General features: G+C 39.1%; 4 gene segments (V, D, J or C); all 4 read right to left on the bottom strand.

Annotated features, from left to right (window-relative positions):
* Positions 1-3,181: 3,181 nt before the first annotated feature.
* On the bottom strand, positions 3,182-3,681 carry LOC127526591 (immunoglobulin heavy variable 3-74-like). The segment is given in 2 exon segments: positions 3,182-3,519; positions 3,599-3,681. Coding segments are annotated over 2 exon segments (384 nt in total).
* Positions 3,682-13,071: 9,390 nt separating this feature from the next.
* On the bottom strand, positions 13,072-13,556 carry LOC114645743 (immunoglobulin heavy variable 3-7-like). The segment is given in 2 exon segments: positions 13,072-13,384; positions 13,459-13,556. Coding segments are annotated over 2 exon segments (354 nt in total).
* A 5,750-nt stretch (positions 13,557-19,306) lies between these two features.
* Positions 19,307-21,416, bottom strand: LOC127526592 (immunoglobulin heavy variable 1-46-like). The segment is given in 3 exon segments: positions 19,307-19,315; positions 20,810-21,204; positions 21,308-21,416. Coding segments are annotated over 3 exon segments (447 nt in total).
* A 16,737-nt stretch (positions 21,417-38,153) lies between these two features.
* Positions 38,154-50,762, bottom strand: LOC114643955 (immunoglobulin heavy variable 3-30-3-like). The segment is given in 2 exon segments: positions 38,154-38,473; positions 50,656-50,762. Coding segments are annotated over 2 exon segments (369 nt in total).
* Positions 50,763-60,948: the final 10,186 nt, after the last annotated feature.

The raw sequence follows: 60,948 nt of genomic DNA on the forward strand, positions 1-60,948 counted from the left end.
TGCAGAAGGTAATATTTGAATATGTTTTGCATTTTGTGGAATGGGCATTATAGGTATGTCAGGAGTCCACATTAGCAAAACCTCTTGAGGTTGGAAAATTGTATGCGCAGCTAAAATTTCGTTGAATTTGCTCATGTGATCTGTTGATAAATAATCATTATTTACCAACTTATTCATTGCAAAATCCAACAGTGGTAAGATCACTTCTTCCATAACACTAAACACAAACACTAAGTAGACACTAACACTAAAAAACAGCAACACCACTGGGAAGAACACTAAATGAGATAAAGTAAAAGTCTACTAAACTTCTTTATTATAACTGCTTTATTATAGCAGGTGAGGGGACGCTGGCGCATGCTTGTTGTTGCCGCTCCTCCCTGTTAACAACACTTTTCGCAAAATTTACCTTAATTCTGCACTTTCTTACACTTGTTTTATTTCCTTTATTGTACGTATAGTTCGTGGATACAGCTGACTTGAATTGCATGGATTTGGCTTAATATTTACAGATTTTATGGACTCCACTTTACTGGGAACAGCTGAGTCTGTGGATCACGGGATGAGACCTACGAGCATTTCTTTGTACCTGGCAATCTAGCACCTCGGGATGATCTGTCTCCGTGATTATATTCGCTATGCTGATCTGCTCCCGTTTCATCTTATAGTACCCCACGACCGGGAACTGATCTGATGTTCATACTAACCTGGCTTATGGCTCCGGGGCGATCATGCCTGAAATTACTAAGCGTTACTGTTTATGGCTGTGTATTGGAACATCCAAATCCTGCTTCCTCCTCCTGCTGTGTTTTCTGCTGCTTGCTATCGCCGCTCACCTACGCTACCACACCCGCCTGTCCTACCGGCTCCGTTGTGCTGTGCTGCTTCTACACTGCTATCAGCTAAGTATCACTCACTATTTTAGCGCTTTGAGTACTGAGAAAAGCGCTATATAAATGTAATGAATTATTATTATTTATTATTAAACACTAAAGTACAAAAACGAAGTAGAAAGTAACACTAAACCGCAACACCGCCGGGAACACCGGCACACCGCGTCTACTAAACACTAAGAAACACTAAGTAGAAACACTAAAGGAAAAAATACTATTCAGTAAGTACAGCATCTACTAAACATTAAATCAGTAAAGGAGAAAGGACTAAACACTAAGGGAAAAGAACGACAGCTCAGAGCGAAATGAAGTGAATGAAATGAGGTGAATTGGAAGGGAGATGATCACGTGACTTCCATCCCTCCACAAACACACAAACACAGTCTCTCGGATCCCAACTCTCCTTTAAATATATAGATTAGCAGAGATTAAAGGAGTTTAAACAAATGGAGGTTTCAGTTTAAACAAATGGAGATTGAGAGGTGACATGATCAAAGTGTTTCAGATTAAGAAGGCAATTAATACAATGGACCCCAGCTATCACTTTAAAATATATTGCTGAAGAAGAACACAGGGACAATGTTAGAAACTTGTTAAGGGCAGATTTCATTAAAATGCTGTTCTTCACACAAAGAACCATAGCACATGAAATAAATTGCTAAGTAGTGTGGTAGAGAGTATGACTTTATTGACTTTAAAATCTTGACTTGGTGTTATTTTGGAGGATCTAGGTGAATAGGAAGGACAAGCAAAGAAGACAAAACCAAAAGAACAGAAAAGAAAACACTTTTTGGCATTTGTCCCATTCTGTGGGAAAACTAAGAAAATTAGTAACAAGGTGGGCTGGGTAGTTTAGTCATTTCTAGTGTCCAGCAGGTCACTCAAGCGAGTTCCTTCCAGAACACATGGGGTTTTTTGGTGGCTGGACCAGAAGAGGGAGGGTCAAATGCCCTCATTTTTCCACACAGTGGAGAAAAAAAGAGATGACAATGTTAGCAGTGGTGCCCCCTCTCCTCTCAGTTGGTTATAATTCTTGCTATTGTGATGGGCAGAAACATTAGGCAAAATCAACATTTGAGAACATTCCTTGCAGCCTTTCTCCCTCAAAAAGTGAAGCCTAGGGTTTTCAGAATCTGAGCTTGGTTGAGATTTGTCACTTCCTGCCAACTGATACTGACATGAGGGGACAGGACTAACTGCAAACAACAGAAGAGGGTAGAGACACAGTCTAGACAGCATCTGACACTATGTAATCAGGCCCAGGGTGTCAACAGAGATTTTGTTTTGTGTCTCTTTACATTTCTACTTTGCAGTCTCACCTTTTTACGTATCCTCCTTTAGAATGCTTTTAGAAAAAATGTAATATGCTTTTAATCTTCTGTAATATCATTCTGGATTGGGAAGTTTCACCCTAATATAAAGGAAGTAGGAAGTCTCATTTAAAGTTAAATCCCCCTCACTACTTTTGCTTTTTCCTGAAATGGTGAACCATTATGGAAGAAGAACCAAACACCACTCCAACCAGTTGTTGCAAGCAAAGTCACAGTATAGCTCAGTGGATAATACAATGTGTAGTATATAATATTCATCCATCCATCCATCCATTATCCAACCCACTACATCCTAACTACAGCGTCACAGGGGTCTGCTGGAGCCAATCTCAGCCAACACAGGGTGCAAGGCAGGAAAGAAACCCTGGGCAGGGCGCCAGCCCACCGCAGTATAATATTCATTCTGTTGATAAAAAACTCACAAAGGGATTAGAACATTAATTTATAGTATAAGAAATAAATGCCTCAAAAACAAATTCTACAAGGTGGGGAGACAAATAACAAAAGGTGGACTGGCATAAAGCCACTTTATGTCCCCAAGCCAAATAAGTAGTTTGTGACACCTATCATGCTGTCTTTCAACATCACTTGCCCATACTGCCCACAATGAACAAAGTTTCCAATGTGCACACATTTGATATGCCCCATTAAAAATCACAGTCCTGGTTAGAGACGTTAGAGATCCTTTCTATTTTGATCTCCATCTAACAAGCCGCCCACTTCCTTATTATACTATAATTCTTAAAATACTCTTTTTTTGGAACAGATAAACTTGCAAGCTTTATTAGTTTTTTGTCCTATATTTCACCATACTTTAGAATTCATATTTGACATTACTTTTATTTTAAGCATGTACTGATTTTATAAGACATGTCTCAAACATGCTGTAATTGTATGTCTTTCATATTGAGCCCCCCCATCCATCAAAAGCAGAACTAGAAATGTGCTGTTTTTGTATTACAGGGAAGTGGTTTCCATCACAGTGACTTGCTGTGTGCAGTAATACACTGCAGAATCTTCTGTCTGAAGATTGTCCATTTGTAGAAAAAATGTACTGCTGGAAACATCCATTGAAGCAATAAAACGTCCCTTAATAATGGAGGAATAACTGTTCGAGCTACTTTCTTTATGATAGCTGGCCAGCCATTCCAGTCCTTTACCAGGAGGCTGTCGCATCCAAGCTTTCCAATTGTCTTGGATTACAAACCCAGAAATCTTGCAGGAGACCTTGATGCTTTGCCCTGTTTGAGCAAATACAGATTTGGTTTGGGTCATGGTAATGCTGCTCTGGCCATCTGTAAAATAAAAATAAGACATTAGTACATTTAAAAGAAACTAATTAAAATTATTAATGTTGATGAAAGCCTTATTTACCTGAAATAATAAAAATCATATACAATAAAGCTAGTGAAAAGTTCATTGTGAGAAGCTACCTAATTAGCTGACTTGGAAAAGACTGGTTCAATAAACTACAGCACACTGACTGGTGTTTTAACAACAATCAAAAGCTTTTGCATCATACAAATTAACAAACTGATTTCACATTTAAGCTTTCACACTGTGGTGTTATGTCAATGCTTTTGATTTATGATGTAGTTTAGAAACAAATATATGTTTTTAGAGGTTTACCAAATATGTTTTTTGTGATTGATTCTGATAAATTTTGATTTTTCCCTCAGATTTCAAGGTGGCATTCTGTCTGCCAGTTTTATGTTGGTAATTCAGATAAATTAGTCAGTGCTAAAGTTTACATTTTCAAATGGTTAAAACACTGAGAGCTACAGTATAACCACTCCTAAAGTAACACATCTTAAAAGGAAATTCTCCTTTTATCCATCCATTTTCTGGCCTCATGTCACTCTACTCTTGAACTTGCTTAACTCAATTTGATGCCAAAGCTGATTCTGGCAACACTGAGCACAAAGATGAGACTTTTGCAAAATACCTATGTCAAGCTGGTGTTGGATGTATCATTCACTACATTCTGTTCACTTTACCGAACAGTGTCATCAGTTGAGGGTATGACAGGAGTCAAGAGAAAATGTTGGGGAGGCAACCGGGCGACCACGTTTACTTAAACAATAAATGGACAGTATGTAGCAAGTGCATGATGGCGTGATAAAGTAACAAAAGCAAAAATGACCTGTTGGCTGGGGTAGTGCGGGTATCCGTTTGCCTAATTTTTGAGCTATAAACTCCAGTTTTATAAATTATATTGGTGCCAATGGCTTGTAGGTTTAGAATGAATCATCAATGTGTAGCAATATCAAAGCCTTTTAAATATTATTTACAATATTTTGTTCCATACTCTTCTTTTGTCTACTGTTCCAGCGTCCTATTCATAAAACTCTAACATCTTGGTTTGGCAGGATATCCCTATACATATGCTGGCTGTTACTTAGAATATTTTTCAAAGAAATTGTCTTCGAATTAATTTTTTTTTCTTTCTATAATTTTCTCAGACTTCTATAGGATAGAAGAAAGGTTTACCACTCTAAATATGGAGATCTCTTTATTCTCACATTTAGACTGGAGTCATATTTGCAAACTCAGTAGTCATGAGGTATTTGTTCAATTTGAAGTGCTTATTGGAATATATATACTGTGTATGTATATATATATATATATATATATATATATATATATATATATATATATATATATATATATATATATACACAGTATAGTATATATATCTGCGGTGAGTTGGCACCCTGCCCGGGATTGGTTCCTGCCTTGTGCCCTGTGTTGGCTGGGATTGGCTCCAGCAGACCCCCGTGACCCTGTGTTCGGATTCAGCGGGTTGGATAATGGATGGATGGATGGATGTATATATATATATATATATACAGTAGAGTCTCGCTTATCCGACATAAACAGGCCGGCAGAACGTCAAATAAGCAAAAATGTCGGATAATGGGAGGTGTTAAGAAAAAGCCTATTAAACGTCAAACTGTGTTATAATTTTACACATTACGAGCCTAATACAGTGGAACCTCAGTTCATGAACATCTCTGAACATGTACAAATCGGGTTATGACCATAAAGTTCGCCAAACTTTTGCCTCTGTGCATGACCACACACTCGGTATAGGAACAAGCCAGTTTCCCTGTCGGTTTGTGCGCGCCAATGATTTCCACACGTGTTCACTCTCTCCCTGTGCATTCCCTGTGCAGCGTTAGAGAGAGAGTGCGAGAGAGAGACACAGACAGACACATGCACACACACAAGAGAAAGAGAGACACACACGCGAGAGAAAGAGAGACACACGCACACGCGTGAGAGAGACACACGCACACACACACGCGACAGAGACACACACATGAGAGAGACGCACGCACACACACACGTGCGCCCGACAGAGAGACGCACACACACACACATGCGCGCGAGAGATAGACGCACGCATGCATGCACGCACACACACACGTGAGAGAGATGCACGCACGCGCACACACACACACACACACACACACGCACGCATGCGCGAGAGAGACGCATGCATGCACACACACACGCGCACGAAAAAGACGCACACACACGCGTGCGCAGGAGAGACACGCACGCCAGAGAGGGCCAGCCACATAATCCACTGTAATTATGTTTTACAACAAAACAACAGAAAAATTTAACTGAAAAAATGAACTTAGCAAGAAAAAATAGACTACGCTCACGCTTGCAGTTCTTGTTGCCGATTGATGCGATTTTTTAAAAAATTTTTTTTTTTTGCGGTGGGACGTCGGATAATACAGAATGTTGGATAAGCGAAGGTTGGATAACCGAGACTCTACTGTATATATATATATATATATATTGTCGCAGGTAGCTGGAGGGGCGACCTGGCTGGGACGTCACAGAGGACCGGAAGAGGGCTTGCGTCTTCCCCAGACCACGTGGAGGTGACTGCCCTGGTACCTATGGGGACCACGGGTACAGAGCTTTGAAGCTGAACCCTGTAGGGGCCCGTGGTCACTGCCAGGGGGCACCCCAATGTCTTTGGAGCCCTGGACCTCAGCACTTCCGCCACACCCGGAAGTGCTGGGGGGAAGAGAAGCGGGGACAGCCGGAGTGCTTCCGGGTGCACAGCCGGCACTTCTGCCACACTGGGGAATGCTGGTGGAAAATTGTCGGGAGGCACCTGGAGCACATCCGGGTGATTATAAAGGGGCTGCCTCCCTCCGTTCGTTGGCTTGAGTCGGGAGTGGAGAAGGACGGAGCACGGGAGGAGAGGCAAGGAGGCGGCCTGGAGAATAAGGCATTGGACTGTTGGCCTGGACTTTGGGGGTTTGTGGTGCACTGTAAATATGTATAATAAACGTTTTGTGGGTGACTTGAACGTGTCCGCCTGTCTATGTCTGGGCCGGCTACCGCAATATATATATATTGTGATACGCAGCCCGGAAACAGACAGACGGACACCGTATTCAAGTCCACCACACGTTTATTATTCATTATAAATCCAACAAAGTGCCCAACCCAGTGCACAAAGCACCAATCACCCCTTAAAGTCTTGGCCACACAACAATGCCTTTCACAGTCTCTTTGGTCCGCCTCCACTCCTCTCTAACACGCTTCGTCTTCTTCCTCCCGACTCTCGCCCTCACTGGAGGGAGGCGGCCCCTTTTATTTGCCCCGGATGGGCTCCAGGTGCATCCTCAGGACCTCCGTAGCCACACCCCTGTGTGGCGGAAGCTCCCAAGGAGAAGCCGGAAGTCCACCGGGTGCCCTCAAGTCTCTTCCCCCCAGCACTTCCCGGTGTGGCGGAAGTAATGAGGGCCAATGTTCCCAAGGCATCGGGGCGCCCCCTGGCGGTGACCACGGGCCCCTACAGGGTTGAGCTTCCAAGTCCCCAAAGCCACCAGGGAGGACGCCCTCTCGTGTCCTGGAGGAGGCACAAGCCCTCCTCCACTCGTCCTAGGCGTCCCGGCCGGGCATGAACGCCCGCCGGGCACCACAGTGCCCCATCGCCAGCGAAGACCCGTTGGTCCGAGCGACACACCCCGTTAGGGCGGCTCAACCCCGAAGTGGGTCCTACTCTCTGTCCAGGATCCCAAACGGCACCCTGGAACTCTCTTTTTCGGCACCTTCTCCGAGATCTCCTCGCCCCGCTGCTCAGTGCCGCTCGTGCCTTCGCAGCCTCCGCTGGTTGAGAGGCTGCCCCATCGCCAGCGAAGTGTCGTCCGGCCAGACGGTCCATCTGATGAGGGACAGCTTCCCACGAAGCAGGTCCTACTGCGTGTCCCGGGCCCCATCCTGCAACAGACAGAAACACAGGGGCAGAGCCGCTGCCTGGATACCCTTCTCTGTTGTCCCTTTGTGCCACGTACTGGCAGCGCTCCCCCCTTTTACAAGGACCCCGGAACTTGCCTGTTCGGAACCTTTTCCGCGGGTTGCATGTCCCTCTGGCTGACGGGACCGCCTGCTTTTCTCTCCCTTCCACTGGCTCTGGAGAGTGGCCCTTAACTGGACGTGCGCACCCAGCCGCACATCCTTTCCTGTTGGAGGAATCGGCACTCAGCCCTCGATCCCTCCTTTCCCTCTTGGATGCCCTGACGGTTTGAGTCTGCGCATGACAAACGTGCAGCCCCATTCCCGTCTGCGTCCATGCAGAGCGACGGGAGACTGCCGCGGGCTCGGGGCGTCGGGCGCTAGGACCCAGGGCACTTGTCAGCCCTGTCCGCCCTGTTCTCTCACTGTTACTCCCCTCACCACGCGCGCAGCCTGCCCCGCGGCATCCACTGTCGGAGACCTACCGACATGGACCCGATCACTGAAATCACAGTCCCCATCGGTAGGATCTCCCTTTTTATGTACGGGGGAGGTCTGGCTTACCGTTCCCGCAGCGTCCCTCCGGCTGAAGCCTCCAGCGCCGCGCCGATCCATCCATTGTCGCAGCGACGTCAGGGTCGCGGCCGCCTTCATCTCCAGCTCCTGCAATCGCCCTCGGAGGACGCGTAACACCTGAAATAACGACGCTGCGGGCTGGAGGCATTCCTCCAACTCACACAGCGCCGCGAGCAAAGACAGATTGCCAGTCAGCGGTTGCCTTACCTTTTTTTCAGGCAAATCTGCCGGCTGCTCTCTGGGGGTCCTTCCAACCGGCCCCGTCGGGTCCTTTCTCAGCCCGGGATTGACATTCCTTGTGCCCGCTTCCATCCAATCAGCGGCGGACACGTCAGACACACCGCCCAATCCCGAGCCAGTCTCTGGGAGCGGCTTCCGGTCCGCGGCCATTTTGGCTCCGTTTCCTCGTCTCCTGATGCAGCGACGTGCCTTCCTGGTTTCCAGCAGCGGCTGCTGCTTATCGAGCTGCAGCGGCTCCTCTCTCGTGGCACTGCTTACTGCCACCTCGGCGCCGTCGACAGCCTGAGGCATGGCTTCCCGTTGCCACTGACGCAGTCCCAGGTAGTCCCTGCCTGCAGCACAAAAGGTAAACTTGCCCCCACGGGGCCTATCGCCATTGGGCAGGGTACTCACCTCCTGGGACTCGCCTTCCTGTCTCGCCGTCCTCACCGCGCTGCCGAACCGGCCGTCGTCGGCGGCAGTGTGCCTGCTGGAGCCCGCTGCACTCCGGCAACGTCCTTGTTCTTCTCCCCGCACCAGGAGAACATGGCCATTTAAGGAGCCGGTAGCGAACCCTGAGGTGAATTGCTCACGCGGGGTTGTGCCTGCGTCGCTCCCGCGGCGCGTGTGGGGGTGCTGCTGCTGCGCCGGGCTGCTCACCGAATGTTTGTTAAATACAGGTCCACACCTTGTGCCAGGTGCAGCATCCTGCCGACTACGCCACTGTGACACGCAGCCCGGGAACAGACAGACGGACACCGTATTCAAGTCCACCACACGTTTATTATTCATTATAAATCCAATAAAGTGCCCAACCCAGTGCACAAAGCACCAATCACCCCTTAAAGTCTTGGCCACACAACAATGCCTTTCACAGTCTCTTTGGTCCGCCTCCACTCCTCTCTAACACGCTTCGTCTTCTTCCTCCCGACTCTCACCCTCACTGGAGGGAGGCGGCCCCTTTTATGTGCCCCGGATGGGCTCCAGGTGCATCCTCAGGACCTCCGTAGCCACACCCCTGTGTGGCGGAAGCTCCCAAGGAGAAGCCGGAAGTCCACCGGGTGCCCTCAAGTCTCTTCCCCCCAGCACTTTCCGGTATGGCGGAAGTACTGAGGGCCAATGTTCCCAAGGCATCGGGGCGCCCCCTGGCGGTGACCATGGGCCCCTACAGGGTTGAGTTCCTAAGCTCCGTACCCGTGGTCCCCAAAGCCACCAGGGAGGACGCCCTCTCGTGTCCTGGAGGAGGCTCAAGCCCTCCTCCACTCCTCCTAGGCGTCCCGGCCGGGCATGGACGCCTGCCGGGCACCACAATATATATATTGACATGCATGCGCGTTCGAGTATCTCCTTGCTGACTCATTCAAGGTAGATGGTAAACTACCGGGGTGAGAGGGGGTGTTGTTGCTTATTGTATTGTCTCCTTTTATCCTCGCAGCTCCCTGAAACCTCTCAATGAGGGAAACTAGCTACGCGCCTTCTGGTCCTCCTGTTATAAAAGGCCCGGCTGCCTCCATTAAGTTGTCTTTTGAGACCGGTTCCTGACTAGTCACAATTAAGGAAATTACTCCCAACTTCACCAAGGTTTAGATCAGCTTGTAAGGTGTCCTAACCTGCTAGGAGCTGTCAGTAAATGACATTCAGGCAGGTCTGTACGTACAAATGGTGGAATGGTTTGGAAACGCTGGACAACAATGAACTTGTAAACACATATTGATCTGACAGAGATGAAATAATATTGTAGAAAATCTTGAATGCCATATGTTCACTCCAAGTAGAGAAGAAGCCAGGTGCTGTCAACCAAAATGAAAGTGTTGGTAACAGTATATTTTTTGGCCACTTGAAAAATGCAGTTTTGCATTAGAGATGGTTTGGATATGTTATAATCAACCATTTCTTAACTTTTCAGGTAATTCACAGATTTATACATTTCCCCACCACCTCACATGAGGTAATGTCAAAGCAAGCTGCATTCATGCAAATCTCTCGTTTTCCTTTTCTTGTTGATGTGATGTGAAGGCACACACATAAAGATCTTTTGATTGAAGTCTGGATGATCATACATATGTGAATCGCAAGTGATTTCACAGTGTCAACACACAGGTGCATATGGATGTAAACTGTATTGTAACAAGCATCAAAATGGAAAAACTGATGGCACACACTAAATGACAGTTAAGCTCAATTACAGGCTTGTTTATTTAACAATGACTGATCCACAGCCGCACTTTCAGAAGAATCACCTCACTGTTATGGTCTGAGTAAACACCTCATAAAGCAACAGTTACTGAAACTAGCCACAGGTATTCTTCTGTTTCTGAAATTACTCAGCCAGTGTTCCCGATCTGCCAGAGTTGCATGTCTTGTCTCTATCTGTGACCCCCCCCTCCATATCTACTGCAAGGCTCTATTTATCCAATGCTGCCCCTGCCTTCTTAAACTTTCTCAGACTTATAAAGTAAAATATATATTTTCCAGAGGGTTAATGGAAAGCAGAGCTCAGTGTACCTGTGTAACATTTTGGTGTCAATCACCCATCCAGCCCCACCTATCTTCAGGGTAATATGCTGGCTACTGCAGTATTAGCACAATATCTTACTTTATTATGTTTTCTTTCTTCTTCTTCTACTACTTTGAATACTACTACTACTAATTATTATTATTTTTTTATTATTATTATAATCATATTATTATTATAATTGTGGTAAAGCTTTACTGAGCGTGATTTTTGTGGCTTAGAGTGCGGTAAAATTGAGACGTCATTCATTCTCAAACGTGAATGCCTACTCTTGGCTGGGAGTATGTGTATATCACTTCATAACTACTTCTTGTGTCCTAATTTGGGGTAGGATCATTTTTTATCCATGTCAGACTTTTACTGAAATTTCCAGGAGTAATTCTGAGATGCTTGATAAATATAGCCATGTCTCTTTTTTGAATTTTTACTAAAGTTTTTAAAAAGACCTTTGCTGGACTATGGATTTTCTTTCATTGCACCTTTAACACATGCAGGATCTCACCTTGCCAACTTGGTAGCTACGTGATTTTGGGAAGCTAAGAAAATCGCAGTAAAAATGGGTACCTGAAATTTTTAAACCGGTTAATTCATTTCAGTGCACAAAGAAGTCTTTTTTGTCATAAGTCAGTACCATATATGAAGCCCACCCTTTTATAAATTGCCCACTTTGAAGTTAAACAACAGTGGCTCATGCACATGCTCTCATGGAATGCCACAGTGTCCTTGGCAGTTTTTTTTGTCATCATATCTAACACACATCTACATATCTGCACAACATAACATCAACCACTGCAGTGTGATTAGGGTTACTGTCAAAAAAAAAACAAAATGAAGAGGGTGGTCTAAGAAATTGCTTGTCACCAAAGGGTAGGTGAGCTGGAGATTAACTATTGTAACCGCTATGCTCAGTTCTTGGGCACTAGATAATGGTATCAAGTGACCTGCTCGGTAAATAAAAACTAAAGTGGAGGAATTTGTCTTACAAAAGAACACAGGCATTCAGGCACCTGACCTTAAGACCTCTAATAAGAGGGATTTTAAAGAATACAGACAGAGGTGATATCAGTGATATCAGTGTAGTCAGAAGTCAGGTCAAGAATACAAGGGTCTGAGAACAAGCAACATATTTCTGGGTTGAGTGGCAGTCAGTCAGTGTCCAACCCCCTATATCCTAACACAGGGGACTGCTGGAGCCAATCCCAGCCAACACAGGACGCAAGGCAGGAACAAACCCTGGGCAGGGCAAACACCCACACACCAAACACACACCGGGGACAATTTAGGATCGCCGATGCACCTAACCTGCATGTCTTTGGACTGTGGGAGGAAACCGAAGCACTCGGAGGAAACCCACGCAGACATGGGGAGAACATGCAATCTCCATGCAGGGAGGACCCGGGAAGCGAACCCAGGTCTTCTTACTGCGAGACAGCAGCACTACCACTGCGCCACCATGCCACCTGAGTGACAGTAGATATATATTTTTTCTCTTATTATTCTTAATCTATCAGAACATGGTGGTTTTCAAAATCCTGTTGTCAAGCAACTTTGGAGGTAACAAACTGCTTGACTTGGGGATAAAAGCTTTTTATTTTAGTCATTTACAAACTATACTTGACAGCTGGAAAAGGAACTTTCTGTGAAATAAGTCTTATCTAATTCTTAAAAGCTTTCCTGAGTCTTTAAACATAAGATTATTCAACCAAGTCCCCCAAGGAGGGAAACACAGAATTTAAATCTGAATAGACTGCTGTTATAATGACCACATTTAAATAGGCTCTATTTCTCCCAATTTTAATGTAAAATTACTACTTATTTGCTGAACGTAACACTTAAAACATTAAAGTGACATATGCAACAATGTGAGCAACCCTCCAGATGACCCACTAATGTTACTTATTTAGGCCTTAGAACATAGTTGACTCATTGTTGTCTGACGAGATTGTGTTAAGTTCTTTTTATTTCAAAAATTATCAAAATATTTAATTTGTCTGGAGGTCTCCAAATTTATTTGTAGTTTACTTCATAAACTATTTTCATTTTTGATGTTGATTAAGTAAATTACATGCTTTATTACGTGTTATGCTAAATTTCAACTTATGTGAAAATTTATATTTGAAACCATTTCTATTTTAACATGTAATTGGTTTTATAAATTATGGCTAAAGCTTCCCGCTACTGGATCCCCTTTGTGGTTTGGCCCCTGTGCCTCTTCAATAGCAGAAATAGAAACATTCTGTTTTTGCCAGACAGGAAAACAGAGGCACACTGTGTCTCTCATGCACAATAATACACTGCAGAATCCTGTGTCTGAAGATTGTTCATTTGTAGAAAGAATGTGCTGCTGGAAATATCAATTGAAGCAATAAAATGCCCGTTGATAGCAGAGGAATAGTACTTTGAGTTACTCTCTTCATCATAGGTGGCCAGCCATTCTAGTTCTTTACCAGGAGGCTGTCTGATCCAAGCTTTCCACCAGTCTTGGATTACAAACCCAGAAATCTTGCAGGACAGCTTGACGCTCCCCCCTGGATGAGCAAATTCAGTGCTGGGCTGAGTCAAGGAAATGCTGGACTGAGCACCTTTGAAAGTGAAACAAGACATTAGTAAATGAAAAATAAATTGTTATTATTAATCTTGTTCATTAAAGTCTTACCTGAAATAATCAAGACCATAAACAATAAAACTAGTAAATAATTCATCATGTTAAGCTACTAAATTTGATTACTCAGAAATAAGACTGACTCAGTAAACCACTGCACAGTAAAGTTTGTTTTATCCAGAGTCAAAAGCTTTTGCATATGTTTTACATTATGCAAAATAACACATTCATCACATTTAAACTTTCACACTTTCAGTGCTTTCATTTTTGACATGGTTCAGAAAAAAATGTGTTTTGTAGAGAAATCTTAAATTTCTTTGACATAAAATGAACTGATTCTAAATCCACACTTGCAGATTTCAAGGTGCTAAACTGTCTGCAAATGAAATACAGGTGATTAAAATCAATAAAGCAATTTTAAAATGCACCATTTTATGAAATAATAAAAAAAACTGATAACGGTGGGCAGTGCTAATATAGCAAACCATAAATGAAAATATTGTATTCATCCATTTATTCTTGCCTCATCTCATCACACCTCATTTCTATCATAACAGTATTTATTCTCACAAAGCACCAAAGGTGATCCTGGCAGTGCGGAGCCTAAGGCAGTGACCCTTGTACAACAGCTATGTTGTTTATTTTGTTATGTTCACTTTCCTGCACGCTTTATCTAAAACAGTGGTTCTCAAACTTTTCTGTACCCTGCACCCCTAGAAAATGTTTGATTTATGTTTGCACCTCTTACAAAAGTAATACCACATTTCAAGATGAAGAATCACAAATGGAACCACATACAGTACTGCACGTAAACAAATTGAACTCAAAATAAAATAAAATAAGCTTTTTACTTAGTGCATAAAATATAAATTTAAATTGAGCAATTAACCTTTATAAATCTCAACAGTCTTGTAAATGTGTCCCCCGTAAAGCTTAGACACTTGATTGACGATCCAGGGGTCGGAGTATCCCACAAAGTATCAAGTGCCGTGAGGAAATGGTACACAATCAATGATTGGGTGGGTGGTTTGGGGTATTGGAGACCCCTGTGAAGCAATGGGTGCCAACACACCACTAAGCAATGACACAGTCAATGAGTTTTGTCTCCCAATAACACCTGCAATGCAATTCTAAATCAGAAGTACTGCACAGTTAAAATTGCTGCACTATTGCCAGGACCACCAACAAGATAGATGAGTCTAAGCAGCGGGTGTCGCGTCCAATTCAGTCCCCCTCATCATGGGCAAAAATGTCATTAAAACCTCAAAATCAGTGAAGTTTCACGATCAGGGTTTGCACAGAAATCAATACTACACTTCACCTTTCTCTGTGGATCATTGCAGAATCCAAATTTCATTCTCTAAAAGAAAGATTATTCACATCTCATCAAATTGTGCACTTTCTTGAAGTTCCATCTAATTGTGGTTGGATACTGCCTTTTTTACTCAAAACGCTAAAAAGCCTGTAGTGGATCACCTTCTGTGGCATGTTTGAATGCATCAATTTGAATTCAGCTGTATTTATAGTTTTCAGTTTTGTTTTTAATTCTCTTAATGTCTAAGATGCTCACCATATTAGGCTATAATTAACTATAGGTACACCTGATTTGAAACTAAACAGTATATTCTGTGTTGTGAAAATAATGAAACTACTTAAATAAAGTTTACCATGTTCTACTTAAGTTTTTTTTTACATCTCCTTCATTTGCAATAAGATGAAAGATCAACTGAAAACCTAAATTATCTATGTTGCTTACACAGCATCAACCTTTCATTTAGCTTGTTCTTATAAGAATATACACCTGACCAAGACAGAAGTGCTGTATCTTATTGTAGCTCACCTAAAACAAAATGAAAATGAAAATGAAAAACAAAATGAAATAGACACGATCAGAATCTTGCTACAAATAATTTCACAAATGTCCTGCATCTGCACTGCAGCCACTTGTAACAGAGATAAGAGAAGGCAGAATGAGCAAAGAACAAAAGTACATACATCAGCATCATGCACAAAATGTAAAATTCATGCCATGCATCTGATATCTATCAATTCAACATTGATCAGCTACATAAACAGCAGTAAGAAAATAGATTTTTTTCAAAGAAACAACCAGAATAGACAAAAACAAAGCATACAACATAATTTACCTAGTTGTTCAAAAAGCATTTGATTCTGTCTCACACCAATGATTAACTCTGAAAAAAGAAGTTGTAGGCATCAGAGATAACCTACAAGGATCTCTAGTTGGTTAACCAGCAGGAGATAAAGAGTACAGATAATAGCAAAATGCTCCACATGGAGCAAGGTCATCAGTGGAGTCCCTCAGGTGTCTGTCCTTGGCCTGTTAACATTTTCTGAATTATATTAATGACATTGATTCTAGGTATAGTTAGTAAACTTGTGAAATAAGCAGATGACACTAAAATTGGAGGGATGGCAGCAAAAAGAACTGGACAACCTTCAGAACTAGGCAAGCAATTGGAAAGTGCAGTTTAACATAGAAAGGTGAAAAGTACATGTGGGCAAAAGAAACATCAATTATAAATACAAGATGAGAGACACTGTCGTTCAGGATGCAACTTCTGAAAATGATTCAGGGATTGATGTTGATGCAATTCTTTCATCAAATGAGCAATATACAGAAGCAATTCAAAAGGCAAATAAAATGTTAGAATATATAGGAAAAACTGTTAAGGGACATTATTCTCAAACTATACACAGTAATGCACTAGTAAGACCACATCTGGAGTATTGTGTGCAGTTCTGATCACCTTGGTACAAGAAGGACAGAGGAGAGCAACCAAGTGCATCCCAAGGACATGTCTTACTCTGACAGACTCAGAGAATTAAATTTGTTTGGTCTCAAGCAGAGGAGACTGTGTGGGAACCTAATCCATGTATTTAAATTCCTCAAAGGCATTGATAAAGTAGATCCAGTAACATTCTTTTGGCTTAAGGGTGAATCATGCACTAGAGGATATCAGTGGAAATTTAAGGGGAAGTGTAATTAAAATTGAAGCCAGGATGCACTTCTTCAAAAAAAGAGTTGTTAGAGTGGGACTTTGGAACAAACTACCGAGACTTGTAGTTGAAGCATCAACTGTGACCACCTTTATGAAAAATCTGAATGAGATATTGGGACAGTTTAGGTATTAGCTAAACAAACAGGCTTGACGGAATGAATGGTCTCCTCTCATTAGTCAAATTTCTTATGATCTTATGAAACAGGACCACCTTCTATTACATCCAGGGACTGTACACTGCCTTATAAAAATGTTAGATTCCCACAGTTCCTGGGTGTTCATCTTTGACATGCTAGGTAATGGTGAGTTTTTTGGCCTCATGTTCTGTTTTTGTCTTTACCTTTGGATTGTGTATTTTGCTTTGGATTGCCTGTTTGTTTAGACTACTCCTTTAGGTCTTTGTTCTCTGTAAACTTTTTAGTTTATACATACTCTTCTTAACCTCTACGGTAATAGCCTGGATTTTTGATGAGATTTCCCCACCCCCTTGTAGGCAGTTTTGTAATTCATTTTATGACTTGCATGCTTTGAACTACATTTGAGAACTTTTCAAAGAACCAGTAGTGTGGAACCCAATCATGAAGTTTGACTTGATCAGTTTAAATTCCCTGCTTATCAACAAAGGTTTCCCTAAAGTAGTTGACTTTATTGATTAGGTCAGTATCCAGTGGAAGTTCATTCACGTGAAACTGTATCACATGAGCTCAGGATTAGGTCTGTCCGCTTTGAGGGATCAATTGTTAACAATTTAAAAGACTCTTTAATACAATTGGATGTGGGTCTCCTATGTGAGGATTTTTTCCTCTGGAGATTTAATAAAAGAGTTAGAACCTCATGAATGTGACATTATAATTAAACCAAACATAAAAGTTTTTGCAGTCTTAAAAACACAATTTTAAAAATCCAAGATTTAACAAAGAAAGACTTGTATGATTGGAGTCACATTTCATGCATTTGAAGGAAGTGCCCAATACCCTCTGGAGGAACACTCTGGAGGAACAACTTTAGCTTGGCCATGTGACCTTTAGGATTGTGAGAAGCATTTCGCTGGGGCTGGTACTGCAGTCGGAGTCATACCAGGATCTTTACCCAGCTATATAATGGAAGTACAGGGGAGGACAATTTGTTCTGGGCATTGTCTTCCCCAGCACACCAGATGGCAGCCCTCCTTCATTACGGCACCACTACAGATTCCCATAGGGCACATTGGCAACTGTAGTTCTTTAGCACAGCCTGGTTGGGCTCCATGGGTACTGCCAGGGGAGTGCTAAAGGGACTACTTTGTTGGGCTCCAACCTCACTCTGAAATGCTTCTGAGCCACAGTTTTGGGACACCAGAAGTGTTCCTGGGTGATAGATAAAAGGAGCTGCCAGCCTCAAAACAGAGCCAGAGTCAGAAAGAGAAGAACAAAGCTTGCTGGAGAAGTGGAGGATAGTCAAGAGAGTTGCTGTGTGTTTAGAAGTTTAGTGTGCTGGTGGTGTGGGAAATGTTTCTTTGTAAAGAGTTTCACAAGATTAAACCTTTATTCATTGGTGAACTTGTGTCCGAGCCTGTTGTGTCAAGAGTGTTGGGAGTATGGGGAGCTGCAGTGACCCCTGGTGACCACAGTGTCCAGGGGGCATTGTAGTCTCCTGACCTTTCTTCCTGAATTCAGTTTCTCCCCATTAGCTGATCAGACATTCCAGGCATAGTTGCTTGATTACTTGTCTGCTCCCTAGTGTCATGAGCAAAAATGAAATACTTCCATCACACTTCTCTCATTATTACTGCCCATGTCTGCTACCTCTCTATTGAGCAGTTCATTCATACCAGTAATATCAATCTGCACTAGGGGCACTGATATGTGTAGGACCATTAGTGCTCTCTCATCTCAGGATATTTACAAAGAACATATGATGTTTAGATTCTGTTAGTAACTACAGTCCCTCAGCAAGCTGCTTGCTTGGGATCTGGACTTTGACAAGCTGATATCTATACTGAAGTACACATTACTTGCTGAATATCAATATGATACCTTTTTGATAGCTGAAGGGAGGTTCATCTGAATGCAAGTTTAATTTTGTACGTATTGTTGATGCTGGTTGGTTATTAGAGGCCATTCATTGCCTTTGGATGATTGTTTCCTGCTACTGACATTATTTAACATTATTGCCAAAGTATGAATTGCTGTCTCTCCTCTGTAGACAACAAGAAAGTAATCACCTAAAAAGTATCACACTGTACACACTTACATTGTTTCACTGTTAGTGATGAAAAAAAATAATAGAACAAAAATGAAAAAATTGTTGTTGCAATAGTTATTTCAGTTATGTAAAAAATTATTTAAATTAATTTGTAATAGAAACAAAATTTTTCACACAACTTGGAATACAAAGTACACAGCCTTCACCAATCTAACATTTAGAAAGGAGAACACGTGAGATGGCACCTTGTTGATGGAGCCAACCGAAAGTGAAGAGCACAATGCGGGCATGCAGCTCACTCAGTGCTTTCACAGACATAGCAGACTCGACAATGTATGAAAATTGTTGCGCAACATAAAGATGGTGACACAGATACAAGATTGCACCATTGCTGAAGCTAGTAGGACCGATAGAATGTGGAACTTAGATGTAACAATCTGCCATTTGATTAAAAGGAAAATCATATGATTTAAGTGCAGTACTGGTAAGACATCAGACAAACAAGATAAAGAATTGGGGCAGCATCATGGTAAACCCATATAATTGGGGGAAAAAATACACTGTAAATGTGCAGAGATCTTCTCAGACTGAGTTCTCAAAATGAACTGAATTAAGGACTGAGGACTTCCAGCAGAAAGAGGTGGTTCCAGGTGGACAAACACCAGAAGTGGTGTCAGTGGTGGTAAAGCCATCAATCATCTGGTCTGCAAAGGGAGAAAGAGAAGAGACATTATCACACAGCGCCAATCCTTTGAGCTACAATGTGTTACAATTTCTACAGCCCTTAAGCTGTCCCTTATGAACACACACGTAACAACAGCTATACTAAAATAATTGGACACGTACTGAATGAAACACACAAAATGGTTCAACTGCAGATGCATCATCAAATCATATGATTTTTCTTTCCTAAATGGTGTCTCAAAACACACTGACAGCTTTGCCTCTGTGTAAGACACTGGCACACTTTGCCATGTATCATAAGCCAGGGCATAACATGGCTGCTGATGACAAGTTATTCCTGATAAAACATGGCTGCTGTTGCTTAACTCAAGCAAAGATACATTTCCTTGAAAATCAATACCTAATGGTTCTTTTTTCCAAGTAACATGTACTGTAGGATGCTGTAAAACTGTCACTGTAAAGAAGGCTCCTCTTTAGCACTTCAACGTTCATCAGAGGGTGGTTGCCAACAATTGGGTCTAGATCTGATCTTGCCAATAAAAAAACTAAAATATGGGTTTAAGTAAATTTTTCTCTTTTTTCTTTTTATATAAATATAAACAGTAGGTGTGTGATTGATTTACATTTAGCTGAAGTTACTTGGTATAAATTTGTATTTAATCAAAGTTAATTTAGTAAATGAGGTTGACCATAAGCATTTAACTTTGATGGCAAATGTCAAAGTACAGCATAGGTCAGATTTATTCTTTGTAGGGTAGAAATAAACTAAAGAAAAGAGTTAACTAAAGTGTAAAAGCAGCTGAGCCAAATGTTTTCTTGAATTCAGTTCAGTTTATTTGGTGGGGAATGACTTTTCATACATGGGCACTGCATGTTTTATAACCATCCATCCATCCATCCATTCTCCAACCCGTTGAATCCGAACACAGGGTCACGGGGGTCTGCTGGAGTCAATCCCAGCCAACACAGGGCACAAGGCAGGAACCAATCCCGGGCAGGGTTCCAACTCACCGCAGATATATATATACACACACACACATACACAGTATATATATTCCAATAAGCACTTCAAATTGAACAAATACCTGATGACTACTGAGTTTGCAAATATGACTCCAGTCTAAATGTGAGAATAAAGAGATCTCCATATTTAGAGTGGTAAACCTTTCTTCTATCCTATAAAAAAAAAAAAATGTAGGCATCAATATTTTTTTTTCTCTCAGACGGTTTTATATACACAGTAACATGTCACAAAAGCAGCTGATCAAATTTACTGAGAAAAATATGAAATAATAAAAAAAATCAATTTGGAGGAATTTTATTTTGCAGTTCTACACAAATTAGGAGTAACAACAAAGGTTAGAGCAGAGTGAAATCACATCCTACTATGAGACTAGAAGAGCTTGTGAACAATGCAGTAGAAGCTCATACTTATTTTAATTAATTTTGCAAATTTATGTTCTAAATGCAAAATACCAGTTTGTATTTTTCCTCAGAAAATATGTAGCAGTTACTTGTGGTTTCAATATTTGTAATTGCTGTTTAAAGGAATAAGGAAGTACTGCATCTATTTTTGCATTAACATTTGTATTCCATGTAGCACTGTGTGTTATTGCACAGTAATATGTGGCAGAGTCTTCTGATTTTAAATTAGTCAGCTGCAGAGAAGATCGGCTGTTGGAGGTGTCCCTTGTCAGAGTGAGGCGTCCTTTCACACTGCTAGCATAGCTGCTGCTATCACCATCGTAGCCCAACCATTCCATTCCTTTTCCTGGTGCTTGACGGATCCAGTTTATGCTATAAGATGAAAACGTATAACCAGAACCTGTGCATGTAATGCTGACAGATCCTCCAGGGTTCTTCTGTTCTGCTGTGGACGACTGTGTTAACAAGGGACTGGAAAAAATACCTGGAAAAGAAAATGTTAATAGTGTAAGCATGTAGTAATATGATCTAAATATGCATTTCATGTTATATGTTAGTGGCTCTGAAAAAAAAAAATAGAGGCTTACCCTCCCAGTAGCATATTAAGCATAAAAATGCAAGAACATTCATGTCTAAGGCTTAGATGTTTTACTTTTCCACATTGCTAATATTTCTTTTTTGTCAATATAAAGTAAGCACAATAGTGGTATTTGCATATATTTAAATATAATTTAAAACATTTGTGTAATTTGCATATCCCACTCTATAGGAATTTTTCCAATTTCAGAGCTACTTAGGTTAGTTTGCTGATAGTTCACGCTGTTAATGTTAAGAAACATCAATATGAAATGTTTTTCCAAAAATCATAATATACAGTATGTATATACTATATTTAATACATTTACTTTTTTAATGAAGGATTTTATAACCAAAATTTTAAATATTATTGAATTAAAAATGACAAAGTATTGCTTAAGAGAGTAGACTGCACAGCTTCAAGGTCCTAGGGTTCATATCTTGGCTATACCACCTTCTACGTGAAGCTTGCATATTCTCCCTGTCTTTTGTTTTTTCTCATTTATAGTATGGACATGTAGGTAAAGTCGACTAGGAACTGTAAACAGATCAAGACTGAATGAGCCTGTGTGCCTGAGTTTGCCTTGATGTTTAGAATTGGATTTTGCCTTATAGAACAGTGTAATTCTGCATTATTAGAAGAAGATGATATGTAAAATGAAATAATGAATGACATACGAAGTGTGAACACTTAAATAACATGCTCTTACTTACCTAAAACTCTTTCTTACGTGAGTTTAATGGGAATCATGTATAATACTGACCTATCACTGAAAAGAAATACATGCACACGTACTGTATGTAGTGCCTGAAATAGTGATGAAAAACTATTTTGGTTAAAGGATAGTAACTGTCTGGTGCAGAGACTATTGGACCACCAGAAATGTTAAACTGCACAATAACTCACATGGTGGCACAGTGGTTATCACTTCTGCTTCACATCTTCACATCTGCGCAGAGTTTGCTTGATATTTGTTTGCTTTTGTGAGTTTTTCTTCAAGTATCGATGTATTTTGAATGGACAACTCTAAATCCACACTTTGTGAGCGAGCTTTGTAATGGATTTGTTTCTGCTTTGTGCCCAGTGTCACTTCAGTATACACTTATGAAACTTTACAATCCAGAGCTGGACAAGCGGGTTAGAACATAGATAGATGTTAACCCCCACATAACGTGGCAGAAGTCAATCCCAGTATTGCTAAGAACATGAGCTTTGTAAACCTTGCTATCTTAATGCAATGCCAAACCATATAGTTATTAGTGAATGTATTACTAATATTAAATATGCAAATATGAGATTAAGCAAACAGCGCAGCTGTTTTCTCAGCTTTCATTAGCCAGTTTGACTGGATGGAGTATAATTGTTGTAATAAATGATGGAATATTGTTCTACTAAACATTGAACAATAAAGTTAAAAAGTAAGGTTCTCTAAAAGTGTACTCACACTAGGCACATTTTTTCTGTACTGTGCCTGAGCGCAGTTGTCCCACCCTTCCTCCTCCCTGCTGGCCTTCACCACGCTGTTTAACGTTATGGGCCCGGGCACGCTTTCCTCATGACCACACAACTTTGTGTAAGGTGAAAACAAGATCCAAACATGTAGTGACAACATGCATGTCAAAATGATTTTACTTATTTTGTGTGTTTTTTGGAGTCATGTAGGGCAGGATAACACTCTACCCTCTCACAGATTTATTGAATGTGCAGCATAGCATTTCACTGTTAATCGTGCTGCATGTACTGCAAGATTTTTACAGAGACAAATGATGTTAAGGGAGGAATTTGCAGCTTTTCTTGCCAACTACAATTCATGTTCATCTGTAAGGTGAGAATACAAACCTGTTTTTAACTCAAATGGTATTGAATGAAATGAGAATTGCACTATCTGACTTGTTGCATCATTGACATCATGTCTGTTTTCCATGCTCGGGCACGTTTAGCGATCACACTCTTCCTGAATCCTACTGAACCGTGCCCAGGCGGAACTCTTCCAAGTGGGCCTAGGCACGGTACGGCTGGCAATCACACTAGTCAAACAAACTTGACTTCGGAGGCTTACATGTGCACAAACGTGCTCAGGCACTGAACAAGTTGCTAGTGTGAGTACACCCTAAGGCTCAATGGTTTGCAGGGGATAAACAGGAGACATCTTGGAATGAGCATTTATTTGCATACTGAAACTGGTGAACCTGTGTAAGTGAATCATATTATCAGGCATAATACATTTTCAGCAAATACTTTATGTCAGATTGCAAATGAAAAGATATAAAGTTGTTTGTGAAGAAGATGATAATAGAGATTTGATAACAGTAATTAGATCTTATTTATACCCTGCTGAAACAGGAAATCAAAACCAATTTCTGGACCAGCAAGAAAGCCATCAGTGGCAAACTGATAACATTTTTCACAAGATCTTTGCAATGACGGAAATGCGGTATCTGACAAGTGGAATCCATCAATTCTGGACAATTCCTGTTAGGCAGTGAAACAAGAAGCATCAGACCCTGATGAAACTCACCACTAAAACATTTGTAGCTCAATTGAAAATGCAATGTGTCAGCATCATTAAGCGATAAAACACACTAAATTCAATAAAAATTAATGTTCTGTTTCTTAATATTCCTACATGATACCATAAATCTGATATTATATTTTTGTGCAGCTTGTCTATCATAATCACCTTTTCTTTGTTTGCAAAACTTTGTCCAGTGTTACTTAAAGTCTGTGTTTTTTCTTTTATTTAGTTTCTGCTTAATCATACTTACATCAGGCTTACTGTGAGTTTTTCATACACCTTTTGTACAATTCTTTTTTTATTTTGTTGTTTAGCATGTGGAAAAAAATACAATGGTTTTCCCATGGTTCCCATGTCTGTGTGGACTTTTTCAGGGTTCTTCAGTCTTCCTCTTACAACCCACAAGTACATTTTAGTAAACACGTGAGCTTTTTGTTTCACATGTTCTCTTATGGAGAAACATAGGGGTTAGTTTAAGGGTATGACACACAAATTATTAACTCCTATGTTTCCAACTTTAGAATGGGGGAATGCCTACCAAAAAAAATTTGATGCCACTTCCTGGAGAATGCCAATGAGCCCATATATATGACATAGCCATTTAAGCCAGAACTTTACCTGAAGTCATCATTTAGTCTGGAAACAGCCATGCAAGGTGTCACTTTCAGCCCTGGTAGAAAATCATCTGATTTGCTTGTCTGTGATGTTTTATAGCTTTATTTCCATTTCTTTCTTTCCAAACATAAAATGGGTCATCCTCCAGGACCCAAACACTTTATCAACTCTCATTTTTTCTAGTGTTGCATAGCATTTTTTCATTACTATGACTTTTCAGGCTGCAGCAAGTGGTGTCTGAATCCTTTTGTTCTTATTATTGGCCCACCAGTTTCACAAGCTGATAGGCACAGTGAACATAAAAAAATATGTTCTTGGCACACAACAGATATTCTTTACATATATTTCTGCTTAGGTTAGCATACATTTTCAAAAAAATTAATAAACTTCCTGGAATGAACTGACAAAAACTGGTATGGTTTTTATTAGTGAAAAGCAAAACCAAACATTTCAATCAGCCAGGCATATAAAATAATAAATGAAGTAAAAGCAAATATTTTTCTGTAGAAATTGATTATAAAAATTGCAGACATACTTACAAATTTCATGGAATATGTAAGTAAAGTGCAAGCAGCATGAGAAACTGATTATAAAACTATCCATAGTTTGTTGATGCTCCAATTATTTCAGTTAGCTAAAAAAGCATATATAAACTTGATTAAATTTCATTGGAATATTTTTTCCCACTTGGCATGCAAAGTACACCTCCAGCATCAAATTGATATGTTGAAATGGGAAAGTGCAAGTTAAGCGGCACACAGGCAGACCCAACCATGTATGCAAATCTGAGAATAAGTAGTGTACTTTCTTTGTGGAACTAGAAGGTTCAATGTAACGTGATACTTGGCCATGAATTAAGTGCCTTTAAAAAAAACAAATATGATTTCAGCAGAGTCTATATTGAAATGTTGGCACGTGTACTTAATCACATTCACACACTTACACATATTGTATGTTGCTACCCATATGTAAATTGTTGTCTTACTATCCTTGCCTTTAGACAACTATACAATAACCACAGAAAAAATGCCACACTTTACTCTTATTTTTTCAGTTCATTAAATGTAATAAAAGAAAGATAATATAATCTGAAAATTATCAGTTGTTTCAGTTAACTAAAAAATATATATAAACTCACCTGAAATGGCTTTGTAATATTGTGGAATGCAAACTTCATAGCCAGCATCAATTTGAGATGGGGAAAGGAGAAAGCGTGATGAGGCACACTGAGGACTGAGTGAGCTGCAAGTAAAAAGCACAGAGCTGGAAGGAAGTCTCACTCGCAATGTTTCTATGAATACAGCAGAGCCAGTGATGTATGCTAACATGAGAATAAACAGTGAGCTTTCTTTGTGAATATTAGAAGAACTGATGTAATGTACTACTTGGCCATGAATGAGGTCCCTTTTAGTATGTGTAATTCGAATGCAGCTATTTTGAAATGCACATACTGATTCACATACTGTACATGCATGATTTTATAGCAGATGCGTACACAAAGAAAGCTCACTGCATATTCTTTCTTTTGCATACATTGTTGGGTATGCAGTGTTTTTACGCAACTTGGAATACAAAGTATAGAGCCAACATCAATTTGAAATGCGCTGTGCTCTTCAACGTTATGCAGTTTACACAATGGTCCATCTCAGGCATTCTCATTTCCCATGTCAAAATGGTGCTGGCTCTGTACTTCATATATTAATAGCTCTGCTGCTCTCAGAATCTTGCATACATTGATCCTGACTGTGTACTTTGTATTCAAAGTTGTGTGAAAACATCACAAACAAGGTGGCACATTGTGGATGGAACAAGTTGTACATAAGGAGCACAGCCCTGAAAGGTGACTTCCTCTTATTTTCGCAGACCCTGATAACCTGACAGTGCATGCAAATGCGAGAATAAACAGTCCGCTTTCTGTGCGTGTGCATGTATCTGTCATAAGTCATGTGTGTATGTGATTCATATATATCAAAATACAACTGTATTCAAATCAAATGTTTTGTATGCTAAAAGCACCTCATTCATGACTACGTTCCATGTTTTATCAGTCCTTCCATGTTCATAAAAAGCCTGCCTGGTAGGCAAATTACCACAGACTTCCTCATACAATAAAACAAATCTTCTCGTGGCACCCTGTCATATGCTTTCTCCAGGTCCATAAAGACGCAATGCAACTCCTTCTGGCCTTCTCTATACTTCTCCATCAACACTCTCAGAGCAAACATCGCATTTGTTGTGCTCTTTCTTGGCATAAAACCATACTGCTGCTCACTAATCATCACCTCACTTCTTAACCTAGCTTCCACTACTCTTTCCCATGACTTCATTCTGTGGCTCATCAATTTTATTCCCCTGTAGTTACTACGGTCCTGCACATCCCCCTTATTCTTAAATATCCGCACCAGTACACTTCTTCTCCACTCCTCAGGCATCCTCTCACTTTCCAAGATTCCATTAAACAATCTAGTTAAAAACACCACTGCCATCTCTTCTAAACACATCCATGCTTCCACCGGTATGTCATCTGGACCAACGGCCTTTCCATTCTTCATCCTCTTCATAGCTGTTCTTACTTCCTCCTTGCTAATCCATTGTACTTCCTGACTCACTATCTCCACATCATCCAACCTTCTCTCTCTCTCTCATTCTCTTCATTCATCAGTCTCTCAAAGTACTCTTTCTATCTGCTCAACACACCCTCCTCACTCACCCTAACCTATTGCACATTTTTTCCAGCTTGCTCCCTCTGTCTAGCCAATCAGTATAATCATTTTCTCCCTCCTTAGTGTCCAACCTCTCCTACCACTCATCATACGCCTTTTCTTTAGCCTTTGCCACCTCTCTCTTCACCTTGCACCTTATCTCCTTGTGCTCTTGTCTACTTTCTGCATCTCTCTGACTATCCCACTTCCTCTTCTTCGCCATGCTCTTCCTCTGTATACTCTCCTATACTTCCCCATTTCACCACCAGGTTTCCTTTTCCTCCTTCCTCTGTCCAGATGCCATGCCAAGTACCCTTCTTGCTGCCACCCTTACTACATCTGCTGTAGTTACCCAACTCTCTGGTAACTCTTCACTGCCACCCAGTGCCTGTCTCACCTCCTCCCTGAACTCAGCCTTGCAGTCTTCCTTTTTCAACGTCCACCATTTGATCTTTGGTTCTGCCCTCACTGCTCTCCTCTTCTTGATCTCCAATATCATCCTATAGACAACCATCATATGCTGCCTAATTACACTTTCCCCTGCCACCACTTAGCAGTCTTCAATCTCCTTCAGATTGACTCTTCTGCATAGGATATAATCTACCTGCATGTATCTTCCTCCATTCTTGTACGTCACCCTATGTTCCTCCCTCTTCTTAAAATATGCATTCACCACAGCCATGCCCATCCTTTTTGCGAAATCCATTATCATTTGACCTTCATCATTCCTTTCCTTGACACCATACCTACCCATCACCTCCTCGTTTCTTCTGTTCCTTTCACCAGCGTGTCCATTGAAATCCACTCCAACCACCACTTTCTGTCCCTTGGGTAAACTGTCCATCACTTCATCCAACTCACTCCAGAAATCTTCTTTCTCATCCATCACACACCCAACTTGTGGGGCACTAACAACATTCATCATTACACCTCCAATTTCCAGCTTCATAATCATCCCTCTTTCTGACACTCTTTTCACCTCAAAAACACTCTTGACATACTCTTCCCTTAGAATAACCCCTGCCCATTTCTCCTCCTATGCACACCATGATTGAAGAATTTGAGTTCATCTCTGATCCACCTGACCTTACTCCCCTTCCATTTAGTCTCTTGCATGCACAATATATCAGCCTTCCTTCTCTCCATCATATTGGTTAACTCTCTCCCCTTACCAGTCATACTGCCAACATTCAAAGTACCTACTTTTAGTTCCGCTCTCTTTACCTTCCTCTTGTCCTTCTGCTTTTGGACATGTCTCCCCCCTGTTCTTCTTCTTCGGCCAACAGTATCCCAATTTCCGCCAGCACTCTGTTGGCTCACAGTACTGGTGACGGCTGTTGTTAACCCGGGCCTCGACTGATCCGGTATGGAAATTTGTATTGTTGTCCGCATATTGATCTGGCCAAATTTTACAGTGGATGCCCTTCCTGACACAACCCTCCCTGTTTATCCTGGCTTGGGACCAGCATGAAGAAACACACTGGTTTGTGCATCCCCTATGACTGGGTTAGTACCAGGAATACAAGACAAATTTATTATTTCCAGATCCCTTTTTGTTGTCAGAAACATACATTGGAAACATGGAAGGCAAATTTTCTTCTATCAAACATTTTCCCACTTTAAAATGGGCATATTCAGTAAGTATTTCTGGTCTTTCTATATGCTGTATAACCTTCATTATAAAATGGCAGGGCAGGCAGAATATTTATTTAAACTTGCAGAAAACACTTAAGTTTAAAACACATTAGCACATGGCAAATGAGTATATATATCATGTTTGCAAAGAAATAACTTTTACATTAAAAATACTGAACTTATCCTTTGAGAACGCTGTTTCTACTAAATCAGCCTACCTCTGTAAAGTACAGTATATCACCATGTTCTGCCTCAGTTTCTTCTAAAAAGCACAAAACTTATGGTGTCCTAAGCCATTGGATCTGATATAGTTAATTTTCACTACAATTAACAGAATATTATCAAAATATGTGTGCCTGCTGGTGAATCATGCAGTGCAAGGAAATAGTGGCATTTGCCCCTTCTTCCTTCAATTTTCTTTAGCTTTGTGCCAATAAACCATTTTTTTCTCCCAGTTAATTATGGAGAACCATCTATGGTTATTCCTACCATTATGTCTAACAGTAGACCAGCACAATCAATTACATCACATAGCTCTTGAAATATAGTTCTACCATGCATCAAACATAAGGCCAGAAACTATTCAGTCACTTCAGATTTATCACTGACACCCTGACGAATATTGCAAGCTGAACATTGTTAGTTATATCAGTGCTGTCATCAAATGCTAATGAATAGGCACTGAAACTTGTCACATTGCAACACAGCTGATTGTAAATGTTGTCTGATAACTCATTAATACTTTCCTCCACAGTATTTGCAGTCAAAATCACATTTCTAAACAATACCGCATTCTCTGGTCATAAATATGAAAAACATGCAATCTCTGTTCAGAAATATTAGTAACAATCAATTTTTCAGAAATTGTTCTTAAGTAAATAGTTGCCTGGAACTTCATGTTTATTTTGCTCACCAAATAACTAGCCTCAACTGCTCCTTCACATTCTCTCTTTTTTAAATTAATTTTATTGATTTTATTCTAATCACACAACATTCCTTACAAGTAGATCAATTTTACAAAAATAGGACTGAAAACAAATCAACCCCCACCCCTAAGAAAGAGAGCATGACCAACGGAGTAAAACTTAAAGCTAGTAAAAATAAGTAAACTGATGAGTTTAATAAGCGGATAAATATAAATGGAGAAGAAAAAGAAATGGGGGAGAGAATCTACTTCCTCAGTACTTTAATAGATTATTCTAAAATGTTATTGATTAGATCCTGCCTGGTTTTGAAAAAGTTCTGCACAGATCCTCTAAGTGAGAATTTGATTTTTTCCAATTTCAAATGGTATATAATATCAGTTACCCATTTACTTAAAAGAGGAGAGTTAGGGTTCTTCCAGTTGAGCAAGATAAGTCTGCGTGCCAAGAGTGTAGTAAAGGCAATCATAGTTTGTTTGTCCTTCTCCACTTTAAGCCATTCTGTGAGCCCACCAAACACAGCTGTTAGTGGGTTAGCAGGGATTGTGACACCAAGGCTGTCTGATAGGCATTTAAAGATTTTGGTCCAGAATTATGTTAATTTGGTGCAGGCCCAAAACATGTGGCCCAATGAGGCTGGAACTTGATTGCAACGTTCACAGGTTGGATCTTACCCTGGAAACATTTTGGACAATTTTAAATGAGACAGATGTGGTCGATATATAATTCTGAGTTGAATAATTGCGTGCTTTGCACATATGGAGCTCAAGTGAATTCTCTGCATTGTGAGGTGGAGTGGTGGCTCTGAGGCTAGGGATCTGCACTGGCAATCAGTAGGTTGTCGGTTCAAATCCTGTAAATGCCAAAAGGGACTCTGCTCTGTTGGGCCCTTGAGCAAGGCCCTTAACCTGCAATTGCTGAGCGCTTTGAGTAGTGAGAAAAGTGTTATATAAATGCAAAGAATTATTATTATTACCTTCCACTCCATTTCTGAGATATTGAGTGAGAGATCCTTTTCCCACTGTACTCTTGGATCTTTGAAAGGGAGGGACTGTAAAATGGTTTTATATATTGCAGAAATGCTTTCTGAGTCCTCGAAACTCAGCAATATTTCGTCCAGCATAGAGGGAGGTGGGAGGTGAGGAAAATTGGGCAGGTTCTGTTTAACAAAGTTTCTAATTTGAAGATAGTGAAAGAAATGGGTTGCTGGAAAGTTAAATTTTGAATGCAATTGTTCATAGGATGCAAAGACGTTGTCTATGTACAGATTCTCTAAGTGATTACATTCCCATATGTTTTCTAGATATTAAAAACTGGGTACATTTGAGAGGGCTGAAAAAGGTGGTTCTCATACAGAGGTGCCACAGATAAAAGCTTCTCCATCTTAAAATGATTCCTACATTAATTCCATATTCTGAGTGTAGTGAAGCACAATTGGTTGTTAGTATATTGGCGATAACTTACATTTATTGGGGCACAAAGCAAGGAATATAAAGCAGTACTGCAGGATTTTATTTCTATTGCAGACCAAGCCTGTGTATTTTCATCTGTTTGTGTCCTTGTCCATGTTTTTATAGCTTGTATGTTTGCTGCCCAGAAATAAAACTGAAAGTGAAGTAGAGCCATGCCACTTTCTGCCTTAGGTGTTTGTAGGGTCACTCTTTGTAAGTCTAACTGGGTCACAAGTCCTCTGGTGATCGAGCTCTGGAACTGTAGGTAAACACAGGAGATGCAGTCAGAGACACAATTAACCTTTGCTACATGTGCATTACACAGTATTACTCAGCATTTTAGTACAACGGTTGAAGAATCAGTGTGACTTGAACAATTGAGAATAAACAGCCTAATGAATATCTAATTTCAAACATATAAAAAAATGATTACTATACCTAATACTTTGTGCTGATTTTGCTGTATGTGTCATTGTGGTCTTCACCTTTTAGAAACACCTTTTGTACATTAGAAGCTCCATTGCTTTATAAAGGTATTGTTACAATGTGGATTGTTTTAACCTATTATTATTATTTTTGGAATTGTATAACATTTTCATAATGTTAACTTTTTCATTTTCATTTTCATTCCAGTATCATGTCACCATTTTGCATTTTGGTTTAATTTCTAGAGTGCCACCATCTTATATGTTTTTGTGTGACCATGGCCACTTTGTATACGGTTTCTATGCCTGTTCTAATTCACATTACATCACCACAGCCACCTACATAAGATGGTGGAAGTTCTTCAAAATAATTTTCTTTTGCTTTTTCCTTCTGCTGCAGAACAAACCTACACTGTTTACATTAGGGTCCCTAAAATGGAGGAATTGATCCACCTGTGAGGACAACCCCCAGAAGGGAATGGCTTTGCAGGTGGTGGCCACAGACAATTGTTCTCTCCTTATTCTTTGTGACTGATTCTTCTCTAATTTTGTATTTTGCTACTGTTCTTACCACTATTGGTAACATGAGGCGGTACTTGCAGCCGATTCAGATTGCACAGGCAGTCCAGCTCCTCCAGGATGGCACATACAGTCGTAAGTAGGTCTCAAGAGCATGGAGGAGATACCAGGAGATGGGAGGTTACATTGATTTATTAGAACATCCAGCAGCCCAGGTTTTGTCCATAAGAAAGATGATTGACTACAACCTTGTATTGATTATACAGATCTTAATAAATAACCATAAAGAACTTCAGAAATTTTAATTTTTTTTCTGGGTGTAATACATCTACTGGGCTGTTTAGTTTTTTACTATGCAGTACTTTGCAGAATGCTGATTTAGTTTCAGTTTCCTAAGTTACTTTAATTTTGTTCTGAAACATGTAATTTAATTTAATCAAGTTTACCTCAGTGCCATTTTGTATTTGTAGTGGAAGTCACTGTGTTGTCTGTCTGTTAATGTGATGTGACATGACATTTTGGCTCAACACTATTTACGCACTATTTATCTGAATAAATCCATGTTCATTTTTGAAGTTACCTAATCGAAAATGATTATGTGTGCTGTGCTGTAAGACTCTATGGTTTTCTATCTTTTTTTTTGCCTGGTTCTTTAGACTCTGAATTTTTGCCAACATTGGGTTTTGATGCACTGTTAATCAGTCTTTAAGGTTCAGACTTCTGCCAGTCTTTTGATTTACAGTTCCATCTCCCATCCTTGTGTGATGATCAGGCTTTTCATTTAGATTTTTTATAATATCTCATAGGCCTCCTAAACTTTGTTCCTAACATTTCAGAAGTATCCCAAAAATCCCATGGTCACATTTGTTCCTGAACATAATGTTCTTAACAATTATTAAATTAAATAACTTCAATGACACCTTTTAGATTTTCTTATGGGCACCAGCCATTTTAAGAGTTATTCATGGTTCATAGTTGCTTAGCCATTACCAGGCAAGATCAACTGGGGATGTTTAACAAGTGAAATCACCATGTCAAATGTATAAAAGTCAAGCTGTACACTTTTTCCTATCTACAATTCTTGATACAAGTCCCGAGCATGTGTGCATGCAGGCACAAAACATTGCAGGACAGTGCAAAGACAGACAGTGATGCAAACAAAGACAGGGCAGCGCCAACCAGTACACATTTATAATATCTATAGGTACAAAAAATTAGTAGGTTGTACCAAATTGTAACAATATCTTAATAGAAGGAACAGATGTAAATGTGACACTGGAAGTAGGAAGAAAGTAACAGTATGATAATAAACATAATAATAAATATAAAGACATGATCTAGTTGAGTGGGATAGTGTTGATTACCAAATTTTGTAAAGTGTTATTTGCAGCAAAATTGCTGCATTCATGTTTGGCCTTGTTCATCAAATTATTTACTTATAATTCAGGCAGTTTAGAAGATTTTTTTTTTTTTTAATTTTAATACCAGTGCCCCATAAGAGTTGTACAGGATATGTACGAGGGAAGTGTGACAGTGGTGAAGTTGGAGGTGAGATTACATCAGGGATCAGCTCTGAGCCCTTTCTTATTTGCAATGGTGATGGACAGCTTAACAGACAAGATTAGACAGGAGTCCCCATGGACTATGATGTTTGCTGATGACATTGTGATCTGTAGTGATAGTAGGGAGCAAGTTGAGGAGACCCTGGAGAGGTGGAGATATGCTCTAAAGAGGACAGGAATGAAGGTCAGTAGGAACAAGACAAAATACATGTGTGTAAATGAGAGGGAGGTCAGTGGAATGTTGAGGATGCAGGGAGTATAGTTGGCGAAGGTGGATGAGTTTAAATACTTGGGATCAACAGTACAGAGTAATGGGGATTGTGGAAGAGAGGTGAAAAAGAGAGTGCAGGCAGGGTGGAATGGGTAGAGAAGAGTGTCAGGAGTAATTTGTGACAGACGGGTATCAGCAAGAGTGAAAGGGAAAGTCTACAGGACGACAGAGAGACTAACTATGTTATATGCGGTTGGAGATGGTGGCACTGACCAGAAAGCAGGAGACAGAGCTGGAGGTGGCAGAGTTAAAGATGCTAAGATTTGCACTGGGTGTGACGAGGATGGATAGGATTAGAAATGAGTACATTAGAGGGTCAGCTCAAGTTGGACGTTTGGGAGATGTCAGAGAGGTGAGATTGCGTTGGTTTGGACATGTGCAGAGGAGAGATGCTGGGTATATTGGGAGAAGGATGCTAAGGATAGAGCTGCCAGGGAAGAGGAAAAGAGGAAGGCCTAAGCGAAGGTTTATGGATGTGGTGAGAGAGGACATCCAGATGATGGGTGTAATGGAACAAAATACAGAGGACAGAAAGATATAGAAGAAGATGATCTACTGTGGCAACCCCTAACGTAAGCAGCCGAAAGAAGAAGAAGAATACCAGTGCCCCATAATGCTTTCTGAGGCCAGTGTGACATCCTCCAGGACTGTACCAGCCAACATTAATGGGACCAACCCCAGACTCTGTGGGATGAGTTATCTGTGCTTGTAACCAAATGTGCAGGTCAATTGAGTTTCATGTCAACATAAAACATAACATGTGTCCTATGCGTGCATAATTAGACATATGCAGATAAAAAGCAAACCTTGAAGAAGCCTGACATCCCAAAAGGTTTATTACTACTTACAAGATGTTTCTATCTTTTTTATAGAAGTAAAAGTGCAAAGCATCAGCACAGGCAGTTTAGAGATCCTTCAGCACAACTTCAAAAACTAGAACGACTCAGAGACTTCAATCATGACACACCACTTTAAATTTTCTGCCTTTAAAAGACCTACATATTTTTTCTGATTTTTAACTATGATTTCAATTTCCAGTTTGTTTTGACAAAATATATGATTCCTTCTTCTTTGATCTCACAGTGACACGGCGGTGCAGTGGTTGTCACTTCTGCTGCACAGCTCAGGTCACCTTTATGACCACATTAATTGGTCCAGTATAGTTGACAGATGTTTCTCAAGCCCTCAGGGACACTTTAAAGATGATTGCACAATTATAATCCAGTCAAATCTAGTTCAGTTAGTCCTTCCCCATTGACTTTAATGCATTTTGCCAAGTCTAGCGAATATCGCAAACATTTTCATGATTTTGGGAACTCATGGCAAAGCAAACTCGGCAATGTTTGATCATCACAGGTGTGTATGTGTTAGACAAAGGGTATTGTCTCATTTATTTCAAGTGAGCAATAGTCCTTTTATTCTTAGATAAGACTCCATGTGATTTATAAAATCAATCTTTACAATCTGAAAATATACTCAGTTTCAGCTTCAAGTGTATATCTCAATCGTGGCCATGTTTGAGTTGTCCATTGAAGCTCTAGTTGTTCTTATAATATACTCATGGCCTGAGGTAGGAAACTATTACACATTCTGGTAGTGAAGGCCTGAATGTTTTGGTACTTTTTCAGACAGCAGGAGAGTGCAGTCAGTACATCTAGTAGCAGAACATCAGGGCTTTATGAATACCCCGTTATGCTGTATTATTTGCCAAATGCACACAGCTGTATTCCATTCATTTGTCAAATACATTTTACATTTTTAAAGACATTTTGGGCTTTTTTTACTTTAGCATACAATATGGAACTACATGTGTTGCATATTAGAGAGGCATTTCATAGACTCCAGAAGAATAATCTTTATGTAAAACTAGAAAACTGTGAATTTCACAAATTGCTGGTCGTGTTTCTAGGATGTGAACTCACAGGAGTTGCATTAAGTATGAACAACTTTAGTGTTTAAACCATTCTAGAAACGATTTTGGAAAATTGCTGGAAATCTAAGACAACTTCACTCTTTTATAGGGTTTTATAATTAATACTGATACTTTATTAAGAATTTCAGTTTGGTAATTGTTTTAATTAATCCTTTTGCAAAGAAAACCTTGCAAAGATAGGAATGGAATCCAGAAGTAAAAAAGCATTTGAGAATTTAAAGAACCAGGTGCCTCAGGTTCAAAATGTGCACCATGTCTTCACCTATGTGGAGTTTACATGTTATGGATCTTCTCTGTTTGGTTCAATATTCCTACCCTATTCCAAAGGCATGTGTTTTAGTTTCACTGACAATTCAAAACTGAGCTATGTGTGAGAAACTTTGTGATGGACTTGGATTTTTTCCACTGCTGGTTTCTGTCCTATACCTGAAATGGCCAAAATAGGTTCCACTTCCCGTCAACCATGAAATGGATTAAGTAGATTTGACAATTTAATGTTATATTCCATGTTTAATGTTATAATTCAATGAATTGTGAAAATGTGTGCCAGCCAGTTACACTTATATTTCAGTGTAAGTTACTTTGTGTGTGTTTTCTTTTTTTGAACGTGTGCATGTTTATATTTTTTTAGTTGTACAAGTTTTATTTCATTGCCTTATGCATTCCTCAGTATGAAGGCTGTAAGTCCTTCATTGCTTTGGATAGTCATGACTCTTAAATTAAGAAAAATGTATTTTATTTTTTTTACATTATACACCACCAGTATGAGATTCTTATATGGTTAGTGCTGTTGTTTTTAGATATTCTGTAAATAAGTGAACGTTTTGGTTACCTTGTGGTTTATAAACATCTACCTTTCATCTTTACAAATAAGCGAGAGGCTTTTGAATTCATCCCTAAGCTTAGTTTAAAACCATTATAAAGGCTGAAGAGTTATGTAATCATACGTACTTCTTACTGTAAACTACAAATAATGCAACAAAACTTCAGAATGAAGATACAAAGGATTAGATTAGACTGTGAGAAAAACAATACTGTGACAAAGAATGCTGTCTTTAATTACAGTATATATTAACAATGATCTTTTAAAAAGTTGCTAGTTGACTGCATATCAGCAGATGCATATGTGAGATATAGTTAATATTTATTGAATAAAGATCTCTGCTATCTCTTCACCAGAGAGGTAAACACAAATATGTATTTATCATTTGTTAAGTGCGCATTCACATTTCCAGGCTGTCCCATATAGTCAGTCTCCTTCAACATACAGTATGCACTCAGGGGGCCACCGCTTGTCTTTTCACATGCCTGCATGAAGGGGACACATTCATGATTGTCTTCACAGTATAAACCATTAGTTTTGTCAGGAAAAATTGAATTTATAAAATAAGTGTAAAAATTGGCAACTTTTTCTGTAATTTTAAAAAATATTTAGTTAGGTGTCTGGATACAATAAAAGGTACTAATTATTCTGTTAAATCTTGGTAGGATTTATTTTTTATTAAACAAGAATAATGATTTGACTAATACAAACTGCGGTGGGCTGGTGCCCTGCCCGGGGTTTGTTTCCTACCTTTCGCCCTGTGTTGGCTGGGATTGGTTCCAGCAGACCCCTGTGACCCTGCAGTTAGGATATAGCGGGTTGGATAATGGATGGATGGATGGATGGATTAATACAAAATATTTTGCCCAGATGTGTGGTGACAAAGGTATACAGATAACTTCTTGGGAATTAAAAAGTTGTTAGTAAGAGGTAACCCTCAATTTGGAAAGTATAATAATATTTGAGCTCAGTGTTTTTGTTTATATTATAGCTTTTTATCACAGTTAGGAGAGCCCTGCACCTGCACCAGTAGGCACAAACAGACACTCAGTCATAAATGAAAATTTAGAAAAAGTATTTGGGCACATAAGGGACTTGAAAAACTGTTTTAGACATTTACTTGGATTGTGATAATCAGCCAAAACAATTTTCCCCTCAGTTTCAAAAGTCATTAGTATTTAGAAGAAACTTGCACAATATGATGGATGAATAAAAAAATATTTTTCTAGTAAATTAACTGTATTTATTATTGAGTGAAAAATTACATTTAAAAAATCGTTGTCAATGGTGAAACTGAACTGTGTGATGAGAACTAGATATGTGTGTCTGATTTTGTGGGTTTTCCCTAACTGGTAAAAACAATACTTCCTGAAAACAAAAACAGTCAAAATATAGTTTTCAAATCTAAAAACACATTTTCTATGACAGGCATACTCATCTGTAATGTATTTATTTTTTGTGATGAATGATACCTCACTTTACTTACTGTGTGCCTCGAGCACAGTAATACACGGCCGTGTCTGTAGTCTGCAGGCTGTTCATTTTTAAGTGCACCATGCTGTTGGAATTGTCTCTGCTGATGGTGAATCTTCCCTTAACAGATGTTGCATACCACTGACTGCTACCACTAGGACTGCTTACTTCTGCCACCCATTCCAGTCCTTTACCAGGTGCCTGACGAAACCAGTGCATGTTGTACTCAGTGAATGTAAACCCAGAGGCTTTACACGACAACTGGTGTGACTGTCCTGGCAGTGCAGTTACAGGATCTGATTCCTTCAGATTTACTTGAGAATGAACACCTAAAAAATAAAAAATAAAAATAAAATTCTCTTTCAAAGCAACTAAATCATTTTAGCTTCATCCCATTGAAGTACTCACCAATAAAACACAAAGTCATTACAAATAAAATCAGATGTAAAAGCCTCATCTTAAAAAAAGTTGTTTTTGCTTTACTGTTGTCAGGAGGACAAAACTGCTGCGTGTCTTAAAGACACTGGTGGGATAAGAAAGGGCTAAATAAGCAAATCAGCTTTGCATAAACCTTAAAAGAGGAGTGTTAGATAAATCTTGCATCATTACTCCTGTAGAAAGCATACTATATACGCATTTCACATAAATAAGACAATGTTATCACTGATCAGCGCTTTTAAATATTTAATTCACAAATTTTATACACTCTAGTATGAATCTGTTTGACCCAACAGAACAACTACAAGACACAGTCCCAAATTTCTCTTTGATACTGATTCTCTGTGATGTTTTTTCATCTACCTTATGTAGCAGTAAATTGAAACACCATACACTCTGTGTCAGTACAGATAGTTGTGTAGAAACTTATAAGACACCTGAGATCTTCAGATGAAGATGTTAACATTATTTATGCAGTAAAGTTTTTCACAAGTATACTTACATTTGTTTTGCTCTTTCCAAATTATATGTAGATATTTTAATATAATATTTAATAAATATCTTTATGACAGTGGAATTGGATTAAATAGGCTATGAAAATTAATAAATACATTATTCTAAGAAGGATGTTTTCAATACTCTGTGAGCTCTACCTATCGAGACTATTTTCTGTCTTGTGCCCAATTGTACCAACTGTAGACTTTGGCCCTCTGTAACCTTGAATTGTGGGTTTGAGAATGTATGTATAATTGTATAATTTTCTGCAATTAAATAAATTGGCATCAGGAAAAAAGTTAAAGGTTGTTTCTACTCTGAACAGGAAAGAAGATGAAAGACACAAGGTTTTGGCTGTATAGCCTTTATCAGGTGTGCAACTGAAAAGGAAAGAGCAGGCAGGTGTGAAGAAATTGCAAGTAGAGAAGATGAAAGGAGTGAATAAAATCAGTTTTCAATTGGAAAACATGAAATGCTGAATTAAGTTTAAAGTGAACTGGCAAATGTCAGCCCATATGAAACTGATCCTACTTGCCTTCTGATTACATACAGACTTGATTTCATACTTCTGAACTGCATACAAAATTGAAACAACCAATGAAAAAAGCATAGCGGGATTGTCATGCATTGAGAAGTTTTGCTGCTTAAAATGCATTAAAATCTCAATTTTGCTAAAACTATCTTAACAGCCAAAACTTCATAGTTCCCTACAAAATAATTTTAGTCCAGAGAAGCCAGTTTTTTTAAGAAAAGAAGGTGCACAGATGCTCTTTATCTCAATCTGGACACATCGACTTCCAGAATAACCTGGTATGAGAAGTTATGGTGTCTGAAATTGGGAGCTGTGGTAAAAAAGGATTTTAATTTATCAAATGTTTCTCATGATTTCTGAGGTCCACATAATTTTGTTTTTAGTAATAACAGAACTGAAATTCTGTATCAACCTTCTGTAAGAGCAAATTACTTGAATTGTTGAACCTGTTTTAAACCTTGAGGTGTTTTTCACTTTAAAATGGCAAATACTTTTGCTTGATCCATTGCATGCCCCTTTTGCATTATTTCATAACCTAGAAACTGAACTTGATCATTATAAAACTCATGATTTTCTAATTTTACAATTGTTTTAGAAAAAAATCAAAATACCATATATATAAAAACAAAAACATAATGCCCAAGAATTATAGGGAATTACACTGTATTTGTAATGTGCTTAGTGGTGTTAAATGCAGTTTTCCATTCATCTGCTTCTCTTATTCCAATCAAATTATATGCAATTCTTAAATCTAACTTTGAAAGAAATGGTGGAACCTGTAACCTGATTAAGAAATGATGAGATAAGTGGAAGGGGGTAGTTGTTTTCTACTGTAATCTCCCTATAATATGAAATAGTGTCTAACATATATTGTACAGTACATGCTATTCACATCAGTCGCTATCCAGAATTTAATGATGAGATTGTTGGGTTTATTTGCCATGTGTTGGATAAAATGTCTTTGGCATTTGGACAGGAATGACTGTTCATTCACTGTTATGTCCTGCCCTGGCTTATAATAAAAAAAGCAGTTCTGTAAAAAATTCTGCCCAGTGTTTGATACAGTGGCAAATTTGTCAGTCTGCAGACACTCTTGATGGAATGGCTTGTTACCAAACCATCGATATTTTATGATTTGTTGGTGTTTGTTCTGAGGCAAATCCAATGCTGAATGTGTCGTTTGGGTTTCAGCCACTGTAAAGTCTTGGGTGTGTGTCAGCATTGTCACATTGTACAAAGAAAACTGTCAAGGCAAGTGACTGTCAGACCTGACCTTTCATTAAAAACTCTGTGAGCAGCCCATCGCCCAGCTTCTGAGGCTTGTTTCATACACTCTGTGTTTTCTTGCACCTTTGCTGGTTTCCTGTGTAAAGTGATGCTGGCTCAGTCATATTATCTTGAATCTCTTTATTGAGAGGAACACAAGATGTCCCTGCACAGGACTTTGGCTTTTACCAAGGCTCATAATCTGGTTCATGCTCAGGATACAATTCAGAATCATGATGCAATTGCTTTCTAATTCAATGTCAGAATCAGACACCCTGGGTCGGTATAAGAAGGGTTGGGGTCCCATAGGCTAGGGGCCTTTTTGGGGCCCAATCTATACAAAGTACTATGAGTGCACATGAACGTCAAGGTCTCAGAGTCATATAATGCAAATGACTACTAGAGAGTGTTAGCTTTAAAATGAAAGGCAAAATCTGAAGAACAGAAAAATATGGGCTTACTCTCTGGGGAGACAAGGCACATTGTATGAAATCTTATATCTTTAATTAGTATTACTGCACAAATGACAAGTAACCATCACAAACCAAGGTTTAAAATGTCAACCGCAGAACCCTATTGTAAATACCTACAAAAGCAGGAATGTCAGACATGGTTGGCAGACATTTCCCTAGCCCTCAGGGATACTTTAAAGATGATTGCACCATTATAATCCAATTAAATCTAGTTCAGTTAGCCCTTCCCCATTGACTTTAATACAATTCTCCAAGTTTGGTGAATATTGCGAACATTTCTGTGATTTCGGGGAACTAATAGTGAAGCGAACTAGCCAATGCTCACTCATCACTAGTTTGTATGTGTTATCAGTCTAGTCTCTGAGTGTTTAAGACCCAGAGGAACAAAAACTGGTCCTATTTCTGTTCTACTTCTCCTAGATACAAATAAGACTCTAATTATACAAAAAGCAGACAAATGGTATTGTCTCTCATTTATTTCTCGTGAGCAACAGTATTTTTTGTTCTTAGATAAGACTCCATGTGATTTATAAAAGAGATCTCTTTAAAATCTGAAAATATGTTCAGTTTAAGCTTCAAGTGTTCTTCTCAATTGTGGCCATGTTTGGGATCTCCACTGAAGCTCTAGTTGTTCTTATAATATATTCATAGCTTGAGCGAAGAAACTATTACATGTTGTGGTGGTGAAGGCCTGAATGCATTGGTACATTTTTTTAGATGGCAGGAGAGTCCGTACACCTAGATGCAGAACATCAGGGCATTATGAATACCTCGTTATGCTGTATTATTTGCCAAATGCACCTATTTCATTCCATTCATTTGTCAAATTATTTTTTGTGGATATTTTGGACTTTTTCACTTTAGTATACAATATTGATCAACAGGTTTTCCATACTAGAGAGGTATTTCATAGACTCCAGAAGAATAATCTTCATGTAAAACTAGAAAAATGTTAATTTCACAAATTGTTGGTCATGTTTTTAGGATATGAACTCACAAGAGTAGGGTTAAGTATGGACAAATGTAGTGTTGAAACCATTTTAGAAACAATTTTGAAAATTACTGAAAATCCAAGACAAGTTCACTCTTTTGTAGGATTTTTAATTACTACTGTTGCTTTATTAAGAATTTTAATTTCATAATTGCTTTGATTAATCCTTTTGCAAAGAAAACCTTGCAAAGATATGTATGGACTCAAGAAGCAAAAAAGCATTTTAAAATTTAAAGAAACAGGTACCTCAGTTTCAAAATGTGCACCATGTCTTCACCTTTGTGGAGTTTACTTGTTATGGATGCTTTCCTTTTGGTTTGATATTCCCACCCTATTCCAAAAGCATGTGTTTTAGTTTGACCGGCAATTCAAATACTGACCTATGTGTGAGAAATGCTGTGATGGACTGGCACCCTATCCACAGCTGGTTTCTGTCCTATAGATAGATAGATAGATAGATAGATAGATAGATAGATAGATAGATAGATAGATAGATAGATAGATAGATAGATAGATAGATAGATAGATAGATAGATAGATAGATAGATAGATAGATAGATAGATAGATAGATAGATAGATAGATAGATAGATAGATACTTTATTAATCCCAAGGGGAAATTCACATTCTCCAGCAGCAGCATACTGATACAAAAAACAATATTAAATTAAAGATTGATAATAATGCAGGTAAAAAGAGACAATAACTTTTTATAATGCTAAATAACTGATGTGTCCAGAATAGGTTCAACTTTCTGCAACCATAAAATGGATTAAGTACATCTGACTATCTTATTTTATATACCATGTTTAATGCTATAATGCAATGAACTCTGAAAATGTCAGCCATCCAGTTACACATACTGTTCAGTGTAAATTATTTTTGTATTATTTCTTTTTTTGAATGTGTGTATATTTATATATTTTTAGTTGAACAATTTTTATTTCATTGCCTTATGTATTGTTCAATATGAAGGCTGAATGTCCTTCATTGCTTTGCATCGTCACACCAAAAAGTATTTCATTTTTATTAGATTATATAACACCAGTATGAGAATCTCATCCGGTGACTGCTATTGTTTTTAGATATTCTATAAATAAGTGAAAAACCTTGGTCAGAAACCATCAAGAAGAATATACATTTCTCTCACATGTTTTGGTTACCTTGTCTTATATATAAACTTCTATATGTGGAAGTGTGTGTGTCTGTCTGGCCCGGAAGTGAGAGGTGGAGTTGGGGTAAGGGATCCGCCTCTGAGAAACCAGAAAACTCGCTTAGCCACTAATACACAAGCAAGGTGAGCACATCAGCAAAATGAAACCTCTGAAGAAAGACAAAGTCACTTAGCCACTAAAACTGGCTAAACGGTATCCCTTTTACTATTCCTCCTGCCGCTAATGCACAAGCGAGGCGAGCATGTGGGCAAAACGAATCCTTCTAGGAGAGAGATGCCCAGAGTAGTTCTTTTCACTTACCTGACATCTCTACATTTAAATTTTGTTTCTGATGATTTCAATACTTTCTAGGACCCCGGGCTTTTTACAGCAAGGACTTACACTGCTAGTTGTTCATAAACATCTACCTTTCATCTTTACAAGTTAGCGAGAGGGCGGCATGGTGGCACAGTGGTAGCGCTGCTGCCTCACAGTAAGGAGACCTGGGTTCACTTCCCGGGTCCTCCCTGCATGGAGTTTGCATGTCCTCCCCGTGTCTGCGTGGGTTTCCTCCAGGTGCTCCAGTTTCCTCCCACAGTCCAAAGACATGCAGGTTAGGTACATTAGCGATCCTAAATTGTCCCTAGTGTGTGTGTGTGCCCTGTGGTGGGCTGGCTCCCTGCCCTGGATTTGTTTCTACCTTACGCCCTGTGTTGGTTGGGATTGGCTCCAGCACACCCCCATGACCCTGTGTTAGGATATAGCTGGATGGATGGATGGATTGAAGTTAGTGAGAGGCCTTTGAAGTCATCCCTAAGCTTAGCTTAAAACCATTATTGAGGCTGAAGTTATGTAATTACTAGGGGGCTCTGCCCCCTGCTCACTTCGCTCGCCAACCCCTGGTGTTGGGAATGACAAAGAGCGTGATGTATGAATGAGATATAGAATAGTGTGACGGTGTAGATGATGCAAATAGAAAGCAAACAATAAAGTGTGAGGCACAGTGTAAAGGTTTATTTGAAAATTTCTTTGTACACGCTGTTTAAGTGTAAAAGGTAATTCCAGGTCAGAACTTGTAAGGTCAATGAAGATGGTTATTGTTGTGATCAGAGTCAAGTTTGTCAGAGCTTAGAAAGAGTTGTGTCTCTCCAGGAAGTAATGGAATGACTTGGGTATTTATGTTTTCCACATTAATATTTTTTGAACATAATATAGTGCGTTGTGTTAAAAGGGGCATTTGGTCTAATGAGATTGCTGTTCCAAATGTCTCTGTAACTAAGTCGTCGCAGATAAAGGCTTGAGGAATTGTAATAATATGTGGTTGAAGTCCATCTGTATTGGTGAGTGTACCATCTCTCAGTTGTAATAAGCAATTGTTATGATGTGGTTCTGGACATCGTATCTTTTTTACTAACTGTATCTTTTGAAAGCAATGCCAATTGTCTGCATATTTTAAGGTGCACTGAACAATAGCTGAGCGCATGGCATCTGGAAGAATAGCTAAGCACTGTCTAAAATCTCCTCCTAATAAAAGTACCTTTCCTCCAAAGCGAATATTATTACTCATAAACGTTTGTAGAAGTTTATGAATGGTGTTGAGTAAGTGACTTCATGCCATTGTACATTCATCAATAATTAACATTTTTTCAAAACGGATGTCACGTGCAGTGCCACCGTTAATGTTCATAGTGGATACCGATTTGTAGGATCTAATGCAGTTGATAAAGATTTCACTTTCAGGTACATCGTTAGTTAGAAGCTTCTGTAGATATTCAGGATATGAATGTAAAGGAGGCAATCTAATTTGATCCTTTTGACAACAACGTGTAAATGTATTACTTGTATTGCCAGTTGTTTCTTCAGGGAAGTGAACTGAATGACAGTGATTGCAAATGACATTCATTAATCCGAATGAATTTTCCTGGTGTATGTTTTGCTTGTGCCGTTTGAGAGGCGCGTTGTTGCATGTGTAGTATTTGGGACGTGTTGTTTTGGAGCTGTAATCGATTTGCCTGTGCTGTGTGAGAAGCCCGTTGTAGCCTTCGCTGCCGTTAACGTATGTCTGAGACGGGAGGTGTTTCGTTTTGAATCCGTGACTGTTACGATGCAGCACTTTGATTGATAGTTTGCGTCATGTGGATCTAGGATGTAGATTTGTGCATATTTGCGTTGTTGATTTGTTTCAGGGTGCACTGTTCCAATGCGATGCAGTATTTGTGCACATATGGGAAAGCAGTATGGGCCATTGCCTTTTGGTGGCCTGATATTTACTCCGGTAGATGCAAAAGCAAATGAACTATTGTAGGATCTAATGTAGTTCATAAAGTTTTTACTTTTAGGTACATCGTTAGTTAGAAGCTTTAGTTGAGCTTTGCGTTTTTGGAGCCGAGACATTTTTTCTTTTAGAAATATGGATAAGTAATAAGGAGTATTGCACTCACTGTTAATATGGAGCCTTTTCTGCGGTTGAACGGTTAATAGTGCCTTATTGTAATGAGATCCACCTATGCTGCATAGCCGTCTATTTTGTTGTTTCTTTTGTGTTCGTGTGTTTGTTCCTGTTATCCTTTCCTTTTCGTTTTGTACCCGTGACCGTGTATTCATGACTTGTTTCTTTCTCAGCATGCGAAATATGGATAAGTAATAAGGAGGATCGCAGTCACTGTTAATATGTTTCCTTTTCTGCAGTTGAACGGTTAATAGTGCTTTATTGTAAGGAGATCCACCTATGCTGACACCTATGCTGTCTAGTGTGAAGGTGTTGACGTTCACTTTAGAATATGTGGCTTTGGGTGTCACTTCTTATGGATGTGTGTGTGTGTGGGGGGGGGGGGGGGGGTGGGGATTGTTGTTGCGTGAGCGTCTTCTTTCTTTTTGTGTTCCTGTGTCTTGTTGAATCCCCCTCTTTGTGTGTGTCCCGTCCCTTGCTTGTAGGGTCTGTGGGGTGGTTTTGTGTTCTTTTTTTTTGTGTTCCATGGGCTTGTTGAATCCCCCTCTTGGTGTGTGTCCCGTCCGGTGCCTGTGGGGGGGGGGGGGGGTGCCTTGCTGTTGTGCGCGAGCCTCTTTCTTTTTTTTTTTTTTTTGGGTCTAGTTTCGTGTGCAATGTGTTTCGTGCTTTGCCTGCGTTTGACTACTTTTTTATGTGCCTTTTCCTTTTTTCGGTGCTCGTTGCGCCTCATTTCTTTGACTCCTTTTTTCTCTTTTTTCTGTGCTCACTCCTTTTTTCTGTGGTCTTGTCCGCCTCTCGCGGCCCCTCATCCGCCTCTTGCGGCCTCTTTTGTCCCCCTCTCGCGGCTCCTCATCCGCCTCTCGCGGACTCTTTTTGCGCCTGCGCAGTATGTCTTTTTGCGGCTACGGCCCATGGCCGGATGTCCCTGCGTCCATCCGGTTTAGCATTCTCGGTTAGTAATATGGATACTTCCTACTGTAAATTACAAATAATGCAACAAAACTGAATTATCTTCAGAATGGAGATACAAAAGATTAGATTAGACTGTGAGAAAAGCAATGCTGTGACAAAGAATTCTGTCTTTAATTAGTTGTCGCTAGTTGAGTGTATATTAGTAGATGCACATGTGAGGTGTAGTTAATGTTTATTGAAAAAAAAATCTCTGTTATCTCTTCACTAGAGAGATAAACATAAATATATATTTATCATTTGTTAAGTGCATATTCATATTTCCAGGTTTTCCCATATTGTCTGCTTCCACAAATGCACTCAGGGGTCCAAAGCTTAGCTTAAAGTCAGGGTTGTATTTTCACATGCCTGTATGGAGGTGACACATGCTTGATTGTCTGTACAGTATAACCCATTAGTTTTGTCATGAAAAACTTATAACAAAAATGTATAAAATAAGTGCTAGTTTAAGTATCTGGATACAATAAAAGGTACTAATTGTACTTTTAATTCTTAATAGGACTTATTTTTTATTAAACAAGAATAATGATTTGGTTAATACAAAATATTTTGTCCAGATGTGTGGTGACAAAGGTATACACATATCTTTTTGGGAATTAAAAGGTTGTTAGTGAGAGGTAACCCTCAATTTGGAAAGTATAATAATATTTAAGCACAGTATTTTTGTGTATACTATTTAAATTACTTTGTTATTTGTTTTCTTATCTTTTTTGTAGGTTCACCTGTAAATAAAGCATGGTTTGTGCTATAGTAATCATGTGTCTAAGTTTTCCAAAACAAAAAGCAAAAAACAAATCCTCAGCGTTTCATCATTTGTGAAAATTTCAGTACTTAATTCTATTTGACTGCAATGATTTACCACAATTTTCTATATTCTGCTTAGTATGAAACAGCCTCAATATTCCTGTATTTCCCTGTCTCAGCCAGGAGGCTGGCATGGCATACCAACAAAAGACCATTACCTGGCTGGTAGACCAGTATAATGGAAGTACCCAATATTCTAGGTGGCAGGGCTCTTAAACTAGAGCAACCATGCACACACCTGCAGAGCATACTGGGAATTGTAGTCCTGTTGTGCCGCCTTGCTTGTTTTTTATGTGTGCTGCAGAGAGAAGAACTGTTCCCACTTTGGGAGACTTCAAACTGACTTGGAAACCCTCCTTTCGGACAATGTTCTGGAAACAGAAGTTCTCTTCGGTACAGCATAAAAGGGACCTCCTCACCTTATTCTGTAAGTATAGTCAGAAAAGAAGATGTCAATGTTTGCCTGGAGGAGTGAGGATATGAAAAGAAAAGAACAGGAAGAAATTAAGAGTTGGTTATTTTAGGACCTGCAAAAAGGTATTTTGTTTAATAAAAACCTGGAACTGGAGTTGAATAGATGATAAAGCTGCATCCTCACTGTGTCATTTGACCCCGTGAAAGCTGTAAACAACAGGCCAGGAATCGCTAGTGACCCAAAGGATGTATTTAAGGGTTAATAGATATCAGTCTTTTAAGTTTTTTTTAAACAGGAAGTTTTTTTTGTTAAACAGGTAATTAACAACACAGTAGATCAAACATGATTAAGTCTGACTAATGATGAACAGAGTGTCTTTCATAGTCAAGTGAAAATCAGCATTGCTTTTGAATGATATCACAAAATGGTAATATTTTATGAAAACAGAAAGGTACCTGAATAGTGATAAATTAAAAAAGCTGCTGTCTAATTTTAACACTATTACTATTTAATAAAAAATCAGGCATATGTTACAGGACACCGCTGTCTACTGTCAGGGCTAGCACAAAAGAGAGATTTCACTACTCTAAAGAAATCATTTTGTTATTTGATTAATATATTGTAGAAAAGGCACTATATAGCACCCGACCCGGCACAGAATGACACAGAGGCACGTATAAAACACAAGGGCTTTATTTTCTTCTTCACCCGTGGGCGCACGTCTTCCCCGTGACTCACAGGCAATACACAGTCCCAAAAGCATCTCTTTCTACACCACACAATAACACACTTTTCTCTCCCACCACTCCTCCGCAAGCTTCGTCTCCTTCCTCCCAACTCTGGCTCCCCGAGTGGTGGTGGCTGGCCCCTTTTATACCCCACCCGGAAGCGTTCCAGGTGCTTGACCACCTGGTCCTAATTGCATTTCCGGGTGGGGCTGCAGATTCGACCAGCTGGGCTGCAGGCTCCATGCAGCTCCCCCTAGCGGCCATCCGAGCCCCCAACCCGGCTGTGGAAGACTCCATCTCCCATGGAGCCATGCGCCAGGTTGGAGAATCATCATCCGCCAGGGAGGCTGCCACCAAGCGTCCCGGGGGAGGTATTGAAGTGTCCATGGCTGCTCCCCCAGAACAGATGCAGCAGGGGTGTCCCTGCCGGGCATGGGACCCGGCTGTCCTTTACAACATATTGAAGCCATACAGTTGTCAATATACTTGAAGATTCAATGTACAATATTACAGGAAGAGACTAAATAATCCTGTAAGGAGGTGTTTCTGAGAAATGGTGCTGTAGGTTGAAGGCAGGATGTGCACAGAGTATGGTACTACAGTAGATACCGTATGAGTGCACTGCAGTATCAATCAACGTGTTTGTATATATTAGGGTTTATATGTACAAAGGTGCAGGATTGTTTTTATTTATTATTCCTTGCTTCTGTCTACCAATCGAATACAACTTAATGATGAAATCAAAGAGACCATTATAGTCAGTAATAGAAGATTAAAACCATACAAGCACTCTTCTCTCTTTCATTGTACTTGGTACTTGTATAAATTCTTTTGGCCATTTCTCTAAATCTGTGCTTATATTTACAACTAGCTTTTTTATCACAGTTAGGAGACGCCTGCACCTGCACCACAGACACACAGTCATAAATTAAAAATTAGAAAAGTGGGTTTACCTGACCTGAACAGGAATGGAGATATGGAGAAAAAGTATTTGGGCACATGAGGGACTTAAAACACTGTTTCAGACATTTACCTGGATTGTGATAATCAGCCAAAACAATTTCCCCTTCAGTTTCAAAGTCATTAGTATTTAGAAGAAACTTGCACAATATGATGGATGAATAAAAAAAAAATTTTCTAATAAATTAACTGTATTTATTATTGAGTGAAAAATTAAATTTAAAAAATTGTTGTCAATGGTGAAACTGAACTGTGTGATGAGAACTAGATATGTGTGTCTGATTTTGTGGGTTTTCCCTAACTGGTAAAAACAATACTTCCTGAAAACAAAAAACAGTCAAAATATAGTTTTCAAATCTAAAAACACATTTGCTATAACAGGCATATTCATCAGTAATGTATTTAGTTTTTGTGATGAATGATACCTCACTTTACTTACTGTGTGTTTCGAGCACAGTAATACACGGCTGTGTCTGTAGTCTGCAGGCTGTTCATTTTTAAGTGCACCATGTTGTTGGAATTGTCTCTGCTGATGGTGAATCTTCCCTTAACAGATGTTGCATACCACTGGCTGCTGCCATCATATTTGATTCCTGCCAGCCATTCCAATCCTTTACCAGGGGGCTGACGAACCCAGTCCATGTTGTAGTCAGTGAATGTAAACCCAGAGGCTTTACACGACAACTGGTGTGACTGTCCTGGCAGCAAAGTTACAGGATCTGACTCTTGAAGCTTTATTTGAGCTTGAACACCTAAGAAAAGAATTTGTTAAATAAAATGAAATTCTCTAATAAAGCAACTAAATCTTTGCGTATTTTCATCTTGTTGAAGTACTCACCAAAAAAACACAAAGTAATTACAAATAAAATCAGATGTAAAAGCCTCATCTTAAAAGAAGTTGTTTTGCTTTACTGTTGTCAGGAGGACAAAACTGCTGCGTGTCTTAAAGACACTGGTGGGACAAGAAAGGGCTAAATAAGCAAATCAGCTTTGCATAAACCTTAAAAGAGGAGTGGTAGATAAATCTTGCATCATTACTCTTGTAGAAACCATACATATATGCATTTCACATAAATAAGAACATGTAGTCACTGATCAGCGCTTTTAAATATTTAATTCACAAATCTTATACACTCTAGTATGAATCTGTTTGACCCAACAGAACAACTACAAGACACAGTCCTGCATTTCTCTTTGATACTGATTCTCTGTGATGTTTCTTCATCTACCTTATGTAGCAGTAAATTGAAACACCATACACTCTGTGTCAGTACAGATAATTGTATATAAACTTATAAGACACCTGAGATATTCTGATGAAGATGTTAACATTATTTATGCAGTAAAATTTTTCAAAAGTATACTTACATTTGTTTTGCTCTTTCCAAATTATATGTAGATATTTTAAATATAATATTTAATAAATATCTTTATGACAGTGGAATTGGATTAAATAGGCTATAAAAATTAATAAATACATTATTCTGAGAAATAAGTTTTCAATACTCTTGAGCTCTACCTATTGAGACTATTTTCTGTCTTGTGCCCAATGCTACCAACTCTAGACTTTGGCCCTCTGTAACCTTAATTTATGGGTTTGAGAATGTATGTATAATTGTATAATTTTCTGCAATTAAATAAATTGGCATCAGAAAAAAGTTAAAGGTTATTTCTACTCTGAACAGGAAAGAAGATGAAAGACACAAGGTTTTAGCTGTATAGCCTTTATCAGGTCAAGTCAAGTAGGGGAGCATGCACTGGTACAGTGTGTTGCCACACTCACTACATGACGAAAACAACTCGGGATCATGATTGGCAACCCCCCAGGCAGACAAGTGGTCCAGTCCCACCCTCCTGAAATGACCCTCTATCTGCTGCAGCCAGGTGTTACGTGGGCAACCCCTTGGCCTGGTCCAGCCACTCAGGTCCCCAACAATGAGGATCCTACGAGCTGGATCACCCTCTGGGAAATGCGCCACATGGCCGTAGTGCCGTAACTGACGTTCCCTCACAATGCAGGTAATGTGCCTCATTCGGGACTCCATGGGCAACCGCTTATTCAACACAAAGTCAAACCAATGGTACCCAAGGATTTTCCAAAGAGACACAGTACCAATGGAGTCCAGTCCATTACAGGTCACTGGATAGCGTCCATGTCTCGCAACCATATAGCAACCATATAGCAACCATATAGCATATATCAGGTGTGCAACTGAAAAGGGAAGGGCAGGTAGGTGTGATGAAATTGCCATTAGAGAAGATGAAGGAATTGAATTGGAAAACATGAAATGCTGAATTAAGTTTAAAGTAGACTGACAAAAGTCAGCCCATATGAAACTGATCCTACTTGCCTTCTGATTACATACAGACTTGATTTCATACTTCTGAATTGCATACAAAATTGAAACAATCGAAAAAAAAAAGAATAGCGGGTTTGTCATGCATTGAGATGTTTTGCCAACTTTAAATGCATTAAATTCTTATGGTTTGTGTAAATGTCAAAAGGATATTTGGCTCCCTTTAACCAATATCTCAATTTTGCTAAAGCTATCTTAACAGCCAAAAGTTCCTGGATCCCTACAACATAATTTTGGACCAGAGAAGCCAGTATTTTAGAAAAGAAGGCACACAGATGCCCCTGATCTTTATCTGGACACATCGACTTCCAGAATAACCTGGTAAGAGAGGTTATGGTGTCTGAAATTGGGAGCTGTGGTAAAAAAGGATTTTAATTTACCAAATGCTTCTCATGATTTTCTAAAGTCCACCTAATTTTGTTTTTAGTTTTCTTTGTTAAGGATGTGATATGAGAAATAACAGAACTGAAATTATGTATTGTGAGGGATTGCCGGCCGTATATCCCGGCCAACAACCCCAAGCCGCCAGATGGAGCCATCCCTGCAACGTGGAAGGGCCCCGAATTCCAGCAGGGCATCATGGAACTTGGAGTCTTTCATCACAACCTTGCTGGATACCATGGGGGCCACCGGGGGACTTATACTTTCCATATAGCCCGGAAGTAATTCACAATCGCAGAAACGGAAGAAATTATATACTTCCGGGCTGAAGAAAAGAAAAGTTTTGATCTGAATGACTTATCCACTGAAGAAAAATTTGTTCCCTTCAGGTCACTTTTGATTTTCGGGAACAAGTAAAAATCACAGGGAGCTAAATTGGGCAAATAGGGAGGATGATCGAGGACATGAATGTTTTTGTCAGTTAAAAACTGCTTTACGGAAAAAGCATTGTGTGTGGAAGCACTGTCTTGTCTTATCTCGCTGTTCGCTTTTCTCACCCTACATTGTTGCGGCAACTCATGTAGCAATTGTTGTACAAATACTGACCAGGCTATTCGCAGGATATACTGTACCTAGCCATTCACAGTTTCAGAGGGCGTGTAGAAGGGGATATAGTTCTATGATTCACGTCCAGCCAACCTCCAGACGGTTTTCCAGGAAAGCCCCAAGCCCGGTCTGGTTATTTTTGTGTCTCACCTCGTATACTAACGAGATATTAAGCATGTCTCCTGTGCATTAAAAATGCATTTTCCCCCAATCCAGTTCTGTTCCACTTGAACCTGTGATTTCTGATTTGCTGTTATTTAATATTAAAACCACTACGCATTCATTATAGCAAAAACAATCTGGTTTCCTTTTTCAATAAATATAATTAGAAAAATACTTCCATATTTTTGATTTCCTTGTTACTGTTATAACAGCTTCAAAGCTGACAATTTAAAGAGCATTTTCAGTGTCAGGAAAGTTACCGCCACCAACACGGGACTTTCGAAAGCTGCTGGCTTGACTCATTATTCCTAAAACAAAGGCAAAATGAAAATAAGTATTAATGTTATATGGGTTATATTTTTGCTGCAGCTGTAAAAGGTGAAAAGAATGCCATTTAGTTTAATTCTGTATGTTATTCTTTGAACGCTAGTTGTCCACTCTACAAATTTCTAAAATAAAGATGCTGCACACCCTTGATCTACCTTCTGCCAGCTGTTTTTTTTAAACTGTAACTAACATTTCTTGTGATTTATTTATTTATAGAAAAATGTAATCAATCATGTTTCCTGAGGAGAATTTCAGAGTTACAAAAAAATGGGCATTGCAGGGCAGTAGTTTAGGATAAGTCATGGAACCACAGGAAGAGCATTAAATGCGCACTGATATAATTATTAAAGATTTAAAAACACAACCTTGATTAGCATCAGTTCTGGCACTTCTAGTGTTAACTAACATACACACATACATCTTTGACATTTAGCTTAATTTAAAATTAGAGACAGTTGAGCTTTCTCTGTCCGATAGCTAAAAGCCCTACTTCCTCAATTACATATTTTGTTTATGTCAATATTAAGGTGACCTAAAGTTTGTTATCACTTTGTATATTTTAGGTGATCATCAGAATTATCTATTGTAATACGTTTTCACCAAGAATAACTTAACAAAACATACAAAAATAATTACTTTTTTTAGGTATCTAAATACAATGACAGAAGGAATAAGGAATGACCATAACGTATTATATAAACTGAGTATGAAACAACAAAAAGGCACAACTCTCTAGGCATCTGATTACTTTCAAAGGTCTATGCTATCTCACGACTTTCCAGTTTGGGAGTATGAGCTGCTCCCTACTGACAAGGAGGTCTTTCAAATTTTGTCCACCTCTCCTTGATCTCACATTATTTTTATAAGATAAGCCAGGGATCTTCCACTAGTTGACTTGTGTACCCTCTAGTGTGCTGAGGGAGTGATACTTGATTTGCTCTTGGACTGTGCTTCTGTCTTACCTTGCTCAGTGTGCTTGCCTTTAGCCTGTCCAGGGCTTCCAGTGCATCCATCTTCTGGTCTTACTCTTCCTTTCTACATTAAACCCTTTGCTGCCCTTTTCAACCTGAATCCCGCTGTCCACCAGACCATTCATAACAATTTCTATTATTGGTAAAAGAAACTGTGGTGGGTTGGCGCCCTGCCGGGGTTTTGTTCCTGCCTTGCACCCTGTGCTGGCTGGGATTGGCTCCAACAGACCTCCGTAACCCTGTATTAGGATATAGCAGGTTGGATAATGACTGATTGACTGACTGACTGACTGGTAAAAGGAATATAAATGTTGTGCTAAAATAATACTAAAAGGTTAGAAATTCTTTCAATTTTTTTTTTTTAGTGAGTTTAAAAAAATTTAGGAAGTAGGTATTTACTGTAAGTATTAGTAGATAGATAGATAGATAGATAGATAGATAGATAGATAGATAGATAGATAGATAGATAGATAGATAGATAGATACTTTATTAATCCCAATGGGAAATTCACATTCTTCAGCAGCAGCATACTGATACAATAAATAATATTAAATTAAAGAATGATAATAATACAGGTGAAAAAAAAAACAGACAATAACTATGTATAATGTTAAATATTAACGTTTACCCCCCCTGGTGGAATTAAAGAGTCGAATAGTTTGGGGGAGGAACGATCTCCTCAATCTGTCTGTGGAGCAGGACAGTGACAGCAGTCTGTCGCTGAAGCTGCTCTTCTGTCTGGAGATGACATTATTTTATTTTTATTTTATTATTTTATTTTATTTATCTAGTAGCACAATAATACATAGCAGTGTCCTCTGATTTTAAGTTAGTTGGTGATGTACCTTATCAGAATGAGGCATCCCTTCATATAGTCTGCATAGCTGCCATCATCATTACCCAACCATTTCAGTCTGTCTCCTGGTGCCTTGCATATTCAGTATACATTAAAACAAGAAATACTGTAACCAGACACTACTTGATGCAGTTTTAGACAGATTAGGTAAATAAGATTGACAAGGTTTGTTGGGCTGAATGGTCTGTTCCTGTGGAAATTGTAATGTCCTAATTTAAACTCCTCATTTAACCTAACACCATAATCTGTGGAGTGTCCAAATTTAGGGACTGTTGGGACCTCAGTTACAGTTTAGAAGGCGTAACACCTGAAGTCTCAACTTCCTAAACCATTTATTTTTTTAAATGAATATTAAAGGGATCTGAATTTTGTGATTACTTTGCATATTATAGACCAGTGGTTACCTTTTGTACTCCTGTAGTTTCAGGTTTTTGTTGCAACCAGTTTCAAAATGTGTGAGTTATTTTACCTCAGACTGACTGATCTCATTGTTTTTGCTTCTCTTATTCTAGATTTACAAAAGAGCTGTAGTTTGATATTTACACTCATGTAAAATTATGAAATTAAGAGATATTCATATTTTGGCATAGCTTTAAGTTCTTAATTCTTGTTTTTCATTTTTTATAATAATTAATATTTATTGTGTTGATTCTATTCTAGTGATATTTTACAATGAATGAAAAAGAAACAAAAAAACAAGCAAATGACACATAATGATAAAAAGCTTGACATCAGAAGTTTCAATACTGGGCTTGCTAAGTTTTATTGTAATATAGGAAGCATTTATGTCAATCATACAGAGATAATTTATTGTTTTATCCTGTTTTTTAGGATTGTCTTCATTATCATTATGATTTTCATTCCACTTTTCCAGGAGGGTTGGGTATTTAAGACTTGTTTCCTAATGATCATATTAGTGGATCCAGCACTCACATAGCTGACACTTTTCAGTCAAGCAATATTCTATTATTAATAAAAATAAGCAAATGCTGTGATAAAATAATGCCAATATTTTAAAAATAGTTCTCAACTGTTTAGTTTTGCTTAATTCTGAGGAGACTCAGGAAGTGGGTGTTAATGCATTAGTAGCTGTATGTAGTTTACCACTGTGAATCTTTAACACAATAGTACATTGCAGTGTCTTCTGATTTTAAGTTAGTCAGCTGCAGGGAAGATCGAATGTTGGTGTCGTCTCTTGTCAGAGTTAGGCGTCCTTTCATATGGCTGACATAGATGCGATCATCACGACCCAACCATTCCAGTCCATTTCCTGGTGCCTGGCGTATCCAGTGTATATTACAGCAAGAAGAACTGTAACCAGATGTTTGGCAGGTAATGCTGAGAGTTTCTCCAGGTTTTTTCTGCATTATTGATGAAGACTGAATCAGCAATGGACTGGAATGGATAACTAAAAAGAAAATATTGCAAAGACATATTTAAAGTTCAAGCATTAAATCTCTAAATATCTAACATTTTACTGTATTATTAATATTACTATTAAAGACTTACACTTCCAGCAGCATACTAGACATACCACCACAATAAAATTCATTTTTGAAGTTTTTGCTGCACAGTTCTACATATTATCCAAAACTCACATATGAAGTCAATAAATGGTAAGGACAGAAAAGTAATTTGCTTATAATTTTAATGTCTGCTCATAGAGTAATAAGGTCATTTGCATATCTGAGAACACAAGGCTGTGGGCACCTACTTTAAAACAAGTACAATGCATTTCCTATTTGGGACTACATAAGGGAATTAGGCCTATTTCAAAACTTAGAATCCTTCTTAAACTATTACATTTCTTATAGGAGTTTCTTTTGTGAATGAAGTACCTAAGAATATTTTTTTACCTGCTTTTTCGAATACAGAGTCAGAATGATCTCCTAGTTTATTGGTGGAGCTGCAAATATAACAGAGGAAGCAATCCTGGGTGGGCACACCCACACCCACCCATTCGATCACCTAGGGTAAATATAGAAAGTCTGCACATTTTAGGGGATTTGAGGTGAAAGCTACAGTTGCCTGAGTAACACTATACACACCTGGGGATGTTAAGTGCTGGAGTCATTATAATATACAGTAGGCATAAATACAGCATATAAAATAAATACATCATTTTATATTTCTGCTTTCCACTTCATTTTAATTAAGTGCCATACTCACCATCTGGAACAGTAAAGCACTACAGTATGTTATAGAAGACAAGGCACACTTCAACTTGATTATTAACCTGTTGTTACTTCTTGTTATAATGGAAAAAGTCTAAAGGCTATGGGAGAATTACAGATGAAGATGATGTAGTGAGAAGTCAAGCAAAATAACACTTTTTATGGGCTAACTAAAAAAGATTAAAATATGCAAGCTTTTGAGGCAACTCAGACCCCTTCATAATGGCTAACACAGTACAACACCCTAGTACTACAGAGGAAGATGATGAAAAACTGCACTATGCAGTAGCTGAGAGGCAGTGTGATCAACTAAAAGACATTATGCCATCTGGTGGATTATAATTGAACTATTTTAATAGTTTTAAATTATGATTAAAACTTAAAATTATAGCCAGAATTATTTAAATTGTTTGGATATTTTTTCTTCCCCACAAACATGAACTTTGAAAGAAGATAGATGGATGGATCAATATATCAATCAGATATTTACATGATGTTTATGCAGGAGAGTTATGTGATACAATGAAGTACAGTATTTATCTAACAGAAGTGTGAGAAAAAGTATCCACTAAGCTTAAAACTTTATCATAGATGGTAATAAAACAAACAACATTCAGACAAGTAATGGGAGTAGGCAAAAAAACAAACAAAAAAAAATTAATCACAGGATCTAATTGCACAAGTTTGAGTTGCTGTCTATCCAATTGAAAGGCTTATACATTAAAAAAATGAAACTGCCACAAACGTAACAATCTCTCCCAGTCACTTCCTAGAACGTTCTTATTTTTCAGATCACTCTGCCTTACTGCCTCCGTGCCCATCTTGCCACCAGACTCTAAACTCAATGAGGCCCAAGCAGTCACTGAAGCCACCTCTGCTTTCATAAACACCCTCTGTAATTCTAGAGATCTTTACTGTAGAACTCACAGTCCCAAGTCTTCCTGCATCCCTGAGGACCAATACTATTTCAGAAATCTTACGTTCCCGGCTCTGCCTGTCCTATATAAATGAACACAGGCATCAGCTTTCCTTAGGACCGCCTTGTACCGTCATCTGGAGGTTTGGAGAAATTGTTCCAGACCTTTCTTGTTCCCCTATAAATATCATCTGGTCTGAAGGTAAGGCATCCATGGCATCTGCTTTGCTGCCTACTACTTGCGTCTTGGGAAGTCATTGGATGTTTGGTCCCAAGCAGCAGGTCACTTTTGTGTGTGTATGTGTGTGTGTGTGTTGGCACCCATAGTTTTTGCCCTGCCTCACACATCTACAGGGTATATTGCCCTCTGTCTGTTTTGTTCCCACACTATCTTTGTTGCCAGTGCTTTGGTTAACAAAACACAGACCTTACTGGGTTTTCCTCCAGTTGCCCCCTCATTTACAGCCAACTCTATCCCTAATACCACCTTACAAACATAACACAGACTTCAAATGCAAAATTTTGTCTGTTTTGAAAAATGTGTTTGAAGTTTCATTCACAATCTAAAATCAGTTGTTCACGGGTCATTGTGTAGGAACAACTTTCCTGAAAACATCAGTAATGAATACTATCTCTTTATCATCTTGGCTAATTGCTTTCAGGAAGTTCTCTACCCAGTTACTGTATATTTACCCAGGTTAGTCATTTACACCCATTTTCTTGGATATCCTTTGGGGTGAGACCTATGATTTTCAAGTTATCTGACACCACCTTCAACCATGTTTTCTGAAGTCTCTCCCTGGGTTTGATCCCCTGCACCAATTATCCTCTCTCTTTCGCCTCCACATGTCCATACTTCCTCAGCCTGTTTCTCTACAATAAAACACTTATTACCTCCACCCATACTATGTCTCCTAACTTCTCCCAGAGGAGGCCAAGTTTTGCCTCTCTCCTTGCCTGGCTCTGACTTGCCTAGATGTGGCAGAGCTGCTCCTTTTATCTTGGACCTGGCCCGATGGAAGTACTTCCAGGTCAATCAGAAGTCTTCTACAATAGAGATTACCAATTCCAACAGCTCTTTTTGGTGGTCCCCACAGAACTCAACCAGGCTACCCCACGAGAATACAATTCCCATTATGCCTTGCAGGTATCCATATGGGAGTCCTGGTCTATTTATGCTGCTATCTAGCATATCAGGAAAGCCACTGCTCCAAATACAATGTCTTCCCCTGTTCCTCAGTTACATTGGCCACTCAGCCAGGTACTGAATCATGCTCCATCCTGGACAGGACGCCACTCCATACCTATCATTCCTTACAATGGAGTGATAATTGGAAACTTGTTAAGGGCAAATATCAAACACATTAATACTGTTACAATAAATAAAACAGACAACTGAGCAAATGACACATAATGATGACAGGCTTGGCAACAGAAATTTCAAAACAGGGTTTGCTAAATTGTAATGCAATAAAGCAAGCATTTTTTGTGTTTTATATGGAGACAATTAATGTTTTTTATTTGCCTTTTAAGATTTTCTTCATCATCATTATAATTTTCATTTCACTTTTCCAAGTTTTGTGGTTATTTAAGCTTTGATTTCCCAATAATGGTGCTAGTGGATATGACACTCTCATAGCTGTAGCCTTTCATCATTCATTTATCATTACTTTGGCCTGGAGTCTTCTTCAACTCATTATTAATGTTCATCATTAGGATAGAAATAAAGCAGCCATCTCCATAAAACAACAATAATCCACAGCCTTTCTGAGCCTTCTAATACAAGTATTAAACCCCAGCTACCAGCTAAGGTGGACCCCACTTGCCCAACCTGAAGTACTCTTTATAAGTAGGACTCTATTTTGCTCCTTCTCCTTTCTTTGTTCTCTTTCCACCTATAATCTCAAAAACATTTGGCACTGATCCTGCTTTAAATGTCATCACAGGTCATTTCTGTCAAAGCCTTGAAATTGCAAGGTACGTTCGGGGTTATAAGCTCCCTTACCTTTCTAACAGGAACCCTTTGCTAAAGCCCCTTCTAGCATTATCTGTTGTCTCTGCACCCATTGGCCATTAATTACCTTAAAAATTGAATTTTAATGGTAAATGGCAATTATGTTACTACTCTCCCAAACTGTGAACATGAGCTGCTGTCTATTAACCTGAAGGTTATTTAGCTATTCCTTAGAATTCCAGAATCACACTTTCTGTTTATAAGAAAACCAGGCATTTTTCCACCAACTGATTTGTGAACCCTCTAGCGTACTTAGGGAGTGTACACCATCCCTCCTGAGATACTCCTACTGTACATCTTTCATCTTTCTAAGTGCCATTGCCTTTACCCTGTCTAGAGCTTTCAGTGCAATTTCAGTGTAAAACA

The sequence above is a fragment of the Erpetoichthys calabaricus genome, chromosome 2 (assembly GCF_900747795.2).
Source record: "Erpetoichthys calabaricus chromosome 2, fErpCal1.3, whole genome shotgun sequence".
Lineage (NCBI taxonomy): Eukaryota > Metazoa > Chordata > Cladistia > Polypteriformes > Polypteridae > Erpetoichthys > Erpetoichthys calabaricus.